Below are 72,089 nucleotides of genomic sequence, written 5' to 3'. Positions count from 1 at the left end.
AATATATGAACCGGGATTATTTACAGTAGTTGCCTGTGATTTGTTGGCGATAAATTTCAACAATAAACGGAAACACAATCCATTCATATGAAAATAATATATTCAAAACAAGTCAAACATTATACTCTTTGTTATCACAGTTGTATTCAGAGCTGTTATCACAGTTGTAAATAATTGACTCTTTCTGTTGAAAGTCCACACAGGCGGATTTAGTTACCTTAGAACATCCTTTGGCAAGACAAATTATTCTTCCTTATTTCTGTTATTATAATAAAAGCTATAAAACTCACTTTAGAAATTGCCACTACACGCCCTTTTTGACTAAACTCACAATCGTGTAGTCTTACTTCACTTTACTAATTTAACTTAACTTGCTCTATTTTTCTGCACGTATTTATAACACGCAAAAGAGAAATCTAGAAATGGCTAGCCCTCTAGATGAAGCCTCCCGATAGTACAGCGGTAAGTCTACGGATTTAGAACGCTTAAATCAGGTGTTTGATTCCCCTCGATGGGCTCATCAAATAGCCCGATATGGCTTTTCTGTAAGAAAAAAACAAACATACTCTCGAGATGACATAAAACGAGAAAAGCATACAAGTTTTGAGTAAGATGACGTCAACAGTATTATAAAGCTACACATTGGGCTAGCTGTGCTCTGGTTTCTAATGTTATAAGTCCACAGATATTCCCCTGTGCCACTGGGGGTTGGGGGCTTACTGATTATTATAGAAAATATTGTTCAGTTATTTTGTTATATAGTAGAGAAAATACTGAAGCATGTATCTTGTTTCCAAGTTCAGTTATAGTTTTCTTCACCAACACAAAGTGTAAAAGATTAGTGACAGTTATTATGTCTAGAAGTAACTAAACGCAACACACACTTGTAACAAAAAATAAAAAATTTGAAAATCACGCCTTTCAAAGCCGATCACATTAAATATATTTACGAAAATAAAGGCTGTATATATTATAAAACAACAAACTCTGGACTCAAAAAATTAATTTTTACAATAAAGTTTGTATGTTTTCAAAACTATGAGGCCCGGCATGGCTATGTGGTTAAGACACTGGACTCGTAATCTGAGGGTCGCAGGTTCGAATTCCCATAAGTCCAAACATGCTCGCCCTTTTAGCCGTGGGGGCGTTATAATTTGACGGTCAATCCCATTATTCGGTTGTAAAAGAGTAGCCTAAGAGCTGGCGGTGGGTGATGATGACAAGCTGCTTTCTCCTTAGTCTTACACTGCTAAATTAAGGACGGCTAGTGCAGATAACCCTCGTGTACCTTTGTGCGAAATTCAAAACAAACAAATCAAACTTCAGAGTACTAAATGTGGAAAGAACTTTGCACGATTATAAGTTATATTTAAAAAGAAAGAATGAACAATAACAAAGGTTACACCCTTGAATTTTCCATATGTGGACACCTTCTCTCGTCAGAGGCTTGGCGCTGACGTTTTACTGATTTGTTCTTCTATGATCTAATATATATTTACTGTCACGATCTCATGAATAAATCATCATTTGAGAGGAACAAGACTGCATACTTGTTATAGCCAGACTATTTCAGTATTTATGGAGGCATCTGTCTATTGTACTCGTCGTGTTCAAGAAATATCTTACAAAACCTGGGGTCAATAAACTCAATTTGTGTGACAAGCTAGCTTACTGTGAAACCAATAAGATAAAATCAGCGTGAACACTCATCCATAGATTAGGCGGTATGTAGGTTTAAACACCTTTGATTGGTGTACAAATCTTGTTTGCTGGTTTAATAGTCTGTTTAATTATCTTCTCTTTGTGTTAGTTTTTTTTTATTTTGCTCTAGTGTTTACTAACTTGTCCGCTTTTTCGTTTTTATCAGAGTTTAGCGAATGTGAAAAGATTTGTGTTTAATCTAGTAGTTATAATTCTCTTTTATGGCATTTCCTTCTCCTAGTTTAGACCGCTATATTAAACTAGCTATATTATGCAATTGGTTAAATTTTTAGTTCGGTTATTTATGTAAATAGCTTGTTTTGATCAGTTGTTAATTTAATAAGTGTATCAAAAAAAGAAAAAAATTTTATTTCCATATCTTAATCACAATGATATTGATATGAGATGGAACATAAGCAAGCACTACATGGCCTAATGATTATGACACTCGACCAGCAATCTACGGGTCGCAAGTTTGAGTCCCGTCGTCAAACATTCTTGTCCTTTCAACCGCGTGTAATATGACGATTAGTTTCGTCGGTAAAGAGTAATCCAGGGGTTGGCGATGGGTGAAATTCCCCGAAACGACCTTAATCCCAACTAGTCTGAGGTAGGCCGGTACTTTTTAAACCCATTAATTGTTACACCTAGGTTGTCGGCTCACATGGCAACAATACATGTTCGGCGACGAGGATTCGAACTCACGACCCTCAGATTGCGAATGGTGCCTTCCTTCCCTCTACTTCATAAATTATAAGTTAAGGACGGCTAATACATATAGCTCACGAAATTTGTCCCGAAATACAACGAACAGGTAAATCTGTAGATAAGCTACTCTTTATAAAATAAATTATCTCATAATGTTTCCCGGTGGTATAGCGGTAAGTCTACGGACTTACAACGCATAAAACAGGGGTTCGATTTCCCTCAATGGACTCAGCAGATTGTCCGATGTGGCTTTGCTATAGGAAAAACACACACAAACATCTCATAATAATTAATTCCGTTTTCAGCGAGGCGAGTTGGTCAGTATAAGAAAGATGCTTCAGATAATGCATGGCTATCGTAACTGCTTCCCTCTTTAGTCTGACTGCCATGTTTAATACTATTGCTGAAATAACGGTTGGGTAGAGTCTCAAACAATAGATCTTGTCAGCTCTTCAACATAACTTCCACTTGGCATAAATGGTCGGCCCTTATGACCAAGTTTCGAAACATTATGAAGCTACAAAAGTATGTTGGAGATAAATTGCGACCTTATGAAATCGAATGGATCGATCAATATTGTATTTTACGGGTTTTTTTTTTTTCTAATCTGGACACTAGTCTTGATTTTGGCTGGAGGAGTGTTTTTATGTCATATGATGAACACTCTTTACCAAATGGGGGTTACTTGAAAATTTAATGAACAATTTAAACTACATAAAACACGAATTAGGCGAGAATGGCGATAGATTTAGTGAATTTGTTATAATGCACGATTGATTACTGAGTTATCAAACTGTTATTTGGTTTATTAAGCATTTAGTCGATTAATGCTTAATAATTAAAAATTACCATAGAGACGTTAAAAATTAACAAATGACTGTTTAATGTGTTTTTTTTTGTGTAAAGTTGGGCCTGTTGTTAGTTCATAAAGTGATCTAATTTACAGAATTAGTAGTTGATAACTGGACTTTGTATTATTTATAATGAATTGTACAAAGGAACCATGGAAACAGTTACAATCGTGAGACTATGGTTCCTTCAGCCATCTTTCTCGTAAAATATCTATTGTTTTCTATTCAAGCTAGAAGCACGTGATGTTCGAACTTGTAAACCTTATGATAATATTCGCAGCCTAGGAAACTTCTGTGAAGACATTGATGGGGCATCTTAATAAAGAATATTATATTTATGGCACATTACGTGTAGGCCATTATATTAAAATCATGTAGAAATATTCTGTTAGATTTAACATGATTCACATGGCATGTGAATTTAATGGAGGTCTTAACGAAAACTTTCTGAAATCCAAAAACAAAAGAAAATGGATTAAGTCTCAAACATATAGTGTGGATTTGGCAGAAAATGAATATCCTTTGCTTTTCAGACACTTATTTCTTCAGTGACTGACGCTATTGATTTTCATAGGTAAAATATTAAAATCTTTATTTTGTTGTATTTTATTAGCTGAAATTGACCTGTCAAGTAGTTTTAACTATTGTGTGACTGACGTTATAATGTGATGAATTAATTATGCGTGTCTATTTCACTGTTCTTATCCGAACTCACTAAACTTCACAGTGTTCTTAGTGTTAAGTTTGATGGCTTTAACATTAAGTTTCGAATACATATTCCCCGCTTGTACAGCGGTAAGTCTACGGATTTACAACGATAAAATCATGGGTTTGATTCCTCTCGGTGAACACAGCCGATAGCCCGATGTGGCTTTGTGAAAAGGAAAAAACAAACACACACTCGAATACATATTTTTTACACCATAACTTTGTTTTCCTTTTGATGGTTAAATTAATTTAGACAATTTTCCTCAAAATCTTTCATGTTTTTCAAATTGGAAGTTTTATATTATTTCATGTGACCTTATAAATAAGTTTCAAATCATACATTTTCTTTTCGGTGTAACGTTTCCATGTAAGGATACTCTTCAATGTGGAGAACATTTCTGACAGTATATACTTTTATGTAGTTCTATTTTCATAAATTGTTGAACTGTCTGGTTATTTATATTGTATGTGAACTACCTGTGGCCCGGCATAGCCAGGTGGTTAAGGCACTCGACTCGTAATATGAGAGACGTGGGTTCGAATTCCCGTCGCACCAAACTTACTGGCCCTTTTAGCCGCAGGGGCGTTATAATGTGACGGTCAATTTTACTACTCGTTAGTAAACCAATAGCGTAAGAGTTGTCGGTGGATGGTAATGACTAGCTGCCTTTCGCTGTTAAACTAGGGACAGCCAGCGTAGATAGTCCTCGTGTAGCTTTGCGCAAAATTCAAAACAAACAAACTACCTGTATATGAACGTCCTAATATTATTTTTATTTACCATCATATTAAAAATGATAGATTAGAAATAACGTGTTTTAAAATTAAATTTCTTAATTTTAAATAAATATTGTAAGTTGGTTAGGTATCAAAACTTCATGTGTAACACTGCACAGCAATAAGTTTGAGAAAATATTACCTAAATGTTGGTTTGTTTTTAAAGCAAAGCTACTTTGTGTTATCTACTGTGTCCATCGCAAAAATCGAACCTCCTGATTTTAGCGTTGTAATGATCCCATGTTGTCATCACCGTGTGGACCGTTATCTGAAGGAATTGCTATACGTTGACCTATATTATATAAAGGGCGCACAGTTGGTACGTCGTATCTTAAAACTGAAAGGGTTTCTACGTCTCCGAATAGAAACGAATAAAAATTATATACAGTGGCGGATTTAAGGTTATGTGGACCCAGGGGCTAATAACTTTTGTGGGCCCTGCATCCCATATAAGTTTACACAGAAAAGAATTATCAATGGGCCCCCATTAAAACCATGGACCCTGCGGCTGAGCCCCTACCTAAATTGCGCCTCTGATCCTTTAACCCGAGCGCTTTCGATAGGTGGACGTTTCTTCTTCAGGGGCAAATTGGGAACCAGTGTTATTTCCTACAGACGTTGTTCTAAGACCTTGACTTTAGTTTTGTGATATGCTATAAGATTTAACTGTAAATTCAGAATATTTTAGGAAAATACGAGAAAGCTGAACTACAAGATGAATAAGGTTGTGTCGTATGTACTGAATGTCGTTATTTTTTTAGAGAAACGATACCTCCGGTTTTATGACAGTAGTAGAACCACGCACAGTTTACCTACAGTTAAAAACGTACATGTGTACGTTTATGATTTAAAATATGATTTATTTTAGGTTAGGGACAGTATACCAGTTATACCGGCTTAACAGATAATGTTGCTATAGATGAGGGCATGAGCCGCTCCTTTCTACAATTTTGGGCCATAGCGCATAAGGTGCTTGTCCAATGTAAAGTTCCCTGTACTATGCGTGGCATTAAATGTCACTTTCCTTTGCTGTTGGCGTCACTTATTTTGATATGTACCTTTTGATCTAATTCGCTGCATTAAATAGTTATGGTTAAAATGGCTGATAAACTCTAACCATTCATCCGATTGCTTATCGACCCAACATGGCCAGATGGTTATAGAGTTCGACTCACAATTTGTGTGGGATCGTTATAATATGTGACAGTCAATCCCACTACTCGTTGGTAATATAGTAGTCCAAGAGTTGGCGGTGGATGGTGATAACTAGCTGCCTTCCCTCTAGTCTTACACGCCCCCCGCTATTCAAGCGGTAAGTCTACGGAGTTACAACGCTAAAATCAGGGATTCGATTCCCCTCGGTGAGCTCAGCAGATAGCCCGATGTTGCTTTGCTATAAAAAAAACACAAATTAGTCTTACACAGATAAATTAGGAACGGCTAGCACAGTTAACCCTCGTGTAACTTTGCGTGAAATTCAAAGACAAACTGATTGCTTTGTCTATTTATCAGTTTAAATTAAGTCTTTTGAGAGGTCTATCTGAGTTAAGTTACCGAATTTCACTGACACTGATTGAGCAAACTTCTCAAGACAAATAGATAATTAATTATGCTTTATATGTAAAGAGAGAGAGAGAGTTACTTCCGCTGTATATAATATTTGTATACTGTGTATGTGTGTTCACTTTAGCAAAGCCACATCGGGCTATCTGCTGTGTCCACCGAGGGAAATCAAAGCTCTGATTTTAGCTTTGTATATTCGTAGACTTATTTGTATAATGTATCTTCATTGTATGAAACAAGTTAAATATTTTAAAACATAAAGGCACTAAATCTGCTAATCATATAAAGTATAAACCTTCACCCTAAAACTCTTCAGCCAATAATACATCCACCCTAGTGCCTGATTGCTTTGCTTTGCGCGAGCTCTTTTAAATCACAAGGTGGATTCATCACTCGAACAACAATGCTTCTCTAAATAAGAATAATTAAAAATATTACTTCTCATTTTGTTTAGAGATGGCAGTAAAACAGCTCACGAAAAAAGATTAAACTCGAGACTTTAAGGGTGTGAACTAGATTAAACCTGTAGCGAAAGAGAAACTCCTCCCGTCTGCCTATCACATTAAGAAAGACTGATCATCGTGGAAAGTACATGTCATAGCAAGAGAGTAATTTGTACATCTTTGTATTGAGGAACCTGCTACTTAGCATTGCGTTAAAAGGCCAGGCATGGCCATGTGGTTAAGGCACTCGACTAGTAATCTGAGGGTCGTTGGTTCGAATCCCGACACACCAAACATGCTCGCCCTTTAAGCCGTGGGGTCATTATAATGTTACGGTCAATCCCACTATTTGCTGGTAAACCAGTAGACCAAGAGTTGGCAATGAGTGGTGATAACTAACTACCTTCCCTCTAGTTTTACACTGTTAAATTAAGAACGGCCAGAAGAGATTGTTTTTGTTTGTTTTTTTTAATTTCGCGCAAAGCTACTCAAGGGCTATCTTATAACTGTGTAGTAGTTGCCTACGAACATTGAAAAATTTTAACGTCTAATTTGTTTGTTTATTTCGTTTAGAGTTAAGCACAAAGCTACACAATAGGCTATTTGGGTTTTGCCCACTACGGGTATCAAATCCCGGTTTCTAGCGGTGTGAGTCTGCAGATATACTGCTGTGCCTAGTCCGACATGGCCAGGTGGGTTAAGGCGTTTTTCTCATAATCCGAGGGTCACGGGTTCGAATCCACGTCGCACCAAACATGCTCGTTCTTTCAACCATAGGGGGCGTTATAATGTAACGGACAATCACACTATTCGTCGGTAAAAGAGTAGCCCAAGATTTGGCGGTGGGTGGTGACGATTAGTTGCCTTCCATCTAGTCTTACACTGTTAAATTAGGGGGCTAGCGCAGATAACCCTCGTGTAGCTTTGCGCGAAATTAAAACAAACCTAAAAAACAAACTACTATGCCACTAGGGGCATAATGTATAGTTCTGGCTCGATCAGCGATAAGTTTACGCACATAAAACGCTAAAATCCATCGTTCGATTCCCCGCTGAGAACAAAAGTACAGATAGTGATTTTATAGCTGTGCACTTAATGAAACAATACAACAAAAACATATTAAATATGAAGCAGGAGCAAAAGACTTTTTTTAATTATGTTGAACTTAATAGCACATTAGAAACATAAACGCAATTAAATACGTTATTGCTGATAAACAGTTAACTGTCTATTTCTCAAAGTTCCTTCGGGATGAAGCAAAACCAAAACTATATTTGTGCATACCCACCAAGTACCTGTCACAATCAGCAAAAACTTTTCAAGAAGCAAAACTTTTCAAAACAATTGTTGTGCAGTGTTACATACAGTCCGTTCTTTATACAAAATCCCTCTAGTTCTATTCCTCCAGCAGTCATAATAATAAATGTGTAATCACCTGAACATCAGTTTAACCTACTCTGAAACGTACACCATAACTTTATTTTAGGAAAAAAGTCCAGTCCTCAGTTCTGTTCAGTTGTTTGAGGTTTCAAATCAATGAGTAAGTAACCATATGGTTGTCTTGTTTCGCCTTGACAAGATTCATCAAAATGTTTGATACGTGATGAAAACGTAATGTATTTAGAATTTAAACTAATATAACGCATTCCTCTACCCTGATAAAATATATTCTATACAATATAAAACTGATAAATTCGAATGGTGACTTTCACGTATAAAAATGTTTAGACGTTCCTTTATTTGAATGTATTCAAAGCAAAACCACATTGGACATCAGCATTACCCACCAATGGGGTCTGATCCCTGGATTAGAGCACTAAGTCTGTAGACTCAATGCTGTCCCACCAGGAGACTTTAATATCATTTACAGTCGCAGAATATTAAAAAAAAAATTGTTTTATTCCTTTACGTTGGTTGAAGTTACATAATGGGTTCAGTTAAAGAATTAAAGCGACACCTGTTATCACTCTCCTCCTTCAACTTTTTTTTTAATAATAGCTTTACATAAAACTCGTTTGTTGTTCTTTTTTACTCCAGACGCCCCCTGATGGCCCAGCAGTAAGTTTGGAGTTTATAGTGTTAAAAATATGGTTTTGACATCCACGTTGATGAGAGCACAGATAACTTTATATGATTAAAAACAAAACAACCAAAAAATACTCCTGATACATTAATTTATTTTCCTATCTTATGTGACTGTTAAAATACCTAATTATAATGTTCATAAGAACCTCCAATTATAGGGCTAAAACCTGTTTAAAGATTTTCATAGTATTTGTTAACTATTAATCTGAGATGTTCGTACATTCTCCATGTTCATGATCAGTTTTGTCACTCTTTAAATGCTTGATTCTCGTACAATACTGATGTTTAACAGCTTAACCCAATAATTTCATGTATAAAAAGGGGTTTCAAAGAATTTTCTCAACTTGTTTATTTCCATGATCCTTTCATGTTTGTATACATCTTCCACACACACACACACACACACAATTGAAAGACCCAGTTTGGTCAAATATAAAACGGAATTCTCCGAATTGTTACTTGTATTAAATGGACAAAGCTACACAATAGGTTATCTGTTCTCTGTCCACCGTGGATATATATAATCCTCATTTATAGTGTTATCAACTTTACCACTGAGTCACTGGGAAGACCAAGAGACTAACTTTTATTGAACTTTAATCAGAGACACATCAGACGAATTTCTTTTATTCACGCCCGGCATGGCCAGGTGGTTAGGGTGCTCGACTACTAATTTGAGGGTTGTAGGTTCGAATCCTCATCACACCAAACATACTCGCCCTTTCATTTGTGGGGGCGTTATAAGTGACGGTCAACCCCACTATTCGTTGGTATAAAGAGTAGCCCAAGAGCTGGCGGTAAGTGGTGAGGATTAGCTGCCTTCCCTCTAGTCTTACACTGTTAAATTATAGACAATTAGCACCGATAGCCCTTATGATCTTTGCGCGAACTTCTAAAACAAACAAACAAACAATCTTTTATTCCAATGCCCATAAAAAACCTAAAAAAAGACAGATACACTAATCGAATAGTAAAATTTAACATTCACTCACCTACGGCTCCAAATGGAGAAACGCTTTTTTTTTTTTTAGCAGTGGAACGCAAACTACAAATCCTCACATTCACAATCCGGAACGTTAATCACTAGGTCACTTCCCGTCCACACTACTGTCTTTTGTTGTTGTATTTTTAGAGGAAAGCTACATAAGAGATTTACAGTGCTCTGTCTATCGCGGGGAATCGAACCTCAGCTTTTAGGATTGTAAGCTCAAACGACACAACAAAGCGAGTTTAAAATTAATTGGTATGTAGTGTTTCTGAAACTCACATGTGACACCTTAACGTAAAATGTAACAAGAGAACAACAATTACATTGATGTTTCAACAAATGAAAAGGAAAAATTATGAAACATAACGCAGAAAAAGAAAGAAAACATTTCAGTAGTAAGTTGTAACTGGTTTTACCGTTCGTTACATCTATCAGTAATCAAAATTAAAATTATGTTTCCTGAAGGTGTAAAATTGTGTGAAAATTTCACTCTTGCAAACTACATTGTTAAAAAAAATCATGAATTCAGATTTTAATTTTTTTAATCTGCGACCACGAAATACAAGTTAAAAGAACTCTGTAGCAATTTATTTTAGATATTTCAGAGTCCTAATATATTTATTTGTATTTAGCTATCTGTAATGTTACTACTTTGGGAAATTAATTTTGATTTCAATATTTCAAGCCCCCAAACTTACCAATGACCCACCAGAGGGCCCTACATAATAAAACGCACTGGGTTCATGCAGAAATTAATTAAAGGCTTTATTATTCGGTAGCATAAACGACAGCATTGTTAAGATGAGTTTCACATGTTTGAATATAAGGTTTGAAGAAGGAACTTAAATAATAAATGTGCCTTTCTGGAAGTACAGAAAAAGGAGTAGTTAATACAATGCTATTTCTCTGTACGTTATACAATTGTGGTATGGCTTTTCTGAAGACTAAGTATTCATTTCTAAACTGAAGTCGTTTAAAACTTTGACACAAAGATATATAGTGTGAAAAGCTGCACTTAGAACATAAGCTAATTAGTTCGGTGATGTCATTCCTCCATCCACTGAGAACAATCAGCCAAAGTAACCAAATTAAATTAGCCAAATCTTTTAAGTCACAGAAGATAATTAAAAGTACTAGTACGTTAGAGAATCTAGCAGTCCCACAGAAGTTTGGCAACCTGACCAGTGCTTGAAAACCAACCCAGTTCTTGAATTAATGTGATAAAAAAATAGGCGATGTATTATATAGGTTGGAATTGAATTCGTGAAATTATAAACCTATTGAAATGAATGAAAGAGACAACCTGGGAGTTCCGGTAAAGTTCATTAATACAGTTACAACCAAAAATCTTGAAATATTAAAAACATCTGAAATGATACAAAAACAAAGAAATAATGGTAAAAAAAAGATAGCTACTGATTTAGATGTTTCAAATGGGCCTAATGATATAGAAGAATCACACAGAGTTTGGAGAAAAAAAATCAATTCGGAAAATAATCAAAATTATATTTGTACGACTAACCAGTAAGCCTCTCTGAGAAGTTTCTCCAAGATATAAAGAAAAATAAAAAAGGGAATTAACAATGAAACATTTGGGGACTTCAGTGATGAACATAACATTTATATTAATGAACATTAATTCCCATTCATTAGAAATTTATTTTATAAATCTAAGTAAATGAAAAAGGAAAAAAACAATATAAATTCTTACGGCTTAAGAATGGTAAAATACATTTAAGAAATAAGAAGTCATTGAATGTAATACTTTGTGAGGAATGAAAGTGATCCTCAAAGTTTGAAATTTAATATTTTATGATGATCAATAACCTAACAACTTTCATAAAGTAGAAATAAAACATGAAGTAATGGTTGATTAATTTGATTGTGGTTAAATTGTAATTATAATAAGTTTCTTGTGAGATTATAAATATAATACAATGTATTATATAAACAAATATTACTTTATTAATTGTAGTTTTATCTTCAATGATAATTAACAATTTAATTGGGTATAATTATATAGAAGTAGATCCTGCAATAACAGGTGAATATGTTGCTATTGATGGAACTGGACAAAAACAAGCAACTTTTCTGGTTTATCAATACATTATATGAAAGCTGAAAGTTTAAGAACGGATATGAATTCCATCGTGAATTCCAGTATACAAATTATTGAAGGGTGAGTGAAAGATGACGATTTAATGTCCAATATTGAAAGGTTGGGTTAAAGATAATTATTTGATGTCCAATATTCAAGGATAGGTTAAAATGATGACTTAATTTTCAGTATTCAAGGTCATCTTCCTTACTTTTTTTTAATAGGCAAAATTTTGGTCTGTATTAAAGAGGAAATTTGTTTTGATGTTTGTCAATCTTTTTTAGATGATGGATGAAAATATTGAATTTATGGTCATACAAATTGAAAACTACTATCTGTGTTCTCTGTACAGGCCACCTGAAAGTAATATAAAAATACTTATGACACATTTGAGAACATTTTAATCATATTAAATGAGAATAATTCTTCATTTATTATAGTTGGGATTTCAATATTAGCTTTTTCACTAAGTAAAGTGTTTATGTAAATAATCTGTCTGATTTAATCTATTGTAATTGAAACAAGACAATTACAACTTACTAACAAGAGTAACAAAGAGAACTAACATTAATATATCATGTTGTATATAATATTGAAAAGATTAATATTGGTGTTGTCTTGTCTTTTGAAATTAATCATTATCTAGTGCTGTACTTAACTGATTCTTTTAACATGTCAGATCTGTGCTAGCCGTCCCTAAGTTACCAGCGATATATTATAAAAAAGGCATCTAGTCAGTATCACCCACTGTCAACTCATGACTTACTGTTCTGACAAAGAGTAATGATATTGATGGTCACATTATTACGTCCCCATGGCTGAAAAGACGAGCATGTTCGTTGGACTACGATTCGAATTCTCAATTCGCAAATAATAAAACAATGAAAATTATCATCATAATATCTCCTATCTCAGCATGATATTAAAAGTAAATAATAATAACAAAATATTAAATAAATCAACATGAAACAGCCTATTGATAACATTGTTATAGATAGTGCTATTACAACAGATACTTTAACTAAAGCAAATGCATTTAATTATTACTTTGTCAACTGCACTATACAGTTGGTGAAAGAAGTTAACCACACTGGTAAGAAGTATGGATTTCAAAATATTTTAAGTAATGTAACAAGTATATTTGCATCAGTATATGAAAATTAAATTATGTATAAAGTAAACAATGTATAAATAGTTGCTCTTGCTAATATTTGTTATATAAAAATTAATTCAAAATATTGTTGTTCCCCTACAATATATCATTAAATATTGAAAGTGGAACGTTTCCAGATTATATTAAAAAGGCCAAACTTATAACGATATACAAAGAGAGTGATAAAAATGAAATCAGTAAATACAATCGAACAGCTTTATTGAATTTGTTTTCGCAAATAATGGAAAACTAACTTACAAAATAAAATGTGACGTTATTGAAAAATACAACTATTATTTTAAAATCAGTTTTATTTTAGTAGAGGTAGAACTACCACGTATGTTATTCAAGAATTATATGATCACATTATAAAAAGCATAATTAATGGTAAATTTACCATATTAGTATTTTTTATGTTTATATAAAGTAATTGATTGGATTAATTATATTATTTTTTTAAAATACCAAATGGAAATTAGGGGTTAAATGTCTAATTGGTTAAGACGTTATTTAGAAAAAAAAAAAAAAACCTCAGTAGTAAACATAGATTATAAGCATTCAATAAAATTATTAATAACAAGAGGAATTAATTCTTCAGTTATGTTTCAGGACATATTTTTATCATATATTAGTGATATGCCAAATTTTCTCTAGATACAAATCAGATCTTATTTGCTATTAACAGAGTAATTATAGCTCATAATAACTTTAATTTATTACAAAAAACAGTTATCTTACTTCTTGAGAAGTTAAGTTTTGACTTAATGATAATAATTTATGTGTGAAACTTTTTAAGATTGAAAAAGGTAGGCGATCATGGGGCCTGCAATGCTAACTTCAAGAGGTAAGTTTTAATTTACTTACCTCCAAATGGTAATACCTTATTTTTCTTATTCTTATTTGTTAATTATTTTTTCTTCTTGACTTTAGAGAACAGTCACCTTCCCACAACTGTCTTCAAGCAGTAAAGGGTGATAGAGATGTAGGACGTTGTGGGCTTGAGCAGCCACATCTCACTCTCTTAGTTTTTATACCTATTGTTACTCCTTTATTTTATTTTTTTATGTGACACTGGCGGATGGAGGTTAAGAATGATAAACATATATCCCCATCATAATGGGGTCCTACTTTTTCAGTCACCTCCAAACCCTAAGGTACATTTTATATCCCACATTATAGTTTTTACTCTGGGACCTTTTAATTAGTGCAGCGTTTATTGTTTACTAATTTTTAAGTTATTTTTGTTTCGACTTGTTTTTAGGTTATAACAAACTAATAAGTATATATGAATGGGGTTAACTTGAGAGACGTTCCACGGTAAGGTATTTATGTATATTTATTGGTTATAAATGAAACACTATAGTCAAATATATAGGATAAATACATTATAATATTTGGTTAATATGTAATGTTTATTTATGTTGTATCACAATATTATATACTCTTATATAATATATTGAAATATTTTTTTGGGGAAATTCGTTTGAAAGAATTTAAATTTTTTGTTGCTTTTATCAAAAATTAACTGTAAGAATAGTTTCAGGGTTAACTTATAAATATCCTGTTCAGATGTTATTCCACAAAATTAATTCATCAAACATTTAGGGAACAAATAAATACTTGTTGTCAGCATCAGGCAGAGCAGTGTCGTCTCTGAATTTACTCACTCAATATAGTGAATTGTGTGTAATATTTCAGAGTGTGATCCTGCCCTTCACTGACTTTTCTCTCACGCATTTGAAGGAAGCCTGCCTCACTTCCCTATGTTTTAAGTACAGTGTATACCTGATTAGCTCACAGTCTGCTCTAAACCTGAGGGTCCAATTGATTAGACAAGTTCTAGAAGTCCTATACTGAACATTGACTCTAGCAGTCCTTAGATCTGCTGAGCAACAAGATGCTGAATGCGCCTCATCTGCCTATCCTGAATTCAAGCCACCAGGTAGGTTCTTCCATGATCTATAAGCATCTCAGAAGTTTACTGACCAATGGCACTGCAACTCTCATGTTCAACTTAATGATGAGATGTCTCGCGTGAGAGAGAGGCTTTCTACCACACCACCGATGACCAGTGATGTATTCCATAAAAACTACTAACCACATTGTCTGCTAGCAAGACACCTCTTGGCTCTCACCCATGGATAGTATCCACAATTCGGCTACAGAAAAGACAGCCTTCTACTTCTGGATGTTGTGACCTATTTTTCCTGCAGAAAACTGTTAATTGTCAATTAGTGAACCACAGTTAGAAAGAAGCAAAGCTAAAACGTGTTTAACTTAACAATTTTTCACGTCAAACTTAACTAAAAGAAAACACAAATTTCAACAACACTTACATATTTACTAAGGAAGAAGAAAATGCATATCATCGTTCCAAACCACACGAGAAAACTTTTAAAAAATTAAGGAGAAAAAAAATGTACAAATTTATTCTCACAATTAGAAAATAAAATTTTAAATACTGACAAGGAACTTTCATGGTTCTCTTACACCAAAATGTTATACTATCTCATTAGATTTTGTATAACGTGTTAAGAAAAATAAAGTCAAGTAAACAAATAGATTTCCGTTCCTACTGTTATACTGAAATATACACTATATTTTAAGAAGGTAATAATTATAGTATTTACTTTAGAGGTGTAGCTACAAATATGTTGGTTTTACAACTATATACAAAATTCATTGATGAAGTGAATTAAGCAGATCCGATAGCTCCTTCCTAGAAACGTTTTATGACGTTTATACCTTGAGCACCAAATACATTTATATTATATTTTCTAGAATAGTACAAAGTTTATATTTTCTAGAATAGTACAAAGTAACATTGTAAGCCTTCGTAGAAACGTTTAGCAGTCTACGCTAGTTTTAATGATGTTTACAATGCTGAATTTACCAAGAAAATTTAGCACATACTCATACATACATGTATATTAGAGACAATTAATACTGATAAAGTTAAGTAAACAAAATAAAAAGAGAGGACTGCGCTAAAAAAAACAAGTCCAAACCTCTGACTAATTTTATTAGTTTGTTATAACCTAGAAACAAGCCGAAACAAAAATAAATTTAAAAATGACAAAGAAAAAACGCTGCACTAATTAAAAAGATCAAGGTACAAGCTGTAATGTGGAATATAAAATGTACCCCAAGTTTTGGAGGTGGCCGAAGAAATAGGACCCACACTGCGATGGGAATACACTGTCTATCAGTCTTAATGTCCATTCTCCAGTCACATATAAAAAAAAAAATAAAACAAACCAAACCGTTACGTGTCTTTCAACTTGTGCCAATTTATAATTAATGCTTAAAAGTAAGATAAGTCATGGTTAAGCTTAACCTTTAATAATACTCTTGAGATACATGGAAATGAGAAACATCTATATTAATGCGTATTGCATGTTATTTTATATTTATTTCATGTCAGTCCGGTTTTACTGTGAAATAACAAACTTTGTCAATCTTAAATGTGTGGTATGATTTCTCGCTGTCAAATAAGTTGCATTTAAAACTGTCTTAGTAATCAAGTGTTTCGTGCATCAAAATGTACGTTATACAGAACATCATAGAAACTGTGATGCTCTGTCGGGCGCCATGATAAGTCATAAAATAAAAAGTGTTGGCCGTAACTCCGTATTTACCGTTTATGAACTAAGTTAAAATTATACGAACTTATTTACTAACTAAAACTTTGTGCAATAAAAGTGTGAGGAATTGTTGTTATACAGAAAGATAACAGTAAAAAGTAACCTTTGTATTCTCAAGTGTTGGTTTTCATTCCACTTAGTTTTTACAACACAAGATCTAAATATTTTTCATATGTAAATGAATTTGCATCTGCGGTAAGTTGTTCGTATTGAGAAAAACGGCCTACAATAGTTATAATATTACTGTTATTGGAAATTGATAAGTTTTATAATGAATAGTATGAAACACGTCAACAGTTGTAAACATATCTAATGAACGTTACATTTTCAATAAGTCTAATAAAAAATCGAATAAAGAAATTTAAATATAATTACTATCGTAAAAATACAATGAATAATGTTTGGAGATTAGAAAATATTCGATTACAAAAAGAGAGAGGATTACTTGAATAAAGCAAGAAGGAAAAAGTTGGAATTTCTACCAAGGTTTGGATTTTCGTTCATAATATGTAGAGTTTCATTTATTAACAGTTCGTGATCATTACAACCATAAGTTAGAAGCGAAATGTTTTCTAAGGAAATGGTGTGTGAGGACGTTTCGTTGTAAGCATGCATAAATGTCAACTATTTTCCCTTGTTTTATTCAGATAGAGCCCACCACGGCCAGGTGGTTAAGGCGTTCTACTCGTAATCTGAGGGACGCGGGTTCGAATTTCTATCACACCAAACGTAATCACCCTTACAGCCATGGGGCGTTATAATGTTACGGTCAGTCCCTCTATTCGTTGATAAAAAGTAGCCCAAGAATTGGCAGCGGTGGATGGTGATGACTAGCGGCCTTCCTTCTAGTCTTACACTGTTAAATTAGGGAAAGCTAACGCAAGTAGCTCTTATGTAGCTTTGTGCGAAATTCAAAACAAAAACAATTATTCAAATAGCTTTCTTTCACATTTTTTTGAATTTTAATATTTTATAATTTCCTGACATTATCTGTTGTATTTTTATTTTATTAATTATACCAAAGATTGTTCTATTCGTTATTATAATAGATTTTTCTGAATATGGAATGTGTTTACTTCAGAAACGTTCATTAAATATGTGGACACAACAGCTGGTAATCATTACTGTATAACAGTGGTTCAAAGGTTATTTTTAGTATTAGTAAGCTGGGCTTTAATGAAACTGGTAGATAAATTTATGTTTGTTTATGATTACATGTGTCTTTTCGGGTTCAAGCATGAACTTGAAGCAGTTCAAAATTCTTCGTATAATTAGTTGTGGTATTTACTATCCATCTCTGATGGAGACAAGTCAAATGTTGATAGAACTGATTTAGTCTAGCTACAACACTCCCAAAGGCATCTAGGAACATCACGATCCATTATCAAACAAGGTTGAAAACTGCATATTTGCCAATGGTTTGGCCTGGCATGGCCAAGCGCGTAAGGCGTGCGACTCGTAATCCGAGGGTCGCGGGTTCGCGCCCGCGTCGCGCTAAACATGCTCGCCCTCCCAGCCGTGGGGGTGTATAATGTGACGGTCAATCCCACTATTCGTTGGTAAAAGAGTAGCCCAAGAGTTGGCGGTGGGTGGTGATGACTAGCTGCCTTCCCTCTAGTCTTACACTGCTAAATTAGGGACGGCTAGCACAGATAGCCCTCGAGTAGCTTTGTGCGAAATTCCAAAACAAACAAACAAACAAACAAGCCAATGGTTTAAAATGACTCCCAGTCTCCTTAGAAAAATATTCGTCTTCCTTAAAATAAACTGTTATTTAGCTTTTTGCTGTAATTATAGAGCATTTGTGATAATGTATGTAAATGAATGATGTACAAGACGGAACCATTTAACATTTGAACTTGTTCTCAGAGATTGTATGTCCACCGATGTACCACGTTGTGGGCCCGCATAGCCAGGTGGTTAAGACACTCGACTCGTAATCCGAGGGTCGCGGGTTCGAATCCCTGTTACAAACATGTTCGCCTTTTCAGCCGTGGGGGCGTTATAATGTTCGGCCAATCCCGCTATTCGTTGGTAAAAGAGTAGCTCAAGAGTTGGCAGTGGGTGGTGATGACTAGTTGCCTTCCCTCTAGTCTTACATTGTTAAATTAGGGACGGCTAGCGCAGAAAGCCCTCATGTAGCTTTGAGTGAAACTCAAAACAAAGCACGCTGTGGTCTATGTTGCTACTGTGAAATGTAGGCGTATCACGGTTTTCTTACCTTCTACGGTGATGTAGAATTAGAACAAACTATTGATTATCTGGTTTCAACACTGACATGGCAGCAACAAAGGGTCCGAGGTGTCTAATATTATCTTGTTCTAGCAACCTCAACCATTTATTATTGTGTTAGATGATAATGTGTTCTGCCCTTAAAGATATTTCAGTATATTTAGAAACTGGTTAAAACTAACATATTCTTTGCTGACCAGAGAGTGACATCAACTAAAATTGATTGATGGAAACAGTAACCACGAAGTGACGCCACCTAGCGGACAAAGAAAGTAAGGTGATTTTTGAAATAGAAGTACACTTTCTTTGTTCAGTTCTACTTCGCTTTTGTGGTTACAAGGTCGTTAGAAATCATGACAAGAGACAAAAATATCCAGTAAAGGCACACTATTTTTATGTTGTGTCTATCTAAAGACTGCCTTGGTTCTTCAAGTGTCATTAAACGTATGCAGTTTGTTTACTTCTCACACAACTTATAATTTAGTCATAAGTAATCAACTACAGAACACTCACCTTATTTCTCGATCAAACCCTTTCTTATTTGCGGGTTTATCTGTCGAACACTTGTCAGATAATCAATTTAAACTGGAAATACTACAAAGTAGATCACAAAAGGGAGGTTCACTTCTTTCGGAATTCCAATCCAACTATTGCCTGTGTTTCCATTGCTACTTTGGGGGAACTTACGGTTCCAGTCACTGTTTCATCAACTGGGAAGCATTGTTGTTGTTTCATTTTAAGTAAATTCAAAACTCTTTGAGGCCGTTCCTGTCTTGAGACAAACTCTTGAACTTAATAGGCCACGCCATCTGTCATAAAAGGTTGTTGCAAAGTTGAACTTTAGAAAAATGTCGAATAATTTGAAACGAGAGGACGCGATAATTTATATTTCTAAGGAAAACAAGTTATTCACTTTTACTCGTGGAGCGTTAAAAATACTTAACGAAAATTGGGTATGTATGTATGGTTAAAAATATTAATTTTTCTCTTGGATTATTTCTGCAGAATAACATTGACAGATGCCTTATTATTGTGCTGTTTATTGTTCTTTGACACACATCAGTGTGCTAAAATATCTTTCAAAACTCCTACTCCACCAAAAATATCTAATGTTCAAATAATCCGTGATAACGAAAAACCCACTTGTAGAGAAAATTATAAATTTAAAAACGGCTGGTGTGGGTAGAGAAAGCACTAGTGATGGAGCAAACAACGTTTCAACCTTCTTCGGTCATCATCAGGTTCACAAAGAAAGAAAGGGTTACTCACATATAGCTAATTAAAGAAGCCTTACTTATACAACAACTCAAGCCCAAAATAAACCAATACAAAGGAACGCCTTTACACCTATATTAATAAATATATGCAACATCTAAGCACGCCCTCTACATTCCTACACTCAATTATACAACCACCTTCAAATATGTGATCAGCTGCCGCTCAGTAACCCTTTCTTTCTTTGTGATCCTGACGATGACCGAAGAAGGTCGAAACGTTGTTCGCTCCTCTATTGGTGCTTTCTCTACTCATACCAGCCATTTTTAAATATATAATTTAATGTTCAAAAGTTAAGGGCCCGGCATGGCCAAGTGGTTAAGGTACTCGACTTATGATCTAAAGGTCATGGATTCGAAACCCCCTCGCACTAAACGTACTCGCCTTTTCAGGCGTAGGGGCATTATAATGTTACGGTCACTCCCACTATTTGTTGGTAAAAGAGTAGCCCAAGAGTTGGTGGTGGATAGTGACGACTAGTTTCTTTCCCTCTAGTCTTACAATGCAAAATTAGGGATGGCTAGTGCAGATAGCCCTCGTGTAGCTTTGCGTGAATTTGAAAACAAACCAAACAAACTATAGCAGTTGTGTTTACCACATAGCTTACGGTTACTAGAGCTGCTAAGTCCGTGAGGAAGGGATAGTCCCTTACGTCAGGCCGTCTAATTGTTTGGAATCTGTTACTATGCTTAGTTGGTACCATTTTTTATTGTTTCAAAGTCCATTTCCAGCCTTCTACCACCATAGCTGTCTCTGCAAGTCAGATTTTAATGGCTGTTGTACTGAAGTACAATGTATTCAGTTATCAGTGCCAAGGTTTCGTGTTGCTGCGTGTAACAAATACGGTATTATAGAGTACTGTTACTGGTACCAAACTCTTCTCACGGTTCGCTTTCACTTATTATGTCCGTCAGTTTTAATTGGATTGTACTTGTTCATCTCAGGAAATAATTCATACACACTTCTTTTTATTGCTGGTCATCAATATTACGTAGCTTTAGAAGTAGATGTTGTTTCTCTCTAGCAGCATATTACATTCTTCCTTCGTCATTTTGGTTTATTCGTTCTCTCTCTCTCTCTACCTCAATTTCCCGCTTCTTTTTTTTTATATATTGAACTTGTGCCTTTTATATTCCTTTTTTTAACCCCAGACCGAAATGATATTTTTTTTTGGACTTGCATCTGTTTCCCGGGCCTGGCATGGCCTAGCGCGTTAAGGCGTGCGCTTCGCAATCTGAGGGTCGCGGGTTCGCGCCCGAGTCGCGCCAAACATGCTCACCCTCCCAGCCGTGGGGGCGTTATAATGTGACGGTCAATCCCACTTTTCGTTGGTAAAAGAGAAGCCCAAGAGTTGGCGGTGGGTGGTGATGACTAGCTGCTTTCCCTCTAGTCTTCCACATTCATAATTAAACTTAAAGACAACTGCTATACCCGCTCACGCCAATCATTTTCTAATTAACTGGAATATTGTAATCTCCAAATCCCTCAGTAAAATGTAATCCTCCCCAACCTCCAATAAAATAAAAACTTTAACGCTTTTCGTTTGTTTGCTTTTGGAATTTCGCACAAAGCTACTCGAGGGCTATCTGTGCTAGTCGTCCCTAATTTAGCAGTGTAAGACTAGAGGGAAGGCAGCTAGTCATCACCACCCACCGCCAACTCTTGGGCTACTCTTTTACCAACGAATAGTGGGATTGACCGTCACATTATACGCCCCCACGGCTGGGAGGGCGAGCATGTTTAGCGCGACGCGGGCGCGAACACGCGACCCTCGGATTACGAGTCGCACGCCTTACGCGCTTGGCCATGCTGGGCCGTTTAACGGTTTTCTTATGTTTGGTAAGGTTGTAGCAACTGAACCAATAAATGTGGTCATATACGATTACCTAAGCTAAATTACTAATTAGTTACTAATGTTCTTATGTTTTTCTTATTATTATGTGTATATTGTTACTGTTAAACAAAATCCGAAAGCTTCGACGGACAAATCTCGTCTCAATAAAGGAGATAAATTATTTATTGATAAAACAAAGTTTCAACAGGCACAAAAAAAGAGAGTTGTTAGCTCCTATATGTTCCATTTATTGTAGCAGATTTAAAAAATAATCTCCAGTTTTCGAATAATTCTAATAGTTCTATGTAACTAATGACATAGTAACAATCGATAGAGAAGAAACTATCACTGTTATATCCGCGAGCTCTGGCCTTGAATTACAGCTTCACCTCATCTTATCTCCAACTGTTTTTAAGACGTCGTTAAATTATGGTTTTCTTCTAAACATTCCCAAATCACGTGCTCCTAGACAGAATCTAAACATTGAACATTCCGTGAACTCATCTTTCGAATGGTCAGCTGTACAGTCACATTCCCGCAGGTGGTCTCTGTGTGGCTAGAAAATACAGGGTGGCCTATAACAGTAAACATGACTTAATGCGCCACCTATGTTATGTGCTTTTTCAGTCAGTACTGTAGAAGAAGAAATGACAGCTGTAATCCTCACTCTGTGATAAATCATATTGGACTAACTCATTCTTGTTCACTTCTGTTTACTACATGGACAGAACTGCTCTCAGAAAACTCGCTTCTTCTGCACATGGTCTAGCATCGTATTACTTTTTAGCCCACCCTGCGTTAAAATTGTTTCTGTTTAACATGACTTTATCAAACCCAATGTGAAAACTAAAATGTGCATCGCTCTTGACATTAAAATATTCAGAACACATGTTTTATCATTTCAGTTCAAATATGTTTGAGGAAATAAAGAGAATCGTTGTTTTTATGTATAGTGTTTCATTACGTGTCAACATGTACTAGTAAGTATGTCTGGGTTAGTTCAAAACAAACGCCCTGTCATTAGACAGACGTATCTGCAAGTTTCTTCATTCCTTCCACACAGCGAACTAGCGTTAACTAAAATGCACAGTTAAATTGCGACTTACTGAACTAGCAAAATGATTAAATATTCAGTATCACATTCATGGCGGGCAACAACTTATCGTACTGTTGAGTGGTGTATCATTTGTGTTTATAACTTTAACTAAGCTGTTGAGTGGTAAATCATGTGTGTTTATAAGAGAGCTGTCTAAATTTCGAAGAGTACTTGTCTGACTAATTATAAGCTACATATAAAATAGAATGTTCCAGAACTAACTTAAACCTCGCACCCTTGAGTAAAACCTGGGTTTACTGAAGCTAAGTAAAAGTTAAGTCAAATTAGTGAGATGTACCCTCTTGATGGGATATTTTTGTTTGTATTTCAGAGTCCTAACTAAGTCTCTACTTTTCACAAGCATTATTTGTCTGACTTTGCTTGCAGTTTTATAAGTATTATCTTACACATAAGTTGCCATCCTAAGGGCCCGGCATGGCCAGGTGGGTAAAGGCGTTCAAATCCCCGTCGCACAAAACATGCTCGCCTTTTCAGCCGTGGGAGCGTTACAATGTGACGGTCAATCCAAATGTTCGTTAGTAAAAGAGTAGCTCAAGAGTTGGCGGTGGGTGGTGATGACTAGCTGCCTTCCCTCTAGTCTTACACTGCTAAATTAGGGACGACTAGTGTAGATAGCCCTCGTATAGCTTTGCACAAAATTCAAAACAAACAATGCCATTACAAGATTTAAACAATCGCTTATCTTGTTTCATACTTCTTTTTGTTTAGCCGCTGCACGGCAGCTCATGGAACAGCTCTTAATTTAAATATTTTGTTGTTGTTTTTAGACTGATATATTTGACCACGCCCAAGCTTCCATATATTAATTTAATATATTCCTGTTTAAAGTAATTTCCATTTGAGGGTGGGTTGTAGAGGTCTTGATGAGTAATAAAACTGAACCTGGTATCAGACTTGGTATTGCTAGCGCATAAAAATAAAGCTAATAAAATGGAGAAAAATGTTTCATGGATTAATTTACTCCAATTCTGCCTAAAAAAGTACAAATGCCGCAGCCATTGAGTCTTCTCTCTTGTTTTTCTTCGATATCTTTACTACCGATACTGCACAGAAACAAGTAATTTCCACTGATACTACTAGATGGCGCTACTCATGGATGTTTGTTTCTTTCGAGTATTAGTGCAAACCTAAACGGCGTTAACTGTCTCGAATTTCGGGCTGATAGGTTACAGGAAAAGTAACTAGTCAATAACAACCACTGCCAGCTCTTGGGCTAGTCTAATCGAATAGTGGAATTTGACTGTCATTCCTATAACGCATGCACGGCTCCAAAGAGCAGAGAAGCGATTATTTATTTATTTTTTTTTGCAAACATGTTACGCGAATCATGAACCCATGCATCCTTACTTCGGCATGCCAACCACAAAACACTCATGGAAAAGGGAGGCATGCTCCATTTTATTGTATGATAACCAAACTGGATTATTATTCAGTTAGTTTCTCGCTCACACTGCTAACTGCAAGAAATAATAAACATATTCCAAAAGGATAAGGATTCCCAGAGATACAGCTGTATCATGTTTATCAGTTTACCACGTAAAGAATTAAATGCTTTTCAGATGTAGTTTAGAATATCAAGTATACCACCAGGTAGAGCTAGGAAATGTACTTAAATTACTGCATTTGAGTATGGGTTGTTTGTTTGTCTGTAGTGAAGCACAAAACTACATGAGTAATTATTTGTTTTATTCTTACTATGACTGTCATTGCATGGTTTTTAGCACTGCAAGTCCTCAAAGATGCTACTATGCCACTAGAGGGGGGGAGGTATTTCGTTACTGATTGACGAAACTTTTTCGCATGGTGTGATCTCAAGTTCAAGGTAACTAGTAGTTTTATTTAATATCCAGAACCATAAAACACTTAAAGTTTCTAACAACACAGATACAGTACATGGTAAACTAAATCTAATTTTAATAACAAATACATTAAAAAGATCGCACAACTCCTCTTTATTTGAACTACTAACAAACTCGGACCAAACTATGTAGTTTACTTAGGTGGCACTTTTTAAATATGCTAATAAGCCCACTTAATTATCATACGTTTTGAAACTTTTTTAGGGGGAAAGCTTAGAGCTTGCACAATATATTTAGTGTGCGATTTCGTGTGAACCTTACATAATAGGCTTAGCTCTGCAATAGAAGATCCACTGTGGTCCTTACATAGTTTAGCCATGAATAAACAATTACTGGCAGTTATGTGCGGTATGTTATTCATCCAGTGAGCTAGGACAATGTCTCATCGGACAAAGTCTCACCTCCATGATCGTACAGTCTCGCTTTAAAACAAATTTTTTTTTTATGTTGCATTCCTGTTCATAAATACAGTTTTGCAAAACTTTGGCGTTACTTTGATAAAACATAAGATGCATACTTTATCAAACATTATAACTATAAGACTTGAATGTGATAATCAAGAAGTCAACCACCAAATTTTCTCTAATTTTTAGAAACATTAAAGAAGTTTTTGAACGACGTTTCAGTTGGGGACAGCTACTCACTTTTCTCTACACGAATTGAATATTTTGGTTTTATGTTCAGAAAAAATGGTGTGTTTTTTTTCGTACGTTTCTTGTATTCCACTGAAAAATGTGTGGCCGTTGTTTTATTAAAACAGAACAATTTCTTTCTAATGATACACCAGTTTTACGCAACAAAGTAGCAAATTTTTTGTGATCATGTGTAATTCCTCATATTGAGAAATGCAAGTTATAATTACCAACTTGCCACGTGGATTCTCACGTGGAAACAAAATCTTTTGAAGTAACTTTCCCAACATAACTACCTTCTCCCTTTGAAAACAAACAAATCTGAAATTGTTAGTAAAGTTTCAGGATATCTTTAAAAAGAAGTAATAAACAACTTAAAATATAAAAATTATTCACGTGAAACATTATCTTTAACCCTTCACACAAGCCTAAACCGGGCAGTAAATAAAATTCAAGTTGACTGGAGCTAGGGGCAGGAGATTTCATAACCTTCAAAATAAGAAACAAAAAAACCCTTACTTTTTATATATATAAAGATAGATAGATAGATAAAGTTTAAATTAAAACGTCATGCGACATCTACTTCCTCCTTGAAGAAATATGTTAATTGTCATTAAACTTTATACTCTGTCCTCGTATAAAGTTCGTTTAATTACGTAGGGAGGGGTGGAAAGTAGAACGTGAATTAAAAAAATAAATGGATAAATATTTAGCAAAGTATTCCCCATACCTAACGTTATCACTTGAAAACCAGTTGTTTCCAGAGAGACGGGAAATACAAAACAAGTGATTTCAAAAATTCCATACGTGATTTGTTTCTCGATAATATACAAAAAAGTATTTCTCCAACACCTTTAAATACTTCTTCAAAGTAGAAGTTCGTTGCACAAACAGCCACAATTCTACCAGTTATTTTTATACAAGTATTTCTGTATTGTAGAATGTGTTTTCTCCCATTTCTAAATAAAAGAATTTCTTTAACGTCTCAATGAACATTTTAACGTCATATTTCTTATCTCGTTCAATGTGTTTCAACTCGCGGTATCAGATCAAATTATTTATATTCCAAACACAATATTAAAAAAAAACCAAAACCTTCGGCAGACAAGGCCATGTACTACAACGTTACATATCCACCCAACCTTGAGTAACAATACTGGTTCACTGTAGTGATCAGCACGTTCTTGTGAAACAAACGAACGATGATTACGACCAATTGTAAAGAGTGATTTCTAGGAATTAAAGATGTTAAAATGAATATAAAATCAGCTACTACTTTGAATACACGAGTTGCAAATAGTATGAAGTAATACACTGGGAATGCTGCAAGTTATTATGTTACCATTGATGTGTATTTCACTACGTCTAAATGTGAACATTTGTCTTAAGTCATAAAATAACAAATTTAACCCACACGTATAAATTTCACCCTGCAAGCTAGTCGTAACTACTGTGTTGTGTCGTTGGATGAGTGTTGTTTGTTTTGTTTTACATATTCACCCAGAACCAAGGAAAGTTTATCTACGCTGGCAGTGTCTTAATAGTCTTAGGAAAATGAGAGTACATACTAAAGAAAAAGTGGTTAAGTTTTATATCACTTAAACTCGTTGAAAAAATTTTAAAACAGTCTTTACATGTATGTATACATATTTAGGGCTTATGACAAGATGTATTTGTGTTAATGTTTTGTGGGTGGACTTTCAAGGACCTATTGACTGGATAAAACAAAGTGCTTCAGATAATATAACTTAAATTAAAGGGCCATAAATCTCAGTAATTTAACTCTAACTAGTATATGGATGTTTGACTGTAGCTTGTATATGGACGTTATAATTCCAGTTTGACTGTAACTAGCATATGGACGTTGCAATCCCAACGTGTATTTCTTAATTGTTTTATTAAAAATCCCGCCCCTGTGACTTCACCATAGAGGGTCCATTTTTATCCATACACATCCTACATGTTTTTCATTTCTTCATCATAAACACCTAACTTCTAATATTAATTAGTAATTTAGAAAACTTCAAAATTGTTTTGAGATAATAATGCATAATTTTATCCCCTGCGAAAACTAATTTTCAAACAAAAACTTCTTCATGAAATTAAAAACAAAACGCAAAACTGAAGAGAGAAAGAGAAAAAAAAATGTTCACAGCCCATTTAGCAATATTCCCTGAGCTTCACTTTGAAGAAAACAGACGCCTTACATAAAATAAACTTTTATCCAATCACGAGTCAGAGGATTACAGGCTTACGATTCAGTGAAAAAATATGTGCTGTATGACAAACACTACTGCGACCGAGAGAGATAGAGGGCACTTGCTCGTGATGCAGAAAGGTTTTTATTACTGGCGCTCGTTAGTCTGGAGAATAAGATTCATATACAAGAAGATTAAGAGCTGGCGTTTCTCGCAAGACTTACTGTGATAAACGTTTCAGTTCAGGTTTTGTTGTCTCGATTAATCACGCTTTGTTGGAAGGAAATTGATTACTAAAAGGTGTTATTGTTTCTAGATTCTGCTTTTTTGGACTCTACCAACAGGGTGCTAAAGTTCCTAAAACAAAAGTTTTCAGTTAATTTACATTCTTATAGTTTGAAGTAAACAGAAATCATAATTCGCAATATGATCAATTCAGAAAGAAACAGTCAAGAAGAGTGGAAGTAACAAAACCAACCCAAACATTGGTACAAGCGTTTCAATCCAGCTCGGACAAAAACCAACAACAAGTAAGATATTATTGTTTGCTTGTTTTGGTGTTGTTAAAGCATAAAGATACACAGTAGAATATCTGAGTTCTGCCCACGCTTGGTATCGAAACCTACGTTTAGAATTACAATCTTTCAGGCTTGCTGCTGAGCCACTGGGGAACAAGTAAGAACCGCGGATTAATACACTAGTATTAACTAGTAGCATATAGGCTAATGTGATGTGTGAATAGTCTTTACAAGATTGAAAAGGTAATCCATCAATCTGAGGTGAATTTTTGAGGAGTAGAAAACTATCGACAATTAAATTTTATGTCGCTAATTTATTTTGTCAATGGGGCTTTGAATGCAAAAAAAGAGAGGATTCGAATCTGAACAAAAATTATGGATGTCTACAGTGTTATGTTTTTCTTTCCTAATATTTTTATTCACTTCTGTTAATTTTTGTTAACTTTTTTTTTTGTCGACAGAGCTGGAATATATAGCTTGCATTTGATCAGTGTACTGTACTTAGATACGCTGTATTTCAAAAGAATGCATGTTTCGTGATTTTTAAACTACACTAACTCGGAACTTATTAAATCCGATTTAAATAGTTTGTTAATTCAACCCTAGGTGTCACCTTCTGTATCAGCATTAATATAATTGTTACCACAAATGCTTTACCGCTTTCAGTTTCACATAGGATAGAGATACTTCCAATTCAGATGTTGTACTGTAAGAGATGTTTTGGTGATTTTGAAAGAGATTTGTTTTTTACATAAAAGACTTGGCTTACTGATAAAGTCCGATTTCAGTATCGGTTGTTGTACATCTGATCAGGTGTGCGCCATTCCTTTGGACGTTCGACGTCAGCACTCTTGAATTTATTTCAAGTAACTTATCACGTACAATTTCTGTTGTTTACATTGTTAATTACAATTTATTTACTTAACTCAAACACCATCACAGTATTAAAGTATTCCTTCAAATCGTTGAACATAAAGTGTTTATTTTTATTCAATTTTTTTCATTGTATCTGTTTCACAGACATCTTATTGTTGCAACAATTGGGTAAGTGTATTCTTGGTTTATCCTTAGAATACCACATTTTGTTGAGTCAAATTGATTGTGTCATGATTAAGATCCGATTGTTGCAGAAACTATCGCTGATTCACCTGAGAACTGCCGTATAGAAGTGAAATAAAGCGATCTAGAATGCGACCAATGAGGTGTGACTTGGAGAGGTCTCCTGACTGAAAACTTTAATTTTTTTCCTGCACTTTTCAAAAGTCCATTTTCTTCTCCTACTTAGTCCTGAGAATTTTCGTAGAAATGACCAAGAAAGAGTAATATGTACATTGAGACCACACTGTATAGGCCAATCTGTACATCATAAACAGTAGTGTGGGAGCGCACGAGAAGAGCGCTTCCTTACCCCTCTTTTATAATTATTATTTTATTTAAAAACGCCACGCCGTTTCCTTAATATTTCGAACGATTCCGACCTCTAAAATCACAAACTTCGTGAAGTTTTGCTCACCCCAAGAATAAAGAGTCGTTAACCCTTTCATCCGGGTTGTAGGCAAGTTATCAAAGTATTATAAACTAAAATATTGAAACTATAAAATCAAATGTGTAGTTCTATTAGTGTTGACCACAAAGTTATTTTAGCAACCGACTTGAAAACTTGACAAAAGAAAAAAATAGTACTGTCGGGACTTTACGTGTGGAGCACAAAATTTCAAATTGAATCTCCCTAGAATTACTACTATATTCCACATCCATTTCCTACGTTTATTTTACTGTTAACAGCTGAACTAAAAAACCTTTCACAAATAAACCCGTGAATCTCTTGACGTTAGACTTCTTCCGGCTTTGAAAAGTAATATTTATAGGCTTGTTTATAATACAGTAATTGTAACAAGCAATGTTTAAAGTACTGTATAAAAGAGAGAAAATGTGTTTATGATATGACTGGATACAAAGTCTGATCCAATCTAATACTTTTGTTCGGTGTTTGAATGTCAGTTGTTCTTCTAAGGTATTCAGGATTTAGCGGTTAGGAGCTTATGAATATCTTGTTTCTTGTTTAGCTATACTTACACAGTAACCAATAAAATCTTAGTTTCCAGTAATATAAATACAGCCTGTTTTGGTTTAGCTAATATTTATAACTTGGCCTTCTTGTTAATCGCTTTGGAAGACTTACCGAAAAAATTGCTATAGTTTCGAATATTATACAGTTTCGGCAGTGGCGGCGCCAGGATATTTTCGTTGGGGGATTGAGGTAAACTGTGGAGGGACTTCCCAAAATGCCATCAATATGAAGTATAGAAGGTAAATTATAATAATGTAAATACCAAGGTACATTTCAGAAAGGTGTGCTATTTTGTACTGCGTTTTCAATGCAGTTTTTATTGGAAACTCGTACTCTGATTAATAATTCATTATTACAAATTAAAAATAATCTGTTTATGAAAATATGCGTACCTGTAAAAGAGGAATCTCACCTAAATTCCACCCAAGGTAATACATAATAATAAAGAAAATCAAGATTAGCTTAGATTGAACAATTAATATACCATTAAGAGTAAAGCTACAAATCAAAAGAAATATAACATAAAGACATAGTTTTCATAGCAGAAACGAATTATCCCATGTGAAGTTAATGCACTCTGAGGAAAAGTAAGGTCACTATCAGGCTAACTATCTTTCATCTTAATGAAGACGTTAGGCTCTACAGATCTATGTCTCTTTGATGTTAATTGTTAAGCAACAACGAAGATTGTGTTTTCCATATTTCATGAATATATGTAGGTAACAATATTTGGGGGGGGGGCTGGGAGTTCGGCTCACTGGGGGGCTCAAGCCCCACCTGGCGCCGGCACTGAGTTTCGGCAGACAAGTTAATTCCTCACAATGTACAGGTTTAGAAGCAATGAAGGAACATAAGGGTAGGAAAACCTTAGAAGCGGAGAATGCCATTAAGGAAATGAAATTTCATTAACACTTACAGATAACAATAAGATTATTTCGATCAATTGTGGTCATTTTTTAACTAGAATCGTTAACCATATGCCACAATGGTTATTCACACCAATTTCTTTTCGTGAACCAAGTGAGTGACTGCCAGACGCTTCTCATTCTATTAAATCAATAACTGACCATCTGAGGTGTATCCAGGCTTTGGAGAAAAGGAAATCTAGTCCCTCTGTAAATGTTTCAGACTGTCATTTTCAAGAACAACTACACATTACAGAGACTCTACACAACTGTGGGTGCCATATTGCATCAGATCTGAATCCATTAACTGGGTATTACAACGTCATTCCATACAGTTCTGCCAAATGCAACGAGACAGTAGAAATATAAACCTTATCATTGAAACATACGAGGCCTAGGCTGTTAATCAATAATACGACAAACCTTATGTTCATTAACTTCACGGCCTTCTGATCCAAAAAATGGTTTAGATGTCATTTCTCAGCAACTGATACGTGTATAAGAGTAGCCAAGTCTAAGAAGCTCGTTATGGGCCAAGCCAGGTAGTTCTGTTAAGTTATCCAGGAATTAAAAACTTCAAGGTGAAGAAATATTTATATTATAACATTTTGAAATGTAGATTTTAACTATAGTTACGATTTATAGCTGCTGCTTCTGAAATGTGTGTTTTTATGTGTTGGGGACGTAATAAGTATTAACCATCGTATCACTTTCACAACGTGTTCCTTCACTTCTTCATTTAGCACTACATCACCAGACTCGTAGACCATGCTGGGCAGCTTGTGCATAGAGCTGTACAGCTGTTCATAGACCACACTGAGCAGTCTGTAAACAGAGCTCTACAGCTTGTCATAGGCCACACTGTACAACCTGTACATGGAGCTGTACAGCTTGTCGTAGGCCACACTAAGCAGTCCGTAAACAGAGCTGCACAACATGTACATGGAGCTGTACAGCTCGTCATAGACCACAGTGTACAACCTGTACATGGAGTTGTACGGCTCGTCGTAGACCACAGTGTACAACCTGTACATGGAGTTGTACGGCTCGTCGTAGACCACAGTGTACAACCTGTACATGGAGTTGTACGGCTCGTTGTAGACCACACTGTACAACCTGTACATGGAGTTGTACGGCTTATCGTAGACCACAGTGTACAACCTGTACATGGAGTTGTACGGCTCGTCGTAGACCACACTGTACAACCTGTACATGGAGCTGTATGGCTCGTCATCCAGCTTTCCTGAAGTTAAATCTGGATGGATTATTTGAGAAGTAGAAGGGTGTGAGCTGTATTGAGTGAAGGGTGGTATTTTGTACCCTGGTTCTACTCATCTTCCAATGGATAAACCAGAATCCCACTTACAAAGAATAGAAAATTTGGCTTTACGTGCTTGCATTAATATCATAGTTAAGTAGCATCAGCTGGTGATGTCAATGCCATAGCAATGTATTACTGAAGGAAAGACTAGAAGGAATTTGACATTTGGGAACGTGTGTGATTTTTTTTTCTGGTAGAGTGTGTGTGTTGTAGCAAAGCTACATCGGGCTATCTGCTGAGTCTATCGAGGGGAATCGAATCCCTGATTTTAGCGTTGTAAATTCATAGATTTACCGCTGTACTAGCGGGGGGCTGTTAGGGTGAGACCATGTTTATGTGTACACTTTTTCCACAGTCACTCATGCTGAATAACATATATAGTTGAAAGTTGCTCTTGCTGCAAATGGGAGGAAAGTAGAGATTCAAAGTATATCTCACAACCATCTTTCAGGGATTTAATAAAGTGATGCCTAGATTACTTCCTTAAACAGTTTTTCGGGCAATTATTTGGAATCATTATACCTAGGATCAAAGTACTTAACATACTCTTGTTTGGATGTGCTTCTTTCTCTATAATCCATGACAGAACTTTAAAACATCAATTCTGCAGCTTCCCAACAAGGATGTGCCATTTCATGATATCCACAGCAACATTCACACCATGTTGGAAGCTCTGGTCAAGAGATTTGTACATAGACTTTCTATTCAATTTACGCAACATCACTTGGTGTCATGTACATTATCTTCAGTGAAAAATGTTTTGATAGCAGAAAAGTATGAGGTAGGAACTTCAACCAAGGTTTTGGAGAAGAAAAATCTAAAGTGATCTTGCTAAAGATTTTGTTTTCAAGTTTGTCAAACCTACGTTATGTAAGACTACAATACGTAGTGCCTCCAGTTAAGTAATAAATCTACTCTCCTCTGGTTTCTCCATCTGGACCAGTGATAGAAAGAGAGAGAGAAAGAGTAGGAAAAAGTGCATGCTTGCTACAACTGCAAACATCTTGGTCAATGGTGGCATAATGTTCTTTCCACTTATCTACATGTCTATGTGTACAGTAGATAATGCAAATAGAAGATAAGTAAAACAAGGCAACAGCTGTGAACTTTATCAGATCCATAGGCTTTAAAAAAATCAACTCCAAATCCAATCTGGCCATTTGTCTGTTTTTTCAATTGTGATGCTTGTTTCAGTGTCTTTTAAGACCAAGTATGGCTTGATGAGTACATGGATGTAAAGTGCATTTTTAATGGATGCAAAAGCATATGGGAATGTACTTGAATCTCATGGTAGATCAGACACTACCTTGTAAGCCATTAATCCAACCAATAAATACTGATATTTGTCTTGCCAATGATAACACTTTACGTGAATACAGAAGTTAAACCATGCATCACTATTACTATGATCACTAAACTCGTAAGGTTTATTACTACAGATCTGATTGAAGTATCAAAGTTTAAGGTTTATATCACCTAAAGTTATAATCTGTGTACTAGGTAAACCACATCTGTGGTGAGACAAGGTAAGTTATACTAAAGTTATGTTTTCCAAACAACTTCTGCAATAGTAGTTCAAGCTGAAGATTAGTGTTTCTGTGTCCTTTATACTATATATATTGTTACTTTCATTAACAGTGTTAGTTATACTATTTATTATATCGAATGCCACTACTGTTTATTTTGATTTATCATTTGTTATTACCCCTTTATTATAAAATTTTTATTGCATTATTTGCGCGCAGAGAGCCTAGCTGCTTTGTTCCATAACACACTAAAGCATTATTTGCTTCTTTTATGTATTTATGACTAGTCTAAAGTTAAGCTGGCCGAACTTCGTGAGATATTATTAGTATTATGACCAATAATATCGTTAGCAGCGAGAGCACCCAATTTATGAAACAATAATTTTGATATTTACAAATAGTAATGTAAGTAAAGTGTATTTAATTAACTTTACTATTTGCCAGTTTCGTTTTTAGTTTTGCTCCAAGTACATCGTTTGCTATCATCATAATTTAGTAAGCACATAGTTTTTATCATCAGGATTTCCTATTAATAAAATACCAAAAAATATTCAATTTTTTATTTGTTTGAAGTTAAGAACAAAACTACAAATTGGGTTACCTGTACTCTGCCCTCACTGGTATCGATATCCGGTTTCTAGCGTTGTAAGTCTGCAGACTTCTGCTGTACCACTGAGGAATACAAAATATGCACATGAACAGTATACTACATGAGCATATATTGATAACATCACTTGTTTCATCGTATATTTCTAAGTGCAAGAAATAATCTCTTATGGTTTACAATTGTGATATCAGGTACAGTAACGTCTGACAGTTACGAATGAAGTGTCTGTAAACAGCAGATCATGGAACTGTTAAATTGAGTAATATTATGAATGTGAACAGAGAAAACAAATAACACGAGTGAACAAATAAACTCTTTAATTACAAGTAGAATTAGTCTTAAACCAAACTGGCCAACTTTTATATTCTCTTCTGACTCCTCATTGGTTGCTGGTTAGAGAACGACCCCTCAAAGCATCATCACGCGTAAGGACAGAATCAATAAGAATTCAACTTAACTGAGCCTTAGTTCATTATCCCATAATCCTTAGAACACTTAACTCAGTTACTATTCCAAATAAACATACACAACGGTCATAACCTTCAAACTTGTAGTAACTTATATAAGTATTGTCACCCTATGAAATGTGCACACCATATCTGGGAGTTGGACAGACACATGACTAAGCTGGTACAAGCTTCTATGGTTAGTTGTTCTAGCATCTGACTTTTACATAAAGTAGAGGATTAGAGTTTCATATATCCATTTTGCTATGAAGTTAGCAACTATATGAAGATCACCTGGATGGTAGTTTAGGAAAACCTGAATATATCTATCTATATCTCAACTGTAGTTAAAATATAATGATGTTACTATCACCATACAACTGTAATTAATAAGAAACAAAGTTACTATTTGTTGTTATGGTGCATGAAAGAGAATTAACCAAAACTTGCATACTGGCTGCATTGCTATGATATAAAATATCATCATTGCCAGTACATCTTAAGTTACTGGTTAAAGATTGTGCAGACAATCTATGGTCGGTCCAGTATAAAACTCCAGATAGCTAGTGATGGAGTTCACCAGTGCATTTGTTTGACACATTATCTTGCTGGAAAGAATAAGCATCACTTTGCTTCATATAGATGTCTGCAGCAACTACCATGTAAAGATTCTTGAAACATCAGTAACATATCTAGCAATGAGACATTTAATGAAATAGGGTGGAAATATTCTACGTTTATTAAATATCTTGTTGTAGCCAATAGTAATCATCAGACAAAATGACTCTTTGTAACCTTCACATGCGTGAATACATTACATAAATATATATTGTGTGTGTCTCCCATTAACAAATGACAAGATGTACTAGATAGGTCCCATAGACTATGTTCACTAGACCTCACTTCTGGCTATTGGCAAGACAAGCTACATCACATATGTATATTATCAAATGCCAAGATACAGTGGATAGGTCTCACAGGCTATGCTCACTGGACCTCGTATCTAGCTAATGGCAAGACAAGCTAAATGACAAAAGCAAAGCCAACTCTTTTTTTTTATGCAATTCATACTGTAAAATGTACCAGTTCGGTTTAGCAATTTAAATAATGTGATTTGTAGTAATAACACTGCTTGATGTGCGTTTATGATATTTTGATATTTAGTTGCACACATTGCAGACTACAGCTAGAAGCCTATGCATGGTAGTTTGACATTTATGGCAGACAGGTCTGGAACTGAAGCCAGAGATATCTTCTGTTGTGTTTTTTGTATATATTTAGTGAATAGTTTAAGGTAATTAGCATTAGTTATCCTACAGATGTGGACGTCTACCACTAACCAATTAGTAGTACATTAATATTTCATCATACACTGCAACCAACATAGTACTAATAGACTTCTATAACCTAGCTTGTTACACAACTCTATGCAGTTATAGTCTTCTATTTATACAACTTGTGCTCAACATATTAGGGCATCCAACTTTAACTTTACGTTATTCCTTACCAGTAACAGTTTCTTATAATTTACATGACCAGGTAATTTTACATCATGTTCCTAGTTTTTCTCCTGTTCTGGTAGTTAGCATACAATACTATTGATCTGGGGTTCCTGGTTCATGTCCTGTTATTCCAAAACAAATGTACTCCATCGTTCGCGACTATAGATGCATTATAGTAGTAATAGTCAAGCTCCATTGTTAATTCTGACTAGAGTAGGCCAAGAGTCGGCAATGGATGGTATTTATTAGTTGTTTTCCCTCTAGTCTACCACTTGAAAAACTAGTGATGCTTAATCCAAATAACTTTCGTGTAGCTCTGCGCAAAATTGAACAAAACAAACAAAGAGGATAAACTTGTCTGTTGTTGTTTTTTTTAATTTCGCGCAAAGCTGCACGAGGGTTTTCTGCACTAGTCGTCCCTAATTTAGCAATGTAAGACTAGAGGGGAAAGAGCTAGTCATCACCACTCACCGCCAACTCTTGGGGTACTCTTTTACCAACAAATAGTGGGACTGAGGGTATCATTATAACGCCCCCCCACACACCTGAAAGGGCGAGCATGTTTGATGTGACGGGAAATCAGACCCGCGACCCTCAGATTACGAGTCAAGTTTCTTAACCATCTGGTCATGCCAGGCCCGGATAAACTTTCAAGTATAAAATGCGACTAAAGAGTATACAGAGAAAAAGTGAACCTTCTTTGCATGAGTTATGCCATCTTGATTTCACAACATGTTAATTTCGGAGTAAAGCATGGTGATATAGATAAAGTTAATGTTTAGTATTTTTCAAACATGTGAATTTTCATTATGAAGACAGTTTTATTTATATGTTGACCCAACTGTAAAACTAAAGAGCCCCTCTAATTGGTAATGTTTTTGAAGTTAGTGTATCTCTAGCTCCAACACTAAGGCCATTTGATATTGGATTATCTCTTCATTGAAGTAAAAGAAGCCCTAAACAATCTGTAGTTTTACCAAAGTTTGTTATGTCTTTGTGTTCCTACTACCAACCCCTTCCATCCATATGCCATCCACTTTAGATGTAGAGACCACCGAGCAGACAAAAGTGCGGGAAAGAAAGCGCCATTTAAATGTAATTTAAAACTCGCCAGGAGCATGGATACGAAACTTAAGTAATAGTTCGTTAAACAGCAAGACAGAAAGGTGGTTGATAAACCACTGAAAATGTCACCTATGACACCTATTCCAGAAAAGAAAATTGAATTGGTAGTTTCCCTGACAATAAAAGTCGCTGTTACTACCAAATAGCATTCAGCAATCTTCACTGCAACACAACCACGTTTCATTTCACTGAAAGATGTCTGGGGGTAGGAGCTAAAGACCTACTAATGGACCCCTTGACCATTTTCTAGAAGAGTACAATTCTACGGTTAGAATATCACGTAGACCTTTATCTTATGAGAAGAAAAACCGCAATGGTTGAAGTAAAAAAGAAATTTAAGGCCAACAGAAACACTTACTGAACCAAGAAAGAATTGGTCAAACGAAAAATAAATTGATCCAGGCAACAAACGCGATGAACCAGATGTCTGCTACGACACAAGTCTTTTTACAATCTACTAGCCACAATGAAGCATGCTTTACTGGAGTTCTGGAGATATGTGTGTAGTATTGACCTCATGAAGACTTTTCGTATTTACTATTGCTTTTTCTTTGTCTTGTAAGTTTTGTATATTAGAATTTTGTTTGTACATTTCAGTGTACCCTGTAAATTCATAAATATTAGTGTATTTTGTGCGTATTTTTGTGGAAAGACTGCCTTTTCTGCTGTTTTTTTGTATATTTTACTTGTATTTATATTTAAAAAAGGTTTTATTTACCTTTTTCCATAAGCCTAGGTTTTGCATATACGTACATATAGTATTTTTTCTATTTTTCGAAAAAATTTCCTCTTTTGTGTAGTTTATTTCTATATCGTAAAATGTTTGCTATTATTTTGGCTTCATTCAAGTGTATTGCTTTTATCTGGTGGCCCGGCATGGCCAGGTGGGTTAAGGCGTTCAACACGTAATCTGAAGGCCGCAGGTTCGAATCCCGGTTGCACCAAACATGCTCGCCCTTTCAGCCGTAGGAGCGTTATAATGTTCAGTCAATCCCACTATTCGTTGGCAAAATAGTAGCCCAAGAGTTGGCGGTGAGTGGTAATGACTAGCTGCTTTCTCTCTAGTCTTACACTGATAAATTAGGAACGGCTAGCGTAGATAGCCCTCGTGTAGCTTTGTGCGAAATTCTAAAACAAACAAATAAACCAGATAAAATCTATTTATTTTTTATTTGAATTTCGTGTAAAGGAACTCGAGAGCTATCTGCACTAGCCGTCCCTAATTTAGCAGCGTAAGACTAGAGGGAAGGCAGCTAGTCATCATCACCCACTCTTGGGCTACTCTTTTATCAACGATTGACTAAACATTATAACGCCCCTACGGCTGAAAGGGCGAGCATGTTTGGTGCGACGGGGATTCGAACCCTCTATCCTCAAATTGCGAGTCGCACATCCTAACCACCTGACCATGCCGGGCCATCTGGCTTAACCATTTAATTTCGAATTTGAGTTTAACTGTGATTTGTTTGATTGAAACTGATAAACTAAATACAATTACGCTGACAACAGGTGCTTCCCCTTTCTTTATGTTTTATCGGCTACATTGTTATTAATATCAATATGTTAATATGTAGATTTAACGAGTAGTTAATTTTATTTATTTTTACCTGTATCTTAACCTTTTAAAATAATTTCAAATTTCATTTTTAATTGATACAATTTACTTCTGAATATGATAGCCAAAATGTAATCAGTAACTTTTTTTCATATTTAAATACTAATTAGTAATGAGTTTTAGTGACCATAGAGGTCTAGTCAGTAGTTGATGTGGTAAGATCGTCTGACATCCTTGTACAGTGCGAGTGTGTGTTTTTTTGAGTACATTGTGTATCCTTTACCGTTCAATCATGTTAGATATAGTTGTAACTGTCATTCAATTGCACTAGACTACATTTTAATTTTAACATTGGCTTAAATTTAAATTATTTAGACTGAAGAAGATAAAGAGGAAGTAGTTGTTGGTACCGACAAGACATATCCTTTCTATTACAGTGAATAAATATATACGTATGTGTGTGTGTGGGGAAGTAAATTTTTCTAAAGTTGTAATTCGAAACATGCTAAGCCTAAGTGAAGCCACGTGGCAATTAAACCTGAAGTGTTACTTTATGTATCACGATTCAGTCGTGGAAACAGACTTTTGCTTATCTAACATTACGGTATATATGAGTGACTGTCCATTATATGTTACATGAAGCACAAATACTTCCAGAGTCGTATGTTATGTTTAGTCAGCTACAGAGAGAACGTAAGCTATTGCAACCGTTCGATGTATTCAAAGAGATTCGTATCTGTAAGTTTAGACTTGCTGATAAAGACCTGTCACTGTTTTAATTACTATAAGGTTTATTTATCTTTGTGTAATGGTTGCATTATCTTTGCTTTTAAAACTAAGTCCCTAGGCTTCAGTTTATTTGAAGTAGTTCGATTTACGTTTATATTAGTTTCTCTTCTTTTTCGTTTTATCTAAACAAATCTCCTTCGATTACGTTAACTTGAACCCATCGATGTAACAACTGGGCCAATCAGCCGTCTTTTCCTTCTTTCTTCGACCTCTGTTGACTTGTATACTTTACATATTTGTATCTGTCAGTAATAGCTTTACATCATAATTTCAATGTTTAAATCAGTGCTTTCCTTTTTTTAACGAGTTATATAAACAAAATTGAACGAAGAAATGAATAATTCGCAAACCCTACACTTCCTAATTTGGTAAATATTAATAAGCCATTAACAAGTCAACTTGACTTAAATAATTTATTGGCCTTTTATTTCAACCATTTTTGTCACAACTGCGGCGTTCTTTGTAAAAGCGACAAGGTGGTTGGGTCGCTCGACTCGCAATCCGAAGGTCGCAGGCTCGAATCCGCTGACGCCACATATGCTCGCCCTATCAGCTGTGGGTATATTGTAATGTGAAAGTCAATCCCACTGTTCATTGGTAAAATAGTATCCCAAGAGTTGGCGGTGGGTGATGATGACTAGCTGCGCTCCCTCTGATCTTACACTGCTAAATTAGGAACGGCTAGAGCAGATAGCCTTTGTGTAACTTTGTGCAAATTCAAAACAAACAAACAACCTGAGTAATTTCACACAATATTCTTGAAGTGTGAGAGCAACACTAAATAAAAAGGTAGTTCCTGTGCTAAGTGTTTGGATCTTGGTTTCCCTTTTTTTTTTTTTTTTTTCCTGATGGGGTTTTTTTCTGAGGGGGGGGGGCTCTGATTTAACAATATTTTACTACTTTGACCCGAACAAATAATTTTTACAGTTGTGTCTACTTCTTTTTCATTTCTTCAACAATTGTAGTAATATTTTTATTAAGTGAAGAATGTTGGGTTGGTTAATAATAAAAAAACAACTGTAGAAATACTTTCGGTTGTGTATGGGGGTTACTCAGTCCGATGTACTTTGGACGTAATTAGGTTTGTTTGTTTGTTTACTTTTTCAGGTCACATGATATGCAGCGTGCGAGTCTTCTCTTCATCTATTAGTGACATTAAAATGAAATCACACACATTCCATAATAATAATGGATAGCCAATCATACCACCTTCGTAGTTTGTTTTTATGGAGGAGGGGTCACTTGGGGAGCGATGCCGCTTTCCGGTTCACTCCATTCATTTAGTAATATAATTTCTTCTTTCTGTTTTTTTTTTTTTTTTAATTAAACGTTTACGCAAGCATATAACCTTGGCTGTAATTTATTGATATGATTTGGTGTTAACTCCAACTTGCCCTTGATGTTGTCGGATCCGAGAACAGTTTACATTACCCAAACTAATTTACGTTATTACCAACCAGTTAATTGAACATTACTAAACTGTGTAGTCGTTTATCTGATATTTTTCGTTGGAGAGATATTTGTCGTCCAGCTATACTTGAAGGTGTTTAAAATTATTTAAAGTTACCAAAATGCAACCGAACTGTTTGTATGAAAGCAGAAGGCGGTAACAGTTATCTCTCAAGAAACAAATCACAGATAATCAAAAATAATACTTATTTTTGAAAAAATAAATATTAGTCTATGTGAAATATGTAGCATAAATAAACTGGAATATTAAATTCGTGTATGTACTACACTAGCAGGTTGACCCAGAAATAACAGGGCTCCAGTGTGTCTGTGTTTTCTTATAAAAAAAAGCCTCATCGGTCTACCTACTGTGTCCACCGAGGACACAGGGCTCCAGAACGCATGTAGGAGAAAGTGTTTCCAGAAAGTATACCGTAAACATTAGTATGGGTGAAATTAAACAGAACAATTCATGTAGATTTGTTTCACTGTGGGCGTTGTTACTAGTACCTTTTCTTTGTTCATTAAAAAAAAAAAATTATCAAGACACGTCAGTCTTATAACTTTTGGAACGCCCTCTAGATTGTGTCGTCTCCGTTAGTTTGCTTACATTGGTAAGATTCTTAAGTTTCAAACTGAAGATTTTATCACACTCGTAGAACAATATCAAAATACTGCGATGTGTAGAGAAGTCACACTTTTCAAACTGGCCATTACAAATCTTTGGTGCTTGAACTTTTAACCTTAAAATATTCACTAAAGCGATTAAAGAAACTTCTATCGGTAGTCTTAGTATAACCCATTTTGCACCTCGCAATTCCTTAAAGCAAAGGATCTTATTTTTCTTAAAAAAACAAAAGACTGACTGTTTTATCGGATTAAAAGTTAAACGCAGGTTGTGATGTACCTGTAAGGCCGTTATACAGTAATGTATATTTTGAGGTTAGTAGTGACTTCACTGTTTAAAAACAGTCTCCTTAGAACGTACGTTTATGACAGACGTACGACACCTTAAATACTTGGTATATAATTCTGATTACTAATTCATAAGTTGTACAAGTAGTTTGGATCATTCAGTTAGTGCCTTATTTTCTTCTGAGGTTAAGTGAGCCAACTTAGGATATGTGAATACGTTTAATTTTTTTTAATCAGTACTTCATACATCACGGAGGTTAAACGTATCAACGCTATAGCCACTGTGTGCTATTTGTCTCAGCCGTTTACACGTTGTCTACCAGTGTTTCAGGGTTGAATCAGTCAAGGTGAAATGTGTTGGTTCTTGTTATTCGAATCACATAAACTTGTTTTGTTCTTATTCAGTCCGCTTCCTTTGTTAACCACCCCGATTTTGAACTAGCTTTTTTTGTTCTTTGGAAGAGGTTACTGCAGAACTGAGAGCAAACTGTTTTTCACTGTGCTCACGCGATGCTATGCACAGCATAGGTTCCGTACAGTCATAGCACACTGTATATTCGTTATTTTCTTCACTCGGCGGTTCTTAAAAATAACTGTTTGAGTCTTGGAGAAAGAACTGTCATCAACTTTGGTTCCATTTCTAACACCTGTCACACGTGCTGTTTGCCACCTTTTAGTACTGCACCCCGGATGGTCAACACAAGGGTTATTTCGATTAATGAAGCTCGGCACAACTTTCAAAACGAAAACAAACTAAATCTTAATGAAAATACGACATGATGAAACCTATGTATATTATTATGTGGTGGTACTGTACTGGGTATTATACCATCATTCTTATACTGATCCCCCCCAAGTGGCACAGTCTGCGGACTCACGCTGCAAAAAACCGGGTCTCAATACCCGTCGCGGGGAGAGCACAGATAGCCCACTGTGTAGCTTTATGCTGAATTCCAAATAGTTGATACCTTTTCATATTTACTCTACATTGCAAAGACCGCATATTTAATTGAATGTCGCTACGGAAATCATCTTGTAATGGATCTACTTCAACACCACAATTACGGGCTTTACTGTGTCGTTAGTTTCATAAAATATTGAAACTAATGATTTCTTCTACGTCTACAATTCCCCCTTCCCCGATTTTTGAAGAATGATACTACTGTTCCCATTACTTTGTTTCACTTGCAATCCAGTAACCACTTGACGAATATCCGATTCAGTTGTGATGTCAAATATTTTGGGATATTTTCGAATAAGTTTTTCTTATCCAACCTGGACCCATTTTTAAGTTAATCGCTACACTTTAATAAAACCGTTATATTCACAACCACATCCAGAACATTTCAACCATCTTTCATGGTTACATCGGTTTACTTTATATTTACAAGTTAATTCCTTCATGTTGGCTTCCATATTTCTGGTTGTCCCCCAATGACTCAGCGGTATGACTTACACCGCTAAAAACCGGGTTTCGATACCCGTTGTGGGCAGAGCACAGATAGCCCATTGTGCTTAATTCAAAAACAACAATTATATTTCTGGTCAGGTGACAGATTTAGTCCAGCGACCTAGACCTTGAAAACAGTGCGTTTTTAATTCAGTCCATCAAGTTTTCGGTTTGTAAACTTTAAACAAACGTATGAGCACGAACGTGTTTATTTTTGTGTACGTGAAAAAATATAATTGCTAGATGACGGCTCCTTAAGGGCATCTGTCATCAATAACCGTTTGACTCTCGCTTCTTACTGAAGATGCATTTGTAATTTTGATGTCGCAAATAACATCGTATGCTTGTTAACATTCAGTTTTATCATAGGAATACGCACAGTTGTAAAAAAAAATGTACAAACTGGTTCTGTGTGTTTCTTTTTTAATATTTCGATCCAAGTTGGACCAGTTCTTGTAACTTGTCAGGAACGATAAAACTCACGTTACAAACAATGCGTATAATACTGTGTGTCAATCAGTCCTAGTGGGTGAAGTCGTACACACGTTTTGATCCAGTTTAATTTAAATGCGTTTGTAAATTTAAATATGGTCTATCTCTTCTTATCTTTAAGTCACCGTCCCTCGATATATGAATGTCTACTTCTCTCAGTATGTTTGTATTTATATAAAATTGTATTTCTAATTGTTGTTTTCTGCATATGCACAGATGTTTTAAAATACAAGTGATGTTTCGTTCAATTTGGTGCAGCAATAAACATGTTGACCCTTGTGAAATATTCGATAATTAAGGATATGTGAAAGATAACTTGCTATTTATGAGATCGACAGTAAGTCCTAATTTAAACAAAATTCTATCCAAAACTAGAACATATAAGTTATGTGCAGTAATTGAGCTATTGGCCTGATGGTTAGAGCGCTCTAGTCGTAGGGTAGCGGGTTCGAATTCCGTCGTTGAGCATGCTCGCCCTCCAAACCGAAGGAGTGTAAGAATATAACAGTCAAACCCGCTTTTCCTTGGTAAGAGTTGGTGGCAGGTAGTATTGACTAATTGTCCTCCCTCCAGTCTATCAGTTTTAAATTAGGAATGTCTGGCGAAGATAGCCGAGTAGCTGTGCGCGAAATTCCAAGAGCGAAGTTTCAGTTATTAAAGCATTTCAACGATTTAATTTCTATATCTTTTGAAGATAAAACTCGATGCTGTTGTTATATTGAAGACTGTATAGCTTTGTGTTCGATGCCAAATAAACAAAGGGCTATCTGTGCTCTGCCCATCAAGGATATCAAAACCAGTTTCTATATGCATGACAAAAAATAAATGTTTATATTCGTGATATAAAAGCGAAGATCACGTTTAGAGTTTTACACTGTGGGAAGAAGGGTTGTTTGTGTTCTGTGCATAAATTACTCCAGGTGTCATTTATGTACTGTTAACACACACGCGCTGTTCTATACAGTACCATTACGGAATTTTATCTTACGTTAATAGTCAAGTGCGTGGTTCTACTTCCCGTTAACCAACTAACCAGACTGTATACACGTGTTATTATTATTATTATTGCAACTGTGACGAGTGTTATTTGCCACGTACTCTGGAATAAGTATCCTGTCAGAGAGTTTGTTTGTTTTGAATTTCGCGCAAACTTACACAAGTACTATCTGCGCTAGCCATCCCTAATTTAGCAGTGTCAGACTAGAAGGAAGGCAACTAGCCATCATCATCCACCGCCAACTCGTTGACTACTTTTTTACCAACGAATAGTGGGATTGACGGTATAATTATAACGTACCCACGTCTGAAATGGCGAGTATTTTTAGTGTGACGGGGATTCGAATCCGCGACCCTCAGGTTACGATTGGAGTGCCTTAACCACCTGACCGTGCCGGGCCCAAGTCAGAGAGATCCCGGATGTTGGATAATTATTAATTACAATATGCACATAGAAGAAAATGCGTTACTCACAACACACCCTTGACTATAACTGAGAATATAACAATAATTGAAATCAGAAACAAGGAGAGTTAATGTTAATAATCTTGTAAAAATCTTCGCGTGCATAAAGTAGAGTAGTTCCAAAACAAATTATTGAAATGGAACTTGTTTATCAGCATGTTCAATGAACAGGCTTTCAGGGTGTTCATGTTCCAAACCAAATCATAACTTTTAAACATTGAAGCTCCATGGACAACTCTCGAAATAAGAATAAAACAGTAAATTTAGTTACTGGCAGTGGGTTTTGACCTTTTTCACCTTCTGCATGTTATTTTATCTGTATCTTTTTTTAAAACCTTTAAGTGAAAAATGCCTACCATATCTTGGACGTTTTAAGAAATTTTCGGCATCAAAAGTTTATAGTTTTATATATAAATCATCACAGGTAAAGGAGAGCATGCAGGGAGCATTCGTTATTCGAATCACAGAATAAAGTGTTGACAAAGGGCCAGTCTGTTTCTAAATGGTGGATTCCATTCTAAGCTAATACAACGGAACTGTATTCTGTTACAACAAAAAATAAAATAAAATTACACTATATTCCGATAGTTTAGAAATGACTTTCCACCATTTTAATATTTTATCTCTTCTGTTTTCGCGGTCAGTTTAAGAGGTCTCGTTGATGGCAGTCCAGTATATTCCATGTGTTCAAAGTGTATTGGAAACTTCTTTGGCTAGAATGATAGCAAGAGATGTTTGTTGGGGTTTTTAAATCAACAACAGAATACATAAAACCGTAATATTCTGTCTTATAATGATATATATATATATATATAAATTTTCTCTTTTTGCCATGTGCGTATAATTTGTTTGCCTTACACGCTAATGTACTTTCTAAATAGTAAATAATTTAAAATGTAAGACTTTTTGAAAAAGATAACGCGGATAAAGAAATTCTGCTTAATATTATGTTTAAGGTTCATTTGTATTGCAAAATAATTTTCCCTTGTGAGTGCTTACAAGATGTAACCTTGCCAACAGTCTTGGAGTGACCCTTTATACTGACCTTTCGGATACTATAGATGATATTGTAGAATTAATCCCTGCTCAGTATTACATGCTGAAAGAATAAGTTTCGCATCTCATCAATTATAATAGGGTTCGAATCCCCGTCGCATTAAACATGCTCGACCTTTCAGCCCTGAGAGCGTTATAATGTGACGGTCAATCCCACTATTCGTTGGTAAAAGAGTAGCCCAAGAGTTGGCGGTGGGTGGTGATGACTAGCTCCCTTCCCTCTAGTCTTACACTGCTAAATTAGGGATGACTAACGCAAATAGCCCTCGTGTAGCTTTGCGCGAAATTCAAACCAACTGATTTTATTACTAAACCCTTAAACAGTGGGATTGTTGTAGGTAGCAGCATCAATTGAAGATGGCTGTCGTTTAAGGGTTAATAACATTGGACAGGTTAAAGCTACGCATACTATCAAATATTTTTGTATGCTGTCTTTATATAAATTAACTTATGGGCTATTTTAATAAAATTGTTTGCAATAAATTTTTAGTAGTTTTAAAATCTCCTTAAGTCTTCTGTTTACCAGTATCGCATCATATTCTGAGACACCGTTTATCTTTCTTGGAATTTGTATTCGCAGATTTTTTCTGAGCTGTTATTTTATATATGTAAAACTGTCGATATTTTAGTGATATTTTCCATTTACTTCCCTTGTAGGTATTGTACTGAAAACTGTTTAATACATCGAACTTAAGAGGATAAATCAACACCAATTATTTATCTGTGGCCTACGCCTAGAAGGCCTGTTGAGAAGAGCTAACTTTAGGATTAACATCAAATATAATTATCACACAAGTAAATGCAGTAAGAGTGTTAACATGGTTTTCGTTGTGTTGCTTTGAGCTTCAACTGAACATTGCTAAGCCAAAAATAAATTTTTCACAGCTTTTGGGCAAATTTAAAACTAGACTAATTAGTTCAAAAATTGAAATTAAACAAATGGATGTAGAACAGGGCAGCTTTGTACGGGAACTTAACGGAAAACAACAAACAGAACAGGCTGCCAACCAGACCTATCCTTTTGAAAGCACAGATTCTGTAAGTGTGGACACACTTCCCAAACATCTTTCCCTCAACGGACTTACAACTATTAGTAATAGCAGCCGAAAGATTTATCAGTGCGAACGTGTTTTACCACGTCGCAACAGAAAACGGCTAGTCTTGAAGAATGGAACTACTAAAGTAGTCATTAAAAATATATCCAAGAAACGACAGCGCTACCTACAGGATCTTTTTATAACACTAGTTGACATTCAGTGGAGATGGAACCTATTGGTTTTTGCACTGGGGTTCATCATCACGTGGTTAGGATTCGCCATGATTTGGTGGTTGATCAACTTTTCTCATGGAGATTTTGATCATCTGAATGACACAAACTGGGAACCCTGTGTTCACAATATTAACTCTTTTGCATCAGCATTTCTGTTTTCTCTGGAAAGCCAACACACCATAGGTTACGGGTTTCGATACATCAATGAAGAATGTCCAGAAGCTGTCTTTGCTCTCTGCCTGCAGTCCATCACTGGAGTTATAATTCAGTGTTTCATTGTAGGTATGATCTTCGCCAAGTTCTCTCGACCCAAAAAGCGCCAACAGACTCTCATGTTTAGCCGAAATGCCACTGTCTGTGTCCGCGATGGGAAACTTTGCTTAATGTTTCGTGTTGGTGACATGCGGAAATCAACTGTGATCGGTGCTCGAATCAGTTTGCATTTTATTAAAAAAAAGACCACAAGAGAAGGCGAATTTATTCCTTTCTATCACACGTTGTTAGATGTCTCTTACGACAACGTTCTTCTTTCGTGGCCAGTAGTTGTAGTCCATGAAATCAATGAGGCTAGTCCACTTTACACTATGTCGGCTGAAGCACTTGTAAAAGACACGTTTGAAATAGTAATAATTTTGGAAGGAACAACAGCGTCCACTGGTCAGTCCTTTCAAGCAAAATCGTCATTTCTTTCCCATGAAGTTTTATGGGGACACCGGTTTCAACAAGTGGTTTCTTATTCCAAGGACACTGGTGATTTTGTGGTTGACTTTGGAAAATTCAACGACACCTACGAAGTTGAAACTCCACTGTGTAGCGCCCAGCGATTGTACGAGTTCCAGAAGGCATATACAATGATCTGTGAAAGTCCAAGCGTGGCTCAACAAAACTGGAGTACGAGTTTCAGAAGGCTTCCCGCATAGACACTGAAAGTCCGAACGTGACAGAGGAAACTCTAAGGAAGGACACTTCTCACAAGCCTCTCTTTATTGTGGGTAAGAGCGGATTCACTTGAATAAAATTTAATAAGTAAAAACAATAACTGTACCAAACCGTTCAAGCGTTTTCAAATTAAACAGTTTTGTTTTTAATGTATGTCGACATCGTTTGAAGTTAATTCATCTGATTTTCTAACTGCTATAATTGTTTGTTTGATTGTACTTGTTTTGTTTTTTCACTCAGGTTCCGAGTAGGAATGGAATTTCCTCATCATTTGAAATGTAGATAAATCTTTATCTGGTCTGGTTTTTTTTTATATCCTTTCACGATTGTGTGAGCGTGGATGAAAAGCAGTACACGCAAACAAGATTTGACTGGATTGGCTGGAAGTACTACTTGAGATTAATTTCGAAGTCGATGTAGCCTAGGACTATTTCTGATTCTTTTTATAATATTTTTTATACATTAATCTTAGTTTATATTCGGTGCTACAATAGGTTGAGCAGAATTTCTTCGTTAAAAATGCAGTGTAACTCTATTAGTTCTGTGATTTCACGTTATGGTTGGGAAGGAAGAACAAACTTTTCTACCTCAGAAATTTCAAATTTCAGTGATTTACAATAGACGGTTTTAAACATGTATCCTAATGCTGAGGTTCAAGTTATTTCCACGATCTTTGATTAATTTTAATAAATTACTCAAATTACTAACTTGCAAAAATTAATTAACAATAATAATAATTGTAATATCCGGGTACTTTAGATAGGTTTTTTGGTAAGTTATAAATGTGCCAAAAAGTTGCTAATAATAGTTCTATTCGTACAATCAGTATGTTATGTAACCGAATGTTACTTATACACTTTCAGTGAAAATGTGTATAGTATAAATGAAACTTTTACACAAATACAGAACATACGCTATTAGTCAAATAAAATACGCAAGTCTTTTATAGTATATTTTTATAATTGTGTTTTGTAAGGGTAAAATTAGCAAAGTTACCATATTTTTTTCTATAGAATCATTCTTTTGTTTCTTGTCCACTTTAAACCTTTGGACACTGAACAACAAAGAACTGTCACATTTGACCCCATAAAAGGTTGATAAAGTTTTATAAAAATCGTTCCTGTGATTTTTGTATAAGTTATAATTTCCCTACCTTCTGTTTTAAGTTCATTACATAGGTATGATGAAACTGTTAAAGATATATTAATTTGGTTCTCATTCCCATGTCTAGTATTCAATAAACAGTTTCAGTTCTTGTATATATACATAATCAAGAAAATGTGCTCTAACTATAAGATGTACCTTGAAAGAGTTCTGATTTGAAAATTATGATATCAATATGTGGACCAGTTTTTGTATATTTTTTATGAAGTACCTTGTTATGACATAACTTTTTAACACAAATAAATGGTTTTGCTCTTTGTAAAGTTGCGTCAGATGAAATAAAGCAGAAATTTGAAGAAACAAATCATAGTGGTATCATTTATTATCATTATATTTCAGGCCTAGCATGGCCTGGGGGTTAGGGCGCTTGATTTATAACATAGGGGTTACGAAATTGAATCCTTTCAGTAACATAATGGGTTATTACCTTACTTATTGGTAAAGAGTAGCCCAAGAACTGGGGTTGAATTGGGTTGACTACTTAGCTTTCCCCACGTTCACCTCTTAACAAATTGGTGACGACCAGCGGAAATAGCTCTCGAGTTGTTTTACAAGACATTCAACAAACATTTGTAAATAAATCGAAGAACATTTGTATAAAAAACTTATGAGAGACTCCTCATGCCTCAGTTAGTTTGTCAAATAGCTGCTTGAAAACTTTTAAAATTATATGTGTGTGTTTGTATCTCGTTAAATCAATATTGAGATATTCGCCAACTGTCATTTCAGGAAAATAAAACTGAAATTTCAAATTGATATTAGTGTTACCAAAGTAGAAACTGTTTATCAAATAAAATACTAAGGCGACTTTGTTCAGAAATCTCGCAGAGGATAAATATTAATAGGACAAGAAACTGGTCGTCGTGACGAATTTTCACAAGCATGCAGTTGTCTGTCGCCAGCCATAAAGACTTGATATGCGTGGATTATCGGTGTACTGATCATGTACTGTTTGGATTGTATTACTAAAACCAAAAACTATAAATATATCAACCGTCGTAATAATCATTAAAAACCTATTACCACAGACATTAGCTTATACAGCTGTATGTATGTGAAGGTTGGAATAAATCGGACAATTTTTACGCATATGTATTTGACAAGTTGTTTAAAAAAACTAGCGTTAGTGATCCACTCTCCTGCCTTTTATTGTAAAAGCCAGATACAAAAATACAAATTGTGTACAATATGAATATCATCCTACTTGCCTATTGCAGTGACATCAACAACGATGACAGTAATGTTCTCAAATTTTGCCGCCATTTACGTTAACATTAAACTTAGGCCTAGACCGAGTTGAGTCGTAATGCTTCATGCTTTTTTGGTTTATCCATCTCGCATTTATGGTCAATTTGGATAAATCATACCATTTTTAATGCATGCATTTTCTAAAACTGAGCAGATGTGATCCACCAGTTGCGAACACCGCTTAGCATGCATCCGTGAGAAACGTGAAGCGTTGTTTTTCTTACAGACATACTTCCTTATTTGTATCTAAGTTGCTGTTTTGTGTGGCATTGAACTATTCGACGGCGATTTATTTTTCATTTATAGTCGCAGACTTTCGCAATGGCTCCCAGTCCTGAAATTTCTACGAAATATAAGCATACATCGGCATGAGAAACAAATTGTTTTTTACGAAAACATGAAAAATGTAATTCCAAGTTTGAGATATCTTGATTATAACCTTTGTTGTTTCTTCACTATATATATATATATATATATTATTAAAACAAATTAAAAATTATGAAATCAAAAATGTTAACTTTTGTTGTTGACTCTTCTGTTGCGCAAGCTTTGATCTTGATTCGACAGTAAAAGTGATTTTACACAAATCGAAACACTTAAGATTAAATGAAAGAATTTCACTTTCAGGGTAAAGAGTGGCTAGGTCTAAGGAGAAGGCCCGGCTTGGGCAGGTGGTTATATTGGCGTAGAGGAATATTCATTAAGCTATAAGGTGAAATGTTTTTTTTTGTGGTCCAGAAAATTAACATTTAACACTTTGTCTGCTACTGCTTTAATGGTCCGGCTTAGCGAGGTGGTTAAGACACTCGGACTCGTAATCTGAAGGTCACAGGTTTGAATCCCCGTCGTACCAAATATGCTCGCCCCTTCAGCTGTGAAGGCGTTATAATGTTACAATCAATCCCACTATTCGTTAGTAAAAGAGTAGCCTAAGAATTGGCGATGGGTTGTGATTACTAGCTGCCTTCCCTCTAGTCTTACATTAAAATTAGGGACGGCTAGCGCAAGTAGCCCTCGTGTAGTTTTGCGCGAAATTTGAAAAGAAAACAATCTTCGTGGAAGGATCTTTGTTCCACGTGATTTTATCTGTTGTTTTTTCTAGTAGAACGTTAAAATCTCTCTTACTACACAAAAAAGTTTGTTTATTTTATAAACACAAGTTCAGGAAATAGAAACATATTTTATTTAACAACTATGTTTCTACTAAACACTTTTCTTTTTGTTTCACATGAAAATAAATTGGTGAATTGACCGACCCATAGATGGCGGTATGTTGTGTGATAGTTCGGCGTTTGGTGGATACCTAAAAGTATATGCAGTTTACTTTTGGATATCGTACTTAGTCTGTATTGATTGACGTATGCTATGGTTTACAGAACCAATATTGGCTTCGGCCAGACGAGATCTAGCTAATAACTATTAATTCAACAGAATTCTACCTGTGATTATTATTTTCATAGTACTAGACAAAGTGGCCTGGCATGGCCAAGCGCGTAAGGCTAGCGACTCGTAATCCGAGGGTCGCGGGTTCGCGCCCGCGTCGCGCTAAACATGCACGCCCTCCCAGCCGTGGGGGCGTATAATGTTACGGTCAATCCCACTATTCGTTGGTAAAAGAGTAGCCCAAGAGTTGGCGGTGGGTGGTGATGACTAGCTGCCTTCCCTCTAGTCTTACACTGCTAAATTAGGGACGGCTAGCACAGATAGCCCTCGAGTAGCTTTGTGCGAAATTCCAAAACAAACTAGACAAAGTTGTATTTAGTCGCCCGACATAGCAGATGGAGGAAGAAGCAGTCCATTTAGTTACTATAGTTACAGAACGTCATTCATCAAGTTCGCTGCCTAACACTATAAGCATATATAATGATAAATGATGTTCGTATATTTCAGTGTGTGTGTGATGGTATATATGTATAAAAACGTGTGAGACGTTACATGTACACAAACCACTACTTGAAATCATTCGTTCGTATTTCATCACATAAATGGGTTGATTGCACACAAAAAAGAATGTTAAGTGAGTGATATGTGAAGCGAAAAGATGGTTAGAAGCTCATTCTGTATCTCAGGAAGCCATGGTGTACCTGATACTTTTGTTAATTATTCATGAGAGAATATTTATGAATACTGTAATGTCTACAATATGACTGAATTATCTTGGGGAGTAACACGGTATTATTTGACATTTATAATAATTGTAGTGAAGAATGAGGGGTGGGAGTACTTTCGCAGAGAGTGAAATCAACCGACTGACAAATGTGGTGTATCCAATGTATCATTTCATTTTTATGTGATGATTGAAATATTTCACAAGCACGCAGTTTGCTTGAATATTTCTTATTTTGGTACAAGTTGCAACTGTAACACACTTTATTAACGGCTAAAGTGAAAAGAAACAGAGGCCTTTCGTTCGTTACCAAGACTCGTAAAGCCCGCTAGGATACAACAGACATACTACTAGTTGAGATAACGTTTACATAATCAAACTGTCTCTTGTGTGGGCTAAATAAAGTTAGCGAAGTATATTTTATATACATTATATAAGAACCATATTAGTTATTATTTGACTCTAATTATTCATTATTGTTGTATATTTTAACTAGAATTAACTTTCATTACCATTCAGAAGAACCGCAGAACCAGAAAATATCGTTATGCTAATGGAATCTCATGGTCTGAAGCTACAGACCAGCTGGTCCAGTGTCATTTATTTGTGTAGTATGGTTTCTTTGTTCGTAGTTATTCACAAACCTGCACAATGAGCTATCAGTGCTGTGCCCACCACGCATATCGAAACCCGATTTTTAGCGTTATAAATCCGCAGACATTCCGCTGAGCCACTGGGGGGGGAGACTATTTGTGTAGAAATCACTGCTTAAAATGTTACCCCATCTTTCCCCCATTAGGACTGAAGTCTGACACCAAAACAACTCTGCTGTAGTGGAAGGCTTATTTACATATGATTGACAGTTGTTTCAACTGTGGTTGTGAGTAAAGCCACAAGGCGGTGCTGTGTGCTGTGAAGTGTACGATATTGGGAAAACCTGTTATGCAGTGAAGTTCACGCGTGCTTGAAAGATTGTTTTAAAGTTAAGCAGAAAGCTATCTGTGCCCTGCCCATCACGGATATCAAAACCCAGTTTCTAGCAGTGTAAGTCAGCAGACATATTGTTGTGCCACTGGGAGGACACTTGGAAGATATTTCTATAGTTACTTTAAGCACGATTGTACTTAACTATAGAAATACTATTTTCCCAGGACTCGTTTTAATCTGTATCATTGTTTATAGGTGCTTTGCACACGTGACGGTTAGGTTTCCCTCGTGCTTCATCTTCCCTCCCACACGTTAATTATACTCTTAAATCTTAGTTTTGGCACAGTTGTATCGAACACGTATTCCGTTCAAGTTCGCATAAGAATAAATTTCCAAACTTTTTCCAGCTATGTCTACATATTGAAAGCAAATGTCTCACTAATCTTAGTTCGTGTTATGCCATACATGTAATTCTATAACAGTCACACTTGTAAGCCTAAACATACACAGAGAACCTTATTTTGCACACATATTTTTTTTTCAAATAGAACTAAATACGTATTTAAAACTAAGCCTAGAACTTGAGCGACCTTTGATGTACGTAGTTACTTTGTATGCTTTTGTGATAAAGTAACTTGTATGTTTTGTAACTTCAACGTGTGTGTTTCAGAAAGGTTTAGCTAAGCTAAGCATGTGTATTCAAATAAAGGACATGTTCATGTTTTGAAAATTTTAAGAATGTTGTCTGTCGATGTACCTCCATTATTTTTAGATTTGTTTTCGAGTTTGAGAAAATCTTCCAAATTATAACAAGATCTGCGAACTGGAGCAATAGCTTATACCTGGAGTTTTTAAGGATCTTGGTGCTGACACACACGAAAAATTTATAGGGCTAACTACCCCTCCTTGAGGAGTGAAACACTCTGAGAAGCTGCCATCCACGTATACTATATCTTCTTATATTATTCAGAAAACGGGAAAATGAGAGAATAATTCCTTGCGGAACTCCCATTTTGTACGTTTGGTACCTAAGGCCATTTGGCCAGACGAGGCCCCGGCATGGCCAGATGGACAAAGCACTCGACTCGTAAACTGTGGGTCGCGGGTTCGAATTTCCGTCACATCACACATACTCGCCAGTAATGGCGTTATAATGTAATGGTCAATACCACTATTCCTTGACAAAAGAATTACTCAAGAGTTGGCGGTAGATGGTGATGATTAGCTGCCTACCCTCTAGTCTTACACTGCTAAATTAGGGACGACTAGCGCAAATAGCCCTCTAGCAGCTTTGCGCGAAATTCAAAACAAATAAGAACGTATGTTTGCGTGCTTCCAAGTGCATAACCTGATTCTAGTGATAGTTTAAACAAAGCTGTCAGTATTTGTATAATTTTTAAGCCCTTTTTCCGGTAATATTACTTCAGTTTTGTCCTCACTCTATCTCTGATTGTTTGTTTGTTTTGGAATTTCGCACAAAGCTACTCGAGGGCTATTTGTGCTAGCCGTCCCTGATTTAGCAGTGTACGACTAGAGGGAAGGCAGCTAGTCATCACCACCCATCACCAACTCTTGACCTACTCTTTCACCAACGAATAGTGGGACTGACCGAACTTTATAGCGCCCCCACGGTTGAAAGGACGACCATGTGCGGTGAGAACGCTGTCTGTTCTCTCTACCCATCTCATGGAGAGACATATGATCAATCATACTTTGATGCTCTATTTAACAGTTCCCGTCTCCTTTTTCAATCCTGGGGAATTTTAATAGACATAATCCCCTCTGAAGTGATGCTGATATTCATGGGAGGAGTCATTCAATGGAGCATATGCTCTTGGATCACAACCTTTTTCTTTTCAATTCTGATTCTAATACTTTCTCTGAAGATTTCCTGTGGCTCTAATTAAAATTTGGATTGGATTACTCTGGCTAAAATCTTGGAGCTCTATACAAACCACCACACCCAGTCCCAGACTAGCCAGATGCCAAACCACTACACAATCTTGATTTGTCTATACTTATTTCACACTGAAATCTATTCTCAGAGTAAGAGCATGAACAGTTAATTTCAGTGTGTCAGACCTTGAAGTCTTTTTTCCGAAATAATGTACCTTTCTAACATCGTACAATTTTAATTTCCAGGAGAGAACTTCTCCAACACCCAACCAACTCTTTCACATGGACCATCTTCATCTAGTGACTGACTGGTACTCTTCGTTGTAAGTCTTTCTAGTAGTGGGTAATGCCATTTTTATAACTATAAAGCCTTTATAATATATATAACACAAGAGAAAAAGTAAAAGACAATATGTACATCAATACAAAATAGCAAAAAATATAATAGCAGTCAATTCTCTCATATTACCAATACTGGAAATCTTCTCTATACACATGATGTGTGAGTAACTGACCTTAATGAAGGAAGTGCAGAATATACATGAAACTCAAACACAGATGGGATGTTATACTAGGTATAGATATGATACTAGGTATACATATCATACTAGGTATAGATATGATACTAGGCATAGATATTATACTAGGTATAGATATTATACTAGGTATAGATGTTAAACTAGGTATAGATATGATACTAGGTATACATATCATACTAGGTAGAGATATGATACTAGGCATAGATATTATACTACGTATAGATATTATACTAGGTATAGATATGATACTAGTTATAGATGTTATACTAGGTATAGATATTATACTAGGTATAGATATGATACTAGGTATAGATATCATACTAGGTATAGATGTTATACTAGGTATAGATATTATACTAGGTATACATATTATACTAGGTGTAGATATCATACTAGGTATAGATGTTATACTAGATATAGATATTATACTAGGTATACATATTATACTAGGTGTAGATATGATACTAGGTATAGATATGATACTAGGTATAGATATTATACTAGGTATAGATATTATAATAGGTATACATATTATACTACGTATAGATATTATACTAGGTATAGATATGATACTAGGTATAGATATGATACTAGGAATAGATGTTATACTAGGTATAGATATGATAATAGGAATAGATGTTATACTAGGTATACATATTATACTAGGTATAGATATGATACTAGGTATAGATGTTATACTAGGTATAGATGTTATACTACGTATAGACATTATACTAGGTATAGATGTTATACTAGGTATAGATGTTGTACTAGGTATAGATATTATACTAGGTATAGATATTATACTAGGTATACATATTATACTAGGTATAGATATTATACTAAGTATAGATATGATACTAGGCATAGATATGATACTAGGTATAGATGTTATACTAGGTATAGATATTATACTAGGTATAGATATTATACTAGGTATAGATATTATACTAGGTATACATATTATACTAGGTATAGATATTATACTAGGTATAGATATTATACTAGGTATAGATGTTATACTAGGTATAGATATGATACTAGGTATAGATATTATACTAGGTATAGATGTTATACTAGGTATAGATATTATACTAGGTATAGATATTATACTAGGTATAGATGTTATACTAGGTATAGATGTTATACTAGGTATAGATATTATACTAGGCATAGATGTTATACTAGGTATAGATATTATACTAGGTATAAATGTTATACTAGGTATAGATATTATACTAGGTGTAGATATTATACTAGGTACAGATGTTATACTAGGTATAGATATTATACTAGGTATACATATTATACTAGGTATAGATATGATACTAGGTATAGATGTTATACTAGGTATAGATGTTATACTAGGTATAGATATTATACTAGGCATAGATGTTATACTAGGTATAGATATTATACTAGGTATAGATGTTATACTAGGTATAGATGTTATACTAGGTATAGATATTATACTAGGTATACATATTATACTAGGTATAGATATGATACTAGGTATAGATGTTATACTAGGTATAGATATGATACTAGGTATACATATTATACTAGGTATAGATATGATACTAGGTATAGATATTATACTAGGTATAGATATGATACTAGGTACAGATATTATACTAGGTATAGATATTATACTAGGTATAGATATTATACTAGGTATATATATCATACAAGGTACAGCTATTATACTAGGTACAGATATTATACTAGGTATAGATGTTATACTAGATATAGATATTATACTAGGTATATATATTATACTAGGTATAGATATTATAATAGGTATAGATGTTATACTAGGTATAGATATGATACTAGGTATACATATTATACTAGGTATAGATATGATACTAGGTATAGATATTATACTAGGTATAGATATGATACTAGGTATAGATATTATACTAGCTATAGATATTATACTAGGTATAGATGTTATACTAGGTATACATATTATACTAGGTATAGATGTTATACTAGGTATACATATTATACTAGGTATACATATTATACAAGGTATAGATGTTATGCTAGGTATAGATATTATACTAGGTATAGATATTATACTAGGTATACATATTATACTAGGTATAGATATGATACTAGGTATAGATGTTATACTAGGTATAGATATTATACTAGGTATACATATTATACTAGGCATAGATATTATACTAGGTATACATATTATACTAGGTATACATATTATACTAGGTATAGATATGATACTAGGTATAGATATTATACTAGGTATACATATTATACTAGGTATAGATATGACACTAGGTATAGATGTTATACTAGGTATAGATATTATACTAGGTATAGATGTTATACTAGGTATACATATTATACTAGGTATACATATTATACTAGGTATATATGTTATACTAGGTATAGATATTATACTAGGTATACATATTATACTAGGTATAGATATGATACTAGGTATAGATATTATACTAGGTATAGATATTATACTCGGTATAGATATTATACTAGGTACAGATATTATACTAGGTATAGATATTATACTAGGTACAGATATTATACTAGGTATAGATGTTATACTAGGTATAGATGTTATACTAGGTATAGATATTATACTAGGTATAAATGTTATACTAGGTATAGATATTATACTAGGTGTAGATATTATACTAGGTATAGATGTTATACTAGGTACAGATGTTATACTAGGTATAGATATTATACTAGGTATACATATTATACTAGGTATAGATATTATACTAGGTATAGATATTATACTAGGTACAGATATTATACTAGGTATAGATGTTATACTAGGTATAGATGTTATACTAGGTATAGATATTATACTAGGTATAGATATTATACTAGGTATAGATATGATACTAGGTATAGATGTTATACTAGGTATAGATGTTATACTAGGTATATATATTATACTAGGTATAGATATTATACTAGGTATAGATATTATACTAGGTATAGATGTTATACTAGGTATAGATGTTATACTAGGTATAGATATTATACTAGGTATAGATGTTATACTAGGTATAGATATTATACTAGGTATAGATGTTATACTAGGTATAGATATTATACTAGGTATAGATATGATACTAGGTATAGATGTTATACTAGGTATAGATGTTATACTAGGTATATATATTATACTAGGTATAGATATTATACTAGGTATAGATGGTATACTAGGTATAGATGTTATACTACGTATAGATATTATACTAGGTATAGATGTTATACTAGGTATAGATGTTATACTAGGTATAGATATTATACTAGGTATAGATGTTATACTAGGTATAGATATTATACTCGGTATAGATATTATACTAGGTATAGATATTATACTAGGTATAGATGTTATACTAGGTATAGATATTATACTAGGTATACATATGATACTAGGTATAGATATGATACTAGGTATAGATATGATACTAGGTATAGATGCTATACTCGGTATAGATATTATACTAGGTGTAGATATTATACTAGGTATACATATTATACTAGATATAGATGTTATATTAGGTATAGATATGATACTATGTATAGATGTTATACTAGGTATAGATATTATACTAGGTATAGATGTTATACTCGGTATAGATGTTATACTAGGTATAGATATTATACTAGGTGTAGATATTTCTGTGAACTAAATGACAATTATCCCACCAAAGATTACACTGCCAGTGACAAGAAAGATGGAAGCATAAGATCATCAAAACAGCAAATTAAAGAATAATATGTCCAAACTAAGAGTCCGATATTTTAGTTTTCTTGGGAAGGACATTGATGGAAAAATAATTAATTGTTTAACATAAATAAAAACATCGCAAGAAGTAAGTCAACTTGTTGGGAAGCCACAGATTTCTATCGAGAACACTTCCAGAGTATAATCATTATTGGAACCAATAGTGTATTCCATTAGCCATTTATACATCAGTTCATCCCATATGTAATATCCGAAAATTTAATACAGAAAGTGCATCATCATTTCTGTCTTTGTAGAAGGCTTTAATGACTAAAATATATCGTAGGATGTGTATAAAAATGTTCAGACAAATAAGAGAAACTAAGCCAACTCTACTTTTTCAGATCATTAATTAAATAAACCCTTATGAAGATGGATGTGTCTGAGGAACACATTAGGCATATAATGTTTTATGAGTTTTAGAAAGGCAATACTGCAGCAGAAACTACACGAAACATTCAAGGTGTTCACAGTGCGGAGTCTCTCAATGAAAAAAATGTCGAAGGTGGTTTCAGAAGTTCATATTAGGTGTCTACAGCTGAAGTGACGAGTCACGTTCAGGTCGTCCTGTTGAGTTTAATGATGATTTGCTGCTATCTGCACTTTATGAAGATTGTGCTGTAGCAGTTGAAAAACTAGCACAGAAACTTAATTGAACCAATTCAACAGTTCACCGTCATCTGCAACAGCTTGGAAAGGTGTCAAAACTTTGAAAATGGGTCTCCCATGATTTGACAGAAGCCAACCTTAGAGCAAGAGTGGACATTTGCACTTCTCTGCACTCTCATGAATGTAAGCCACCTTTTTTGGACAGGTTAGTGACTGGATATGAAAAAAAATGGATATTTTATAAAAATATTAAGCGCCGCGGACAATGGCTCAGTGCACAGCCTAATATGGACCTCCACCCTAGGAAAGTCTTGCTAAACCTTTAGTGTGACATTGTTGGTACGATCCACTTTGAGTTGCTGCCACTCAATGTAAAGATTACATCAGACTTCTATAGTCAACAGTTAAGAGTACTTGAATGTTGCACTGAGAGAAAAGAGGCCTGCTTTGATCAATCGTAAAGGTGTTGTGTTACACCAGGATAATATACAGCTCCATACAGCAAGGATCACATCTGCAAAGATTGAAAAACTAGATTGGGAAAACTTCCACATCCTTCTTATTCTCCAGACCTTGCCCCATCTGATTATCATTTATTCCGAAGTTTGCAGAACTATCTTGATGTAAAAGAGCTTTGAACATGTGAAGATATCAAAACTACTTTCTATACATTCTTTCCCTCCGAACCCCAAGAATTTTATAGAAGTGTCATTCAGAATCTTGCGAATCGTTAGAAAGAAGTAATTGATAATAATGGAATATACATTATTGATTAAATAACATTAAAAGCGTTTGAAATCCTTTCTCTTTTTCTGAACCTAAAATCAGACATTACTTAATGGATAACAAGGCAATAAGTAAAGGTAAAAGACAAAGGTTCATTCCATTTTTGTACAATGTATAATTTAAAGTCCAATCAATTTACAAAGAGAAAGTCTTTTTTTATTTGGTCAATAGCTCCACTAGTTTACTAAGTAATAGGCCTTACTTACAAATATAACTAAACAATTAATTGTTAAATTTCCACTCAAATCTTCGGCACAAACTTAAAACTTGACTAACTTACACACTTATTAAATAATTCAACAATTTATTAATTGCTAGTACTATAACAAACTCAGTAACTAACAACAACTCTCTCGTATTTTGTATTATTATAATATTCATTGTCATGTAGCTGAGATGCCAGTTTCTTCCTGGCTGGACAAATACTTGAGTGGGATACACCTAACATATTGTGGGCACATATATAGTACAATGTTTAACAAGTGAAGAATACTTTGAGCTTTTTGTTGGATGTAGGACTAGAGGGTGTGGGATAAATTTAGCAAGCCCTTCCTCACCACCACCACCAACACTGCTCTTAATTAAAACTACCAAAATCACTCAGAAACGTATTTGCTTTCTAAGTAATGCACATTTATATAAAAATTGTATACATTTATGCATATTGTTATAAAATTGTCTTTCCATAGGATTGGTTCTTATAAACTGTTCCCCGGGTGGTACACTAGTGAGTCTTCAAATTTACTATGCCAAATAAGTGGTTCAATTTCTATGAGTGGACAAAGCGGATAGCCTGATATGGCCTTGTTATATGAGAGCACACTCTGACAGATTATTTGGTGAAAATAATTTAACATTTAGTCCACATAACAAATTAGTTTGTCTTTTTTTAAGTTGTCTTCGCTTGCAGTACACTATTATAACTTATTGGCGTAAGTTTACAAATGACGTTTGTAATTGATTTACCGTAATACATTTATTTTAAAACTTACATGTGTTTCAATTTGATGCGTATTGTTAGATTGTATTGTGCAAGTCCCACCTGTTTTTTAAATTTGTAGAAGATTCTCGAGAGTAAATATCAACATCATTTGTTTTACGAAAACGCCAACGTGTTTCGAACATTGTTGAAAGTTCGAGAATCTCGCGTCATTGATATATAAAACACACGCACCGAGAGATAATTATTATTATTAGTCAGCTACAGTCAGTATACTATAACCCTCGGAAGCTATAACTTTGATTAACGCTTATTTTTCAGAAAACTACAGAATTTGACCAGGAATGTTTATATATTTCGAACATCACAAACCCTTCAACTTCAGTGAATTACTTCGATCGTTAGTGTTTCTACTGGAACATTAGACATTGTTGTTGGTTAAAACTTCCAGGTGCTTCAAGCTAGGTAACCCTCAAAAGAAGTGTATACCTGTATTACAAAAGAATTAATTCGTTCTACGTGAAATAAAATTCACAATAAAAGATTCAGTTCCAGACCAGATATAAGACTCAGTACTGTTTGTAAGTTTGTAAAACTCTTGTACATAAATGATCGTTTGTGTTAGCTATTTGTAATAACCGCTATTATAAATTGTATTTATCCTTTTGTTGTTATTAAAATAAATTTGTCTTAAGAAAGAAAACTGTTTGTATCAGTCTTGTTAGCAAATATAAATTTGATACAGATTAACATTTAATTAACTTCTAAATTAAAAACTGAAATTCCCGGCTGTTTGAAATAATAAGACGTAACATACGTAACTTAAAATCGGAGACTTGTCCGAGATTAATTATAATACGTAATACATTCAAACGAAAATACTTCGCTTATGGTACTAAGACTAACCCGGGCTCGGCATGGCCAGTGGTTAAGGCGTTCGAATCGTAATTTAAGGGTCGCGGATTCGAATCCTCATCATACCAAACGTGCTCGCCCTTTCAGCCATGGGGCGTTCTAACGTGACGATCAATCCCATTATTCGTTGGTAAAAGAGTAGCCCAAGAGTTGACGGTAAGTGCTGATGACTAGCTGCCTTCCCTCTAGTCTTACACTGCTAAATTATGGACGGCTAACACAGATAGCCCTCGAGTAGCTTTGTGCGAAATTCAAAAACAAAAAAAACTTACTAACTTTGAGCACACCTCGTATTACATAAGTTTTAGTATTTCTTCAACAAGAATATCCATATAAAGTTTCAGTATAGTACATGTAGAAATTAAGCAAGAAAGGTGCTAATAATATAAAGCTTCATATCTTTTATTTTTTGTGATCTTGACAATTTCATTTCATGAAAGTAGATTGTCCAACTCAACCCTACGTGGATGTAAACTGACAAATTGAGTTATAATTTTACAGATCGACTATAATGTTTACAAATTAAGGCAAGATTTGAAAGCCCTATGGTATGTATTCAATTACTTAAGTGTGTTAGCTCCCCCCTTTCGCACTTACAAGAAGTGGCAGATAGGATACGTTTGTTTATTTGTTTGTTTTGAATTTCGCGCAAAGCTACACTAGGGCTATTTGTGATAGCTGTTCCCAATTTAACAGTGTAAAACTAGAGGGAAATCAACTTATCATCACTTCCTATCGACAACTCTTATGCAACTCTTTTACCAACGAGCAGTTGAATTGGCCGTCACTGTACAACGTCTCCACGCTTGAAAGGACGAGCATGTTTGATAAGTCAGGGATTCGACGCCTCAGCCCGCAGATTGCGAGTTAAGCGCCCTAACCACCTGGCCATGCAGCTTTTAGACAGGGTAAAACCAGTTTTTCAACAGTATAAAAATCCTGAGGAAGAACGTTTTATCACAGCTTCTAATACTTTTAACAAGAGTATCAGGGAGGTCTTCCAGTAGCTTGTTTTTAAAATTGCCCTTCCATCTAGCATATTCATCATTCAGAAGCTCAGTCTGCCCCCCGCTAGTACAGCGGTATGTCTCCGGATTTACAACGCTAAAATCAGGGGTTCGATTCCCCTCGGTGGGCTGAGCAGATAGTCCGATGTGGCTTTGCTATAAGAAAAAACACATGCTCAGTCTGTGGCAAGTCTGTCTAAAACTTCATGTAGCTACCTTGCATTTCATGATCGTAACATAGCTGGCACCAGGCCCAACAATCTGGTATACGGGATAGCTAGTGCTAAAAATAGAAGAAAAGAAAGCATTTTTCAACACAGTGTTAAATACATTTTATTTGTATAAATTGCAGTAAGTGGGCTACAATGAAGTCAGTTTTAATAAATTGATTTCTAGACCCGTTCATTTTTTATTTTCACCATTTTCCTATCTTATAATATAAAACAGAATCAACTTGTAAGGAAGTAACCTTAGTGTGCTCTCAAGTTTGAACTTATTAATCCAGAATTTAATTAATTAATTGAAATAACATTAAATGCCCTTCAAGCTATTACTTATTACTATATTACTTATCAGAAACTGTATTTCATCAGCAATGAATACCTGTATTTAGTTATCCTTATAAGATGTCATTGTGAAACTGTAAAAGTATTACTCTAACAAAATCAGTTATGTAACATCAAGAAAAGAAAACCTCTGCCTATATTATCTCAATTTAATACAAATAATAAAATATACATATATATATATTACATCTATATTTTATTACCAGTAATCTACTGCTACTACCACCAGTATTATTACAACTACTGAAACAGTTATTTCTCTCTACAACTACCACCAGTTTTACTACTGCTACTGAAACAGTTCTTTCTGAACTACTAACACCACCACTACTGCTACTACTACAGAAATAGTTACTTCTCTACTACTACTACAGAAATAGTTACTTCTCTACTACTACTACAGAAATAGTTACTTCTCTACTACTACTACTACAGAAATGGTTAGCTTCTCTGCTACTACTGCAGAATGGTTACTGCTCTGCTACTACTACTACAAAAATGGTTGCTCTACTGCTACTACAGAAATGGTTAGCTTCTCTGCTACTACTACAGAAATGGTTGGCTCTCTCTACTGCTACTGCAGAAATGGTTAGCTCTCTGCTACTACTGCAGAAATGGTTAGCTTCTCTGCTGGAGAATGGTTAGCTACTGCTGCAAAATGGTTGGCTTCTCTGCTACTACTACAGAAATGGTTAGCTTCCTCTGCTACTACTGCAGAAATGGTTGCTGCTCTGCTACTACTGCTACAGAAATGGTTAGCTTCTCTACTACTACTACTACAGAAATGGTTAGCTCTCTGCTACTACTGCAGAAATGGTTGCTTCTCTGCTACTACTACTGCAGAAATGGTTGCTTCTCTAATGCTACTGCAGAATGGTTGCTTATCTGCTGCTACTGCAGAATGGTTGCTTCCCTCTGCTGCTACTGCTGCTTATCTGCTGCTACTGCTGCTGAATGGTTAGCTGCTTCTCTGCTGCTGCTACTGCAGAATGGTTAGCTATCTCTGCTGCTGCTGCTGCTGCAGAATGGTTGGCTTATCTGCTGCTGCTGCTGCTGCAGAATGGTTGGCTGCTCTGCTGCTACTGCGAAATGGTTGGCTGCTCTGCTGCTGCTACTGCAGAATGGTTAGCTTCTCTGCTGCTGCTGCAGAATGGTTGCTTCTCTGCTGCTGCTGCTGCTGCAGAATGGTTGCTTATCTGCTGCTGCTGCGGGAATGGATGCTCTATGCTGCTGCTGCTGCAGAATGGTTAGCATCTGCTGCTGCTGCTGCTGGAATGGTTGGCTGCTGCTGCTGCTGCTGCAGATGGTTGGCTATCTGCTGCTGCTGCTGCTGCAGAATGGTTGGCTATCTGCTGCTGCTGCTGCTGCTGCTGCTGCTGCTGCTGCTGCTGCTGCTGCTGCTGCTGCTGCTGCTGGAATGGTTGGCTGCTGCTGCTGCTGCTGCTGCTGCTGGAATGGTTGCTGCTGCTGCTGCTGCTGCTGCTGCTGCTGCTGCTGCTGCTGCTGCTGCTGCTGCGGGATGGTTGGCTGCTCTGCTGCTGCTGCTGCTGCTGCTGCTGCTGCTGCTGCGGAATGGTTGGCTGCTCTGCTGCTGCTGCTGCTGCTGGAATGGTTGGCTGCTGCTGCTGCTGCTGCTGCTGCAATGGTTAGCGTCTGCTGCTGCTGCAGAATGGTTGGCTTGCTGCTGCTGCTGCTGCTGCTGGAATGGTTGGCTATCTGCTGCTGCTGCTGCTGCTGCGGAATGGTTGGCTGTCTCTGCTGCTGCTGCTGCTGCTGCTGCTGCGGAATGGTTAGCTCTGCTGCTGCTGCTGCTGCTGCTGCAGAATGGTTGGCTATCTGCTGCTGCTGCTGCTGCTGCTGGAGATGGTTGGCTATCTGCTGCTGCTGCTGCTGCTGCTGCTGCTATCTGCTGCTGCTGCGGTGGTTGGCTATCTGCTGCTGCTGCTGCTGCTGCTGCAGAATGGTTGGCTATCTGCTGCTGCTGCTGTTGCTGCTGCTGCGGAATGGTTGGCTGCTCTGCTGCTGCTGCTATTGCTGCTGCTGCTGCAGAATGGTTGGCTGCTCTACTGCTGCTGCTGGTTGCTGCTGCTGCTGGAATGGTTGGCTGCTGCTGCTGCTGCTGCTGCTGCTGGAATGGTTGGCTGCTCTGCTGCTGCTGCTGCTGCTGCTGCTGCAGAATGGTTGGCTGCTCTGCTGCTGCTGCTGCTGCTGCTGCTGCAGAATGGTTGGCTATCTCTGCTGCTGCTGCTGCTGGAGAATGTTGTTGGCTCTGCTCTGCTGCTGCTGCTGCTGCTGCTGGGAATGGTTGGCTATCTGCTGCTGCTGCTGCTGCTGCAGAATGGTTGGCTATCTGCTGCTGCTGCTGCTGCTGCTGCTGGAGATGGTTGGCTGCTGCTGCTGCTGCTGCTGCTGCTGGAATGGTTGGCTGCTCTGCTATTGCTGCTGTTGCTGCTGCTGCTGCATGGCAGATGGTTGGCTATCTGCTGTTGCTGCTGCTGCTGCTGCAGAATGGTTGGCTATCTGCTGCTGCTGCTGCTGCTGGAATGGTTGGCTTTCTGCTGCTGCTGCAGAATGGTTGGCTCTCTGCTGTTGCTGCTGCTGCTGCTGCAGAATGGTTGGCTATCTCTGCTGCTGCTGCTGCTGCTGCTGCTGCTGCTGCTGGAATGGTTAGCATCTGCTGCTGCTGCTGCTGCTGCAGAATGGTTGGCTCTCTGCTGCTGCTGCGGAATGGTTGGCTATCTGCTGCTGCTGCTGCAGAATGGTTGGCTGCTCTGCTGCTGCTGCAGAATGGTTGGCTCTCTGCTGCTGCTACTGCAGAATGGTTGGCTGCTCTGCTGCTGCTGCAGAATGGTTGGCTATCTCTGCTGCTGCTGCAGAATGGTTGGTTTGCTACTGCTACTGCTGCTGCAGAATGGTTAGCTTCTCTGCTGCTGCTGCCACTGCAGAATGGTTGGCTTCTCTGCTGCTGCTGCTGCAGAATGGTTGCTTCTCTGCTGCTGCTGCAGAATGGTTAGCTGCTCTGCTGCTGCTGCAGAATGGTTGGTTTGCTGCTACTGCTGCTACTGCAGAATGGTTAGCTGCTCTGCTGCTGCTGCTGCTGCAGGAATGGTTGCTTCTCTGCTACTGCTACTGCAGAATGGTTGCTTATCTGCTGCTGCTGCAGAATGGTTGGCTGCTCTGCTGCTGCTGCTGCTGCAGGAATGGTTAGCTGCTCTGCTGCTGCTGCTGCTGCAGAATGGTTGCATCTGCTGCTGCTGCAGAATGGTTGCTTATCTGCTGCTACTGCAGAATGGTTGCTTATCTGCCTGCTGCTGCTGCTGCTGCTGCAGAATGGTTGGCTCTCTGCTGCTGCTGCTGCTGCAGAATGGTTGGCTATCTGCTGCTGCTGCTGCTGCAGAATGGTTGGCTGCTCTGCTGCTGCTGCTGCTGCTGCTGCTGCTGCGGAATGGTTGGCTATCTGCTGCTGCTGCTGCTGCTGCTGCTGCAGGAATGGTTGGCTATCTGCTGCTGCTGCTGCTGCTGCTGCAGGAATGGTTGGCTCTGCTGCTGCTGCTGCTGCTGCTGCTGCTGCTGCTGCTGCAGGAATGGTTGGCTATGCTGCTGCTGCTGCTGCTGCTGCTGCTGCTGCTGCTGCTGCTGCTGCTGCTGCTGCTGCTGCTGCTGCTGCTGCTGCTGCACCGGATGGTTGGCTGCTCTGCTGCTGCTGCTGCTGCTGCTGCTGCTGCTGCAGAATGGTTGTTTCTGCTGCTGCTGCTGCTGCTGCTGCTGCTGCTGCTGCTGCTGTTGCTGCTGCTAGAATGGTTGGCTATCTGCTGCTGCTATTGCTGCTGCTGCTGGAATGGTTGGCTATCTGCTGCTGCTGCTGCTGCAGAATGGTTGGCATCTGCTGCTGCTGCGGAATGGTTGGCGTCTGCTGCTGCTGCTGCTGCTGCGGAATGGTTGGCTGCTCTGCTGCTGCTGCAGGAATGGTTGGCTATCTGCTGCTGCTGCTGCTGGAATGGTTGGCTCTGCTGCTGCTGCTGCTGCTGCTGCTGCTGGAATGGTTGGCTATCTGCTGCTGCTGCTGTTGCTGCTGCTGGAATGGTTGGCTTCTCTGCTGCTGCTGCTATTGCTGCTGCTGCAGAATGGTTGGCTATCTGCTGCTGCTGCTGCTGCTGCAGATGGTTGGCTATCTGCTGCTGCTGCTATTGCTGCTGCTGCTGCAGAATGGTTGGCTGCTCTGCTGCTGCTGCTGCTGCTGCAGGAATGGTTGGCTGCTCTGCTGCTGCTGCTGTTGCTGCTGCTGCTGCTGGAATGGTTGGCTTTCTCTGCTGCTGCTGCTGGAATGGTTGGCTATCTGCTGCTGCTGCTGCTGGAATGTTTGGCTTCTCTGCTGCTGCTGCTGCTGCTGCTGCAGAATGGTTGGCTATCTGCTGCTGCTGCTGCATGGATGGTTGGCTGCTCTGCTGTTGCTGCTGCTGCTGCTGCGGAATGTTTGGCTGCTCTGCTGCTGCTGCTGCTGCAGAATGGTTGGCTGCTCTGCTGTTGCTGCTGCTGCTGCTGCTGCGTAGATGGTTGGCTATCTGCTGTTGCTGCTGCTGCTACTGCTGGAATGGTTGGCTATGCTGCTGCTGCTGCTGCTGCAGAATGGTTGCTTTTGCTGCTACTGCAGAATGGTTGGCTGCTGCTGCTGCTGCTGCTGCTGCAGGAATGGTTGGCTGCTGCTGCTGCAGAATGGTTGGCTGCTCTGCTGCTGCTGCTGCTGCTGCTGCTGCTGCTGCATGGAATGGTTGGCATCTGCTGCTGCTGCTGCTGCTGCAGAATGGTTGCTATCTGCTGCTGCTGCTGCTGCTGCAGAATGGTTAGCTGCTCTGCTGCTACTGCAGAATGGTTGGCTGCTCTGCTGCTGCTGCGGAATGGTTGGCTGCTCTGCTGCTGCTACTGCAGAATGGTTGCTTTCTGCTGCTGCTACTGCAGAATGGTTGGCTTCTCTGCTGCTACTGCAGAATGGTTGCTTCTCTGCTGCTACTGCTGCTGCTACTGCAGAATGGTTAGCTCTCTCTGCTACTGCTACTGCAGAAATGGTTAGCTTCTCTGCTGCTACTGCAGAATGGTTGCTTCTCTGCTACTGCTACTGCAGGAAATGGTTGCTTCTCTGCTGCTGCTGCAGAATGGTGGTGGTGGTAGTGTAGATGAGAGTAACTATTTCTGCAATATTAATAATGCTAAGTAGTGCTATTTGTAACTAAGTAGTCTGTAGTAATAATAATGAGTAATTGACTGTAGTGAGTAAACTATTTCTATAATGTGTAGTAGTAATGAAAGTGGAAAAATGTCTAACAGTAATAGCCAATAATAGTAATGGTGTAATTGAAAGAAAATAACTATTTCTGTGATATTAGTAGTAGTGAAGTAATATTTCTGTGTAATAGTTAGTAATAGTATTTCTGCTCAAGTGGTAATAGTAGATGAATGGTAACTATTTCTGGTGGTATAGTGAATGAATAACTACTTTCTGTGGTGGTAGTGAAATGCTATTGGTAGTATGAAAACAGAAGTATTTATGTGATAGTGGTGGCTAATATTTCTGTGCTAAGTAATGACAAAAATAACTATTTCTATGCTAACAAGAAGAGTAAAATATTTCTGTAGTAATAATGACAAATCTAACTTTATTTCTGTAAGTAATGAAAAATAACTATTTCTGTGAAGTAAATAACTATTTCTGTGAAAATAAGAAGTATTTATTTGGTGTAATAGAAGAAATAACTTATTTCTGTAGTATAATGAGTAAACTATTTCTGTAATAATAATATGAAATAACTATTTCTGTAACTTAATTAAGAAATAATGCTATTTCTGTAATAATAATAAAAGTAACTATTTCTGTAGTGCTGAAAGAAACTATTTCTAATGTAATGTCTATATATTGGTGTTAGTGGTTCAGAAAGAACTGTTTCGGTAGCAGTAGTAAAACTGATGGTGGTTGTGGGGGAAATAACTGTTTCAGTGGTTGTAATGCTACTGGTTGTAGTAGCTGTAGATACTGGTAATAAAATATGGATGTAATATATATGTATATTTTTTATTATTTGTGATTTGAATTGAGGATAATATGGCGGGGTTTTCTTTTCTTGATGTTGCAGAATGGTTAGCTTCTCTCTACTGCTACTATTGCTACTACTACTGCTGAGAATGGTTAGCTTCTCTGCTACTACTACTATTGCTGCTACTACTGCAGAATGGTTGGCTTCTCTGCTACTACTACTACTGCAGAATGGTTGGCTTCTCTGCTGCACTGCTGCTGCTACTGCAGAAATGGTTAGCTTCTCTGCTGCTGCTACTGCTACTGG

General features: G+C 36.2%; 1 pseudogene across 3 annotated transcripts; it reads left to right on the top strand.

Moving 5' to 3' along the window:
- The first annotated feature begins 24,850 nt into the window (after window positions 1-24,850).
- LOC143236021 (G protein-activated inward rectifier potassium channel 3 pseudogene) lies at window positions 24,851-50,731 on the top strand (annotated as a pseudogene). 3 transcript variants are annotated; one of them, XR_013019425.1, is made up of 3 exons: window positions 24,851-24,999; window positions 47,712-49,316; window positions 49,504-50,731. The product of XR_013019425.1 is annotated as a G protein-activated inward rectifier potassium channel 3 pseudogene, transcript variant X2 (transcript). The 3 variants fall into 3 exon arrangements; XR_013019424.1 differs by lacking the exon at window positions 24,851-24,999 and adding an exon at window positions 27,948-28,396; XR_013019426.1 differs by lacking the exon at window positions 24,851-24,999 and adding an exon at window positions 30,584-30,694.
- Window positions 50,732-72,089: the final 21,358 nt, after the last annotated feature.

This window comes from Tachypleus tridentatus, chromosome 13 (genome assembly GCF_004210375.1).
Source record: "Tachypleus tridentatus isolate NWPU-2018 chromosome 13, ASM421037v1, whole genome shotgun sequence".
NCBI classification, from domain to species: Eukaryota; Metazoa; Arthropoda; class Merostomata; order Xiphosura; family Limulidae; genus Tachypleus; species Tachypleus tridentatus.
The sequence above is the reverse complement of the archived record's forward strand: the minus strand, read 5'-3'. Positions and strand labels throughout refer to the sequence as shown.